Genomic DNA, 52,726 nt, shown 5'->3' on the forward strand with positions numbered 1-52,726 from the left:
AGACCAGACCTGAATAGAAAATTTGACTTTCAAACACAAGAATCAAAAGAAGCATGAAAAGGTAAACAAGAAAGAGAAATCATAAGGGACTTACTAAAGTTGAACTGTTTTGTTTAAATTACTACATGGAAAGATGATGTGTGTACTTCATGAGACCTTTCTCAGTGTTAGGGTAGCTGAAAAGAATATACATATATATAGACAGAGGGCACAGGGTGAGTTGAATATGAAGGGGGGATATCTAAAAAAATAAAATAAAATTAAGGGGTGAGACAGGAATATATTGAGAGAGGGAGAAAGGGAGAGATAGAATGGGGTAAATTATCTCACATAAAAGTTGCAAGAAAAAGCAGTTCTGTTGGAAGGGAAGAGGGGGCAGGTAAGGGGAAACGAGTGAATCTTGATCTCATCAGATTTGATCTGAGGAGGAAATAACATACCACACTCAATTGGTATCTTACCTCACAGGAAAGTAGGGGGAAGAGAATAAAAAGTGGGGATGATAGAAGGGAGGGCAGATGGGGAAGGAGGTATTCAAAAGCAAACACTTTTGAAAAGGGGACATGATCAATGGTGAAATTGAATAAAGGGGGACAGGATAGGATGGAGGGAAATATAGTTAGTCTTTCACAACATGAATATTGTGGAAGTGTTTTACATAATGATACATGTGTGGTCTATGTAGAATTGCTTGCCTTCTTAGGGAAAGTGGGTAGAGGGGAGGGAAGAGGGGAGAGAATTGGGCACTCAAAGTTTTAAAAGCAGATGCTCAAAAAAAAAGGTGTTTTGGATGCAACTGGGAAATAAGAAACATAGGGAATGGGCCATAGAAATCTATCCTGCCCTACAGAAAAGTAAAAGGAAAGGAGATGGGGGGAGGAGTGGGATGACAGAAGCGAAGGCTGACTGGGGAATGGGGCAATGAGAATACATGCCATCTAGGAGTGGGAGGGAGGGTAGAAATGGGGAGAAAATTTGTAACTCAAAATCTTCTGGAAATCAATGTTGAAAACTAAAATATTAAATAATAAAATAATTGTTAAGAGAATAGGGGCCACAGTTCTTTGGCTACTTTTTTTCTTTCTAAGTGAAAGACACTAACCTTATGAGTCTCAAAAGATCAGGAGAGCAAACCATCTGGGAATTTGGGCATCTGAATGAGTGCCTGATCATCCAGGCTTCTGAACATCTGGAAATCTAGGAGTCCAGGAGTTGAGGAGCTAAGTCCATGCTGAGTTTTGCAACCAACTTAGCACTGACATCCACAAGAGCAAGAACCCAGCCCAGCAGAAGTGGAAAGGAGAATTCATTCTGAAACAATGCCACATTTAGACATAGATTTGGTGGGACCAATGCTATGTACAAATCATGTTAAGTCTGAGACTACTTTCCTCAGAAACTGAAGTGGTATAGGGGAAAAGTATGCCTCTGAGATACTGGAAGTGTGACTTCAAAGATAACTTTATCCAACTTTTGTTGTTGTTGTTTGGTCATTTTCGGTTTTCTTGGCAAAGATACTGGAGTGGTTTGCCATTTTCTTCTCCAGCTCATTTGAAAGATGAGAAAACTGAGGCAAACAGATTTAAAGTACTTGTCCAGAGTCACGCAGCTAATAAGCGTCTGAGGAGGGATTCAAACTTGGGAAGATGAGTCTTCCTGATTCCAGACTCAGCTCTCTATCTGCTGTGCCACCTAGCTGCCCAATGTACCTTTACCTTATCATGAATCCTTTCTACAAGATTATTGACAAATAGCCACATACCCTCCACTTGAAAACTTGAAAACTTCCAGTAAGACAAAGAGGGACACAGAACAGGCAGTTATTAAGCACCTACTGTGTTCTAGGCACTGTACTAAGAATTTACCAAATATCATCTTGTTTGATTTCCACAACAATCCAGCAATTAAAGTGCTATTATTAATCCTGATTTTACAGTTCAAGAAACTGAGACAAACAGAGTTGAAATGACTTGCCCAGGATCACACAGTAAGTGTCTGAGGCCGTATTTGAATTTGCCTTGGTCTTCCTGACTCCAGACCCAGCATTCTCTCCACTACACAAGATAGCTGGCTCTGCCTTCTAAGGATGGCCATTTCACTTTGGGTCAGCTCTGATGATTAGAAGAATGTCTCCTTAAATCAAGCCTAAATCTGCTTCTCTTCAACTTCCACCCACTGCTCTTCGTTCTTCCCTCAGGGGCCAAGCAGATCATGCCTAGTCACTCCTCCACTTGACAGCCCATCAAATACTTAGATGTGGCTCTGGTAAATATTTTTATCTCTGCGCTCAAACAATCATAGTTCTTAATCCTTGTCTGGCATAACCCACATGTTCATGGGTGCATGCTCACAGCTCCATAAAATAATCTGAAGGCAAGCTTGTGGAATTTATAGAATGTGAATGTGATTGTGTACTTATGAGAAACATTTGTGCATATGAATCTATGAAGATTAGATATGTGTATCAGTAGAAATTTGAAAATAGAAAATGTATGTGCAGATATAACATAGGCAAACAAAACATGCATGATCCAGGGATGTGAGAATGGATAAAAAAAGATTTGAAATAAAATATGTACACATAGGGAATCATATGTGGATAAGACATGTATGCCAATAAAATCTGTGTGTATAGAGAAAACATGTGTATGGACAGGAGGGGCGTGATGACAGAATGTGTGTGGACAGAAGGTGCACATAGATGGAATAGGTATGACGACCGGATACATGGAGATGAAAAGTGTCTGGAGATAGAGGAGATTTGCTGATAGAATGTGTATTTACAGGAGACATTGTGCAGGAGAAAATGTTCTGGACTTGGAGTCAAAGGACTGCAGTTCAAAATCTAGATCTCCCACTTACAAATCATGTGACCCTGAGCAAGTCACTTAAACATCTCTGGGCTTCATTTTCCTCATCTTTAAAAAGAAGGTGGACGAAATGGCCTCTAAGGTCATTTATATCTCTAACTCTATGAGTTCTATAGCATGTATACAGCAGAAAGGGAAATGGTTTCATTCAGCTCCACAACAGAGAAGTTTTTTTTTTACTCACATCTAAATTATATTCTTGTTCTCTCTCTCTCCTTCATCTTTCCCCCTCATTTTCTCTATCTCTCTCCCACCTGCTTTTCTCTTTCACACACACAGACATACATCCGGTTGCACACAAACATGTGGAACAATTCACACATATGTATAGCCCTCCCCCAAGACAGAAACACATACATGCCAACAGAATCATGCACACTTGTGTGGGCATACTTCCCATCCCCAGTCCCTACCTGCCTCTAATTTCCTTCCTAAGGGTAAGAGTCTCTGGAGTCTAATTTCGCCTTTGGCTCTCGGACAGGAACTTGGTGACACCATAGGGATGTCATATTCTCCTACGGCAACCAGAGCCAATTCCCCAGAACTCAGCATGGACAGGCCCTTCTTGCCTCTAACCATAAGCAAATTCCCTTCCCAGCTGCCCTACCCCCAGCACTTCACCCAAGAGGAGACTGTTTCTGAAGAATTCTGACTACTTTCTACTCAATGACCTCCAACCCTCACTCCTCAGAGATGCAAGGCTGACTCAATAGTGGATTTTGCCCTACAGATTCTGGGACTTCCTTTTATATCAGACAATTGCCCAAGGCCAACCCCAGAAGGGTAAGAAGTGAGAGGGTCTCTGAGACGACAGTTCAACTAGCCTAATCTCTGTTCTTCCCTTCCTTCTGCTCCTTCTTACTTCTGCATTTGAGAATACTGACATAGAGTGGAGTAGGCCTACAATGCCCTGGAAAACTGTAATTCTCACCACCACTTTTACCCCCAAAATGCTCTGTGACTTCAGACAACCCACTCCATCCCCTAGGACCTCAGTTTCCTCACCATAAATTGAAGAAGTTGGACTACATTATTGCCAAGGTCCCTCTCACTTGTAAATGCTTCTTTCCTTTACCTCTCCATCTTTTCCTTACCTCCTTTTCTTCTCTCCTCCTCCGTCCCACCCCGCCAATGATGAAATGCCAAGGACACTTCACAGGAGACTCCTATTTTCCCCATTGGTCACTTAGGTTCATCTTGACCAATCCCAATTTCTTAATCTGTAAGATGGCAATATTTGTACTACCTACCTCACAGGATTGTTGGGAGAATCCCAGTGAGAAGATGCATGTAAAGTGCTTTGTGTACCTTAAAGGGTGATCAGATAGGTGCTAGTAGCAGTAGCAGTATTGCAAGCAAAAATAGATCATGCTGTGGAATAAAGTATGTGCATGGATAGAATGTGTGTGTGCAATAAGAATACAATAGAACCTAGGCAAATAGGACATATGTGTACAGAGAAGTCAGGGTGCAAATAGATCCCTCAAATATGATATGTTCTCCTTTACCTCTTTATTCTCTTGTTTTGTTCCTTAGGGGTGATTCACAACATCAGACTCAACCAGAAAAGTAGGAAACTACTTAACCAGAGTGGGGACTCCCTCATGCAATGTATCTGTAGGTCAGCCAATTATGGATATGTGAAACCATTGCATAGTCCTGGGCAATCCCAGTCCATGTCTTTCTCTTGACTGGGTCCATGAGATTGTTGGTTTCTCCCCCAGTCTCATCCTACTATTTACTTTCTCTCTCAGCCTTCTTGGACCCTGAGGAAATCCCCTTTTTCCTGGCTGATTTTCCATGGGGGAGGGGAGAAACCACAGTTCTAGGACCAAACCATTCTGTAGGCAGTCTCAGACATGACTCTCTGACCCCTGTGCCCTGGTGTGTCTGTCCTCTAAATGTCCATTCTATCTCTCAATTGAACCTTCTTAAGTTCAGTGATTCATTTCTGTGCCTTCACTTCCCTACCTCTGATTTCTCTGTTATTCTGTTTCCAGCCTGCCCCTGGGTATTTCCAGAGCCCCTTCCTTGACAAAAAATATAGATTATAGGTCAGAGTTGCGAACATTCTAGTCTAACCTTTCCCCCATTTTACAGAGGAAGAGGAGGGAAAGAGACTTGCCCAAGGTCATATAAATTAGTGGCAGAGCCAGAAACTGAACTCAGATCTCCTGACTTCTATGCTAATTTTTCTACCACATCAACCTGTTTTTTCAACATAGCACACGTCTAATGTAGATATAGATACAGATACAGGTATAGACATATATATGGAAAGAGACCTTCCTTCTTTTCTCTTTCATACCCTTCTCCATCAGTATATTTCCTTCTTTCTCTTTCTTTTTCCCCTCTCCTTCTTTCTCTTCTCCTTCTCTTTTATTCACCTCCCCCTTTTCCTCTTTCCTATCTCTTTCCTCTTCATTTTTCTCTCCTTCCCTCCTCCTGCCTCTTCTTCCCCATCCCTCTCATTTTTTCTCTCTTCCTTTATCTCTCCTCTCTCTCCCTCTTTCTCTCCTCTCTTACACCTCCCCTTTCTTCTTTTCCTCTTTTTATCTACTTTCTTCATTTTCTCTCTTCTTCTAATGTTTTAATCTGTGAAACAGAGGTGCTTGATTACGTGGACTCTTCCAGCTGGTGCTACAAGCCCTAGCTCAGACACTTTCTTACTGGCTATGTCAAGTCTGGCAAGTCACTTGAATCCTCAGTTTCTTCATCTGTAAAACAGGAATACTAGGAATTGCACACTAAAATACTAGTAACCCCTCTCACAGAGATTATAAAGTACTCTTTATACCTTTTTGTAATGGTTTACATTATTGAAAAGTGAGCTCATTTATCTCCCCCCTTTCTGCCTTTCCTTCTCACTTTTCCTTTTCCTCTCTTCTTCAACTCTTTTTCTCCCTCTCCTTGTCTCTCCACTATCTGCTTCATCTTTCCCTCTCCTATGCCCTCTGTCTCCATTTCTGTCCCCCTTTCTCCTTCTCTCTCTCTTCCATCTCCCTCTTTTTCTCTCCCCTTTCCTTCTTTCCTTCCACTTCATGTCTTCCTGTCCCTATCTCTCTTTCAACTACTTTCTCCGTAGTCAAATTTACTTTCCTCCTCTCCCTTTCTACTTTTCCTATTCTCTCTTTTCCTTCCTTTTACCTTATCCCTTTCTCATGTATCCCAACTTCCTTTCTACCCCCTTTCTTTTCCTTCCTCCTTTCACATGCTCTCTTCTCTTCTCCTTCCCCTTTCACCTCTTTCTTCCTCCGCCTCATTTCCTTTTCCTCTCTTCCCCTCCTTTCCTCTCTCTTCCTCTCTCCCTTTTCTTGTCACTTTCTCCCTTTCCCTCATCTATACCCCTATATAGGAAATGATGATGCCTCTAATTTGTCTTTCCTGAGATTGTATCACCCTATCACCTGAGGCCTCACAGAAAAATTCTGAAATCCAGCTGTGAACATATGGCATCCACACCTAGACATCCAGGTGAGTGTTGAGATTTAATGTCTGGTACAGCTAGGTAATCACTTCTCCCATGCAGCTCCCATAGGGCATGCTGGGAATCTCCTTTTGATAACAACTGTACATCATTGGGTAAAATCCCCCTAAGGTGGATAGTATTTGTGATGTTATATACTTACATGAAGATATTCTTGGAGATGAGGTTTTATCTTACAATTAGGTATCATAAGACAAAGAGTGCTTGATTTGGAGGCAGGGAGACCTGAGTTTGAATCCTGCCTCAGAAACACACTTGCCATGTAACCCTGGGAAAGTCACTTAACTTCTTCCAGCTTCATTTTCAATTGTAAAGTGGGGATAGCTACTGTATATATATATACACACACATATACATATATATGTATCTGTGTATATGTATATGCATACATATATACTTATACATGTAAAGTGCTTTCCAAACCTTAAAGTACTAATATTAATTATTCTTATTATTATCTGCTCAAATGTACATGAGGGTAGATTTCAGAGAATCACCAAATCTCAAAGTCAGAGGGAACCTCAGAGTTCATCTTATAGTCTAATCCCTACCTAAAGCATAAATCTCCTCTACAGCATCCCTGACAAGTAAGGGTTGCTCATTCAGTCTCTGACCTAAAATCTCCATTTGCAGGGAGCTTACGATCTCCTCAAGCACACCATTCCATTGTTGCACTGATATAATTTCTTTCCAAAATGAAAATTCACATTTTCTAAGTAATGAAAGAATAGATAAAGAGTTTTCTGAGCCACTGTCAGTGATCTCTGAAAAAAATAATGATAATGGAATAAGATTTTAGGACTAGAAAGGAGTATAAAAATGTCTTGATTTTCAAAAAAGGAAAGAATGGAGCGTCTACAAGCAATAGAATACTATGTTTAGAGAAAATCTAGAATGTAATATTAAAGGAATGGTTTGTGAATGTCTATAATGGGAAGCAGTGATTACTAAGAGCTTCATCAAGAACAGGTTATGACAGTGTAACCAGGCTGGTGAGAGATAATGGGGACTAGTACATAGAGGGTTAGCCTCAGAGCTAGGAAGACTTGTTTTTAAGTCTTGCTTCTTATATGCATTCCCTGTGTTAAAATAGACAAGTCATCTAACCTCTCAAGGTATCAGAAAACTCTCTGAGATTAGTCTAACTTACTGACTAGTTGCTGATCTGCATTGGTGAAGGAAGTTCCAACAGTAAGAGATCCCTACACCAGGAAAATCACAGGTATGGACCAAAACAACAACTGGACTAGTAGGTTAAGGGAAGGTTACAGACTAGACAGACTAGACTTCAATTTTGGCACAGCATTTGATCCTCTCTCTCTCTCTCTCTCTCTCTCTCTCTCTCTCTCTCTCTCTCTCGTGCCAAAATTCAAATATCCCAAATCTAGTGAATGTAAGCATACTACAGGCTACCAGGACATGTAGTGAATAAAATGCTAGACACAGAGTTAGGAAGACCCTTACTTGAAAACTTTCCTCAGACACTTCCTAGCTGTGCAACCTTGGGCAAGTCACTCAACCCCTTAGTCCTTATTTCCTTATCTGTAAACTGAGGAGAATAAATAGCGCCTGCCTCACAGGGCTGTTGTAAAGATCAAATGAGATAGCATGTGTAAAGTATTTTGCATTATAAAAATGCTAGCTGCTATTATTATTTCTAACAGAATTCTCCTTATCTCTCACTTTAGTGACTGCCAAGAGAGAATTAATATAACCTACCTACTCTTAAGGAAACCCACTGTGGTTCTTTTGAGTGATCACTTCTTCCCTAACTGCTTACAAACCAATTTTTTAATAAGACATTTCGAGAACTTTATCAACAATGAAAGTCAAGAGTGTTCTAACACCCTATGTTATAAATAAGTTCTGATGTTCATCAACCTCTGACATTCTCTCTTCTAACACTCTTATGTTCTGAGTTCCCTTCCAACTTCAACATTCTATTTTATAATATCTCTTCCAGCTCTAACCTTCTTTGTTCTAAGGTATCTTCCCTCTCTAACATTCTGTGTTTTAAAATTAGTTTCAGGGCTAACATTCTGTGAATCTTCTATTTCTCTCCTCCTCAGGATTCAATGTTTCAGGAGCTGGACTGTAACACTAATTAATTTCATTTGTCATTGGTTTATCAAGTTTCTATATCACAGCATAGCTTTGTTCAACAGGCCCGAGGTGACCAACTGCTTTTCAGATTTTTCAGAGACTGATGCAATTTCATAGGATCCAGAATCCTTCTGTATCTGCTGTCGGTCGCTTGAAATTCCCCCAGTATGACTGCATTCTTTTGGACTTTAAGACATTGGTATTATGCATATTATCTTTAACACTGGCTTTATTAGCCACTAGGTAGCTGTGTAACATTGGGTAAGTCACCTAACCCTCCCAGAGCCAAAGTCTCTTCATCTCTAAAATGAGTTCTAATGTGACTCCCAGCTCTAACAATCTATCAGCGTTTAAAAGAATTGGCTTACTTTGTGTCATGTGATGGTCAAAACAACACTCTGAAATAGGCAGAACAGTCATTTTATAGACAGAACCTGGGCTCAGAGATATCAAGTAACTTTCCCAATGTCACACAGCTAATACATTAGCAAGAAACCTGGAGTCCAAACTCTTAGCCGTGTTTTCTCCATTCTACCAACTGACTTGTCAAAATGCAAAGATGTCTCTTGTCCTTGCCTCTGTTTATATGGAATGGAATGAATTGTTTATTCAAAAAGAACATGTCTTGGGGTCAGAAGGCCTGAGTTTGAGTTTTGGTCCCTGCCTTTACTAGATGTGTGACCTTAAACAAATCACTTTATCTATCTGATCCTCTATTTTCTAATTTGTAAAGTGGTGAGAATTCTATTTGTGTTACCTGACTCAGAGCTGTTTTGATAAAAGTGCTATGTAAACCTTCAAATATAGGATGTCCCAAGATTCTTAGTTTAAGTTCTAATAAATTTTTATTAAGTTTCATCTATTTAAATATCAAAACTTAATCTGCACTACAACTTTTGAAACACCATGTACTGTAGTAATGAGAGCTACTCTGAGATCATTCTTCTTATTTTTGAAATAATAATTTTAGTATTTCATTATTATATTATTATTATAATTAATTATTAAACCTTCTGTGAAAATTGCAGATACCCTAGAGGAAAAGAATGACAATAGCAGCTGGGGCAGTGGTAGCACCTCTGGATTTATTCTCTTGGGACTATCCTCCAACCCTCAGTTACAGAAGCCACTCTTCACCATATTCCTCACCATGTACCTAGTCACCCTCCTCGGAAATTTGCTTATCATTCTAGCCATCCGCTCAGACTCAAGGCTTCATACCCCAATGTATTTCTTCCTAAGCATCTTGTCTTTCACTGATATCTGCTTCACCTCTGACATTGTTCCCAACATGTTGGTGAATTTCCTGTCAGAGACAAAGGCCATCTCCTACATAGGCTGTCTAGTGCAGATGTACTTTTTCATGGCCTTTGGAAACACAGATAGCTATCTTCTAGCGTCCATGGCTATTGACCGCTTGGTAGCCATCTGTAATCCCTTACACTATGCCATGGTCATGAGTCACAGGCTTTGTGTCATTTTGGCAGTGGCTTCCTGTGTGATCTCACATCTCCACGCTCTCCTACGTGTGCTTCTCATGTCCCGTCTGTCTTTCTGCGCCTCCCACGTCATCAAACACTTCTTCTGTGACACCCAGCCAGTGCTGAAGCTTTCTTGTTCTGACACCTCTTCTAGTCAGGTTGTGGTCATGACAGAGACATTGGCTGTTATTGTGACCCCCTTCTTATGCATAATCTTCTCCTATCTTCGGATCATTGTTGCCATCCTCAAAGTCCCCTCGGCATCAGGAAAATGGAAGACCTTCTCCACTTGTGGCTCCCACCTCACCATTGTGGTACTCTTTTATGGAAGTATTATCTATGTCTATTTCCGGCCCCTGTCCAGCTACTCTGTGGTCAAAGATCGAGTGGCCACAGTCATGTACACAGTGGTCACCCCCATGTTGAATCCCTTTATCTATAGCCTTAGGAACAAGGACATGAAACAGGGCCTGGGAAAGTTGAGGGATAGAATCAAGTTTTAGAAATCATAGATTCATGGCAGCAGAGACTCCCAGAATGCTAGAAGTAGAGGGACTTTTAGAACATAAGAATGCTAGAGTGAGAAGGAAACTTAGAATAGAAAATATTGTAATGTGGAACACAGAGTGTAACAACTGAAAGAGATCTTAGAGATCATCTAAGTCCAATTGTCTCATTTTACAGATGAGGGGGTTGAAGCCTAGAGGGAGAAGGTGACTTTTGATCATCACAGAACTAGTTATTGTTTTATGGTGGAAAAAGCAGAAGTACACAAAGGAGGATTAAGACTAAGAAAGAGTTCCATGAATTTGAGGAAAGTGTGCGTGATGGGTAAATACCAAAGACAAACTGCCAAATTCACAAATGTGCCAAAGGTCAGCTCTAATTTCATCAATTCATTTACTTCACATACATTAGTTAGCACTTGTTTCTTGCAAGGCACTCATCTAAGAAAAACTATAACCAAGGGTAGGACAACCTGGGCTTTGTCCCATGGCACTAAAATTTAAATAGTTTTGATAGCATTTATCCCCCATCACATAGTTAGCAAGAATAATTAGTTAAAATAGGAAGCTACAAAATGACACTTTTCTTCCCCAGTGCTTGTGAACTCTGGCCTGGTCCCACCCTGATCCCTTCATTAAGCCCCATGGGCCCGTGCTGGAGGTAGCATGACATACTAAGTAGAGAGCTGTCCTTTAAGATAGGACAACCTTATTAAAGGCTAGCCTCTGACACATACTGGCTGTGTGACTCTGGACAGCTCATTTAATTCCTCAGTACACTAAGCAAACCTTTAAGACTATAAATTGCCGAGAAAGAGCTGACCCACATTGATAGAGGGAGTTTCCTCACCTAGGAGTTACCTATACAAATGAAATCATAGGTCTAGTTCCTACACGTTTCCCATTATGCTACTTTCTCTGGCTGTGTCTTGTAGTGCTCAGTTGGCTTCAGAATTATCCATTTCAGCTCTAGAGCACAGTGTTCCCTGTCAGGACCATGATCCTCTCTTCCCCTTAAGCTACTCTATGAGGAGAGGGTCTAGACCATATAAGGTGTGTATGGTAATCTAGGGAAAATCCTCCATCTGCTATGAAGATGATCATCTGACTCAAAGAAATCAAAGTTGTTCTCCAAAACTCTCAAGAGACAAAGCCCCTTTTAGGATGGGGCAAATTACCCATAATAGCAAGAAGAGAAGACCTTACAAAAGATGAGAGCTATCTCATTAAACAGGTACTCTTCTTCAGGAGACTGTTAGTGCAACATGCCCCTCAAAGAGCTTACTGTTGTGGCTTTTGATCCCATTTGTATTGCCATTCTGTTTATTTTAACATGCCCCCAGATGATCAGACATTTTATTTGCTCACTCATATACCAAGGAGGTACACCTGTGGAAAATGTTCTGTTTATTTGGTAGCTCTCAAAGGAAGCTACCATTAAGTCAACACAATGACCAACCAAGATTCCAGAAGACTGGTGACAAAGCATTCTCTTAACATAGAAAAAATGGATGGAGTACAGAATAAGACATGTTTATTTTTGGACTGGCCTGTTTAGGAATTGGTTTTGCTTGATTATGCATACATATCTGTTACATATATTTGGGTTGTTTTTTTATTTTTTTAATTAATTGGAGCATGGGAGGGAAATAAATCCTTGCTATCTGAAGGAAAATTTAAGCTTACCATTTGGGGGAGTCTAAACTAAAGAATTTTGTTGCCAATTTTTGTGTTAGTCTATTTTTAAGGTGTTATTTTCTTCATTATTTTATGGATCTCCTTCAGCAAGTTGTTGACTTGTTTTTCATGATTTTCTTGCATCACTCTCATTTCTCTTAACAATTTTTCTTCCCCTTGTCTTACTTGATTTTCCAAATCCTTTTTGAGCTCTTCTATGGCCTGAGACCAATTTATATTTTTAGAGGCTTTTGATGTGGGCTCTTTAACTTTGTTGACTTCTGGCTGTATGTTTTGATCTTTTTTGTCACCATAAAAAGATTCTATAGTCTGAGTCTGAGTCTGAGTCCTTTTTCGCTGCCTGCTGCTCATGTCCCCAGCCAAATACTTCACCCTTGAGCTTTTGGTCAGGTTATAACTGCCTTGAAAGTGGAGAGTGCTTTGTCCCAAGCTTCAGGGGACTTACACTGCTGTTTTCACAGCTACTTCGAAGCCACCACAAGCTCTGATACACCAGTGCTCCTCCTCCACCAAGAACTGCCAACAAGGACTGCAACGCAGATAAAAGCTGGGCAACACAAGAGAACCCTGCCTCTGCACCAGCAAAATGCTCCCTGTACTCCTGCTCTGATCCACCACTAGATTCCTCCAACCTGGTGGGCCAGGGACTCTGGAAGCAGCTGCAGCTAGAACTCTGAAATTTTATGAGAAATCAAGAAATTATAAAACAGAACCAAAAGAATGAAAAAATGGAAGACTTGTGAAATATCTCATTGGAAAAACCACTGACCTGGAGAATAGATCCAGGAGAGATAATTTAAAAATTATTGGACTACCTGAAAGCCATGATCAAAAAAAGAGCCTAGATATCATCTTTCAAGAAATTATGAAGGAGAACTGCCCTGATATTCTAGAGCCAGAGGGTAAAATAGAAATTGAAAGAATCCGCCAATTGCCTCTTGAAAAAGATCCCCAAAAGAAAATTCCTACGAATATTATATTCCAGAGATTCCAGGTCAAGGAGAAAATATTGCAAGCAGCCAGAAAGAAACAATTTGAATATTATGGAAACACAACCAGGATAACACAAGATCTGGCAGGTTCTACATTAAGGAATCGAAGGGCTTGGAATATGATATTCCAGAGGTGAAAGGAGCTAGGATTAAAACCAAGAATCACCCACCCAGCAAAACTGAGTATAATACTCCAGGGCAAAATATGGATTTTCAATAAAATAGAGGACTTTCAAGCTTTCTTGATGAAAAGACCAGAGGTGAATAGAAAATCTGACTTTGAAATACAAGAATCAAGAGAAGCATGAAAAGGCAAACAAGAAAGAGAATTCATAAGGGACTTACTAAAGTTGAATTGTTTTGTTTACATTCCTACATGGAAACATGATATTGGTAACTCATGAAACCTTTCTCAGTATTAAGGTAGTTGAAGGTAATATACACATATGTAGACAGAGGGTACAGGGTGAGTTGAATATGAAGGGACAATATCTAAAAAAAATTAAATAAAGGGATGAGAGATGAATATATTGGGAAAAGGAGAATGGGGTAAATCATCTCATATAAAATTGGCAAGAAAAAGCAGTTCTATTGGAAGGGAAAAGGTGGCAAGTGAAAGGGAATCAGTGAATCTTGCTCTCATTGGCTTTGACTTAAGGAGGGAATAACATACACACTCAATTGGGTATCTTACCCCACAGGAAAGCAGGAGGGAAGAGGATAAAGGAATGGGGATGATAGAAGGGAGGGCAGATGGGAGGAGGAGGTAATCAAAAGCAGACACTTTTGAAAAGGGACAGGGTCAATGGAGAAAATTGAATAAAGGGGGAAAGGATAGGATGGAGGGAAATATAGTTAGTCTTTCACAACATGACTATTTATGGAAGTGTTTTGCATAATGACACAACAGAGGTGTGCCCTCTGTTTCATTGCTTGCCTTCTCAAGGAGGCTGTGTGGGGAGGGAAGAAGGAGAGAATTTGGAACTCAAAGTTCTAATGAGAAATGCTCAAAAAAGGGTTGTTTTTACATGCAACTGGTAAATAACATATACAGGCAATAGGGTATAGAAATCTGTCTTGCCCTACAAGAAGTAAGGGGAAAGGGGATGGTGGTGGAGTGGGGTGACAGATGAGAGGGCAGATTGGGGAAAGGGGCAATCAGAATATACGCCATCTTGGGTTAGGGAGGGTAGAAAATTTGTAATTCAAACTCTTGTGAAAATCAATGCTGAAAACTAAATATATTAAATAAATTAAATTTAGAAAAAAGAAGTAGGGAGAAAATTTGTAACTCAAAATCTCATGGAAATCAATGTTGAAAACAAAAATATTAAATGAAAAAAGAAAAACTTTTTAAAAAGAATAGTGTCAGAAGAGCTAATATTATTGTCAAGTAAAGTGAAAGACAACAAAAAAGGAGTTTTGACCAATATTGGAGGGAAAGAGAACAATTAAAGAGTTGATGGACAGCTGCTTGAGCTGAATGCAACAATTATAATAATTTACATATAGAAGGCAAAACTGATGAATTTTTATTTGACTTCTGTTTTCTCTATGACAGAAAATTATCTTTAGACTAGAAACAAAAATAACTAAGAAGAACTTGACATCCAAAAAAGGAAGTAGAAAAGTAGTAAAAGAATGACCTTGATGAGTTCATTTCATCAGAACCAAAGGAATTACATTCCAAGTTACTGAAAAAATTGAAAGTTGTGGTTACTGAGTAATAGCCAATGAGCTTTACAAAATTATGGAGAATGCAAGGGAGCAACACAGAAAAGAAGAAGGGTAAATTCTGAATTTTCAACAAAGAGAAGAAAACAGAGTCTACAAATTACAGGTCATTGAAAGTGACTTCATTTTATGGCAAAATTCAAGAATACATCATGAAAACAATCATTAGCAGACAGACATCAATCAAAGGAAGCAGTGATGACGAAGTGTCTTCATGACTTACATTGAAAAAGTCCTGGATTTGGAGTCTGAGGAAGTTACGTCAATCCCAGTTCTGTTACTTGCTACCTGTGTAACCCAAGGCAAGGCACTTAATATCCCTTTCTCACCTACCTCTTCTATAAAATGATTAGACTAGGTCAGATAGGGTTAGACTAGATGACATCCAAGGTCCTTTACAGTTCAACATCTATGATCCTTTGAGCAAGACAGACTAATCTCATTTCCTTTCTTGACAGGGATATTTATATCAGAGGAATATTTTAGATAAAGTTTACCTGAATTTCAGCAAAACATTTGGTAAAGTCTTTTGTGCTAATCTTGTAGAAAAGATGGAAAGACGTGGGCTATACATTAAAATGGTTAGGAGAATTCAAGGTAGCTAAGTTGTCAGGCACAAACAGTTGTCACTAATATTTTTATGTCAATTTGGAAAGAGGTGTGTGCCTCACAGATCTGCACTTGACCCTCTTCTATTTAACATTTTCATCAAATACATAGATAACAGATTAATTTCATCTTAGGCTGCACAAAGAGAGGGATATGTCCAAGAGAAAGGAGATAGTACTTCTGCACCCTCCCAATGTCAGACTACATCAGACAAATTCTGTTCAGTCCTTGATGCCATATCTTAGCAATGACATTGATCAACTGAAGATCATTCAACAAAGGGTCAACCTGAGTAATGAAGGGCCTAAAGATCATATCATATAAGAATCAGTTGAAAGAACTAATGAAAGAAGACAGATGAAAGTCATCATAGTTGTTGTCAAATATCTAATGAGCTGTCATGTGGAAAAGAGATTAGACTTGCTTGGCTTATCCCCAGTAGACAGCGCTAAGAATATTTAGGTTTGATATAAGGAATAATTTCCTAACAATTATTCCTAATTATCAAGAAAGCAGAATGGGCTGTCACTACATGCAGTAAGTTCCCCCTTTTATTTAGGTTTTCAAATAAAGTTTGAATGACCACTTGTTCAGGATATTGAAATAATAATAATAGCCAACGTTTAGTTAGTGCTTTTAAGATTTACAGGATGCTTTAGAAATGTTATCTCATTTGACCCTCATAGCAGCCCTGTAAAGTAGGTGCTATTATTACCCACATTTTACATATGGAGAAACTGAGAATTGAAGGGTAAATGGTTGGCGTAGGGTAACAGTAAACATCAGAGGCATAATTTGAACTCAGGTCTTCCTGACTTCCAGCCTAGCACTCTACACTATCTGTTCAGCTGTTGAACTTTAAGATACATGCCTCTCTAGAACAAGTCAACCCATCCTATGCACCATCACTGTAACCACACCTAATGATAGGGAACTACACCTGCTCATGCAGACTCTCCCAACTTGGGAAGTCCTTAATCTTTCATCCAAAAAGAAATCAGATTATGTAATGCTGTTTTGTTTCCTTTTAAATAATTGCCTTATTTAATTACTTGTTTTTAAAGTATAAAACTTTCTCCCTCTGTATTTGGGGTCCAGCTTTAAGCTGAGGAAGGGGCCTGGTTCTGATTTGTTAGGCCATCAGTATGAATTGCCTAATTACTGTTTCCTTAGTCATTTCATCTTTCGCTGGCCACAGCTCAAAAGGTGGAGCCCATAAGGGTTATTCTAACAGCCCGGAAAGTTGCTCTATTTACCTTTCTAGGGACCTAGTTGATATTTCCCAGAATATCTGGGAGGTTGAAGTGGTGCCCCCACGTCTTCAACTGATCTTCATATACTCTGAAACTTCCCTTAACCTTATTTATCCATTCATTTCAATTGTCTACAACAAATGCCCTTTTGTTAAATGCCTAACTTCCTTCAGCTCACACGTGGCTCCAAAAAGCTGTAGCATGTGCAGTGCCCACACCATGGGAAAACCATCTCAGCACACAGGCTAAACCAGGTTGAGGGTAAGTGAGAGGCCTCAAAATGGTTAGTGAGTTAGAGGGATGTGTACTGTAAGAATGTGAAGACTTCGCCAGCCGAATGGGAGGATTGGTTCCAATGGCTGTGAAGGCAGGAGCTGAGGAGTACTTAGGGCTTGGTCAGACATCAAGGTCATCCACTGCATACCAGGCCATTGTCAGTAGTCCTGACTTTTGTCTTGCTACTGGACTTTGATGACTCTGGAAGAGAGAGTCAAACCAACAACTTTGTGCAATTATGCCTTACTGAAATCCAATTCACATGGAGGTCAAGACATCACCTTGGCAAGTCATTAGGCCTCTTCAAAAATGAAGGAGGAACAAAGAAGAGATAGAGAACTTTATGAAATGCAAAATGGAGAATTTTGATTACATTAAATTAAAAAGGTTTTGCACAAACAAAGCCCATGCAACCAAGATTAGAAGGGAAACAGTTTTTCCAGACAGTGTCTCTAATAAAGGCTTCATTTCTAAAATATAGAGAGAACTGAGTCAAATCTGTAAGAATACAAGTCATTCCCCAATTGATAAATGGTCAAATGATATTACCAGTAAGTTTTTAGATGAAGAAATTAAAGCTATCTATACTCACATAAAAATGCTCTAAATAACTATTGATCAGAGAAATGCAAATTAAGACATCTCTGAGATACATTATGCCCATTAGATTAGCTAATATGAAAAAACAGAAAAATGATAAATGTTGGAGAATAGGTGGGAAAATTGGAACACTAAAACATTGTTGGTGAAGTTGTGAACTGATTCAACTATTCTGGAGAACAATTAGGAACTATGCCCACAGGGCTACAATACCATGCATGCCCTTTGACCCAGCAATACTGCTGTTAGGTCTGTATCCCAAAGAGATCATATGAAAGGGGAAAGGACCCACATGTGTAACATGTTTATCATAGCTCTTTCTGTGGTGGCCAAGAATTGGAAATTGAGGGGATCCCCATCAATAGGGGAATGGCTGAACAAGCTGTGGTATATGAATGTAATGGAAGACTATTGTTCCATAAGAAATGATGAACAGGTGGACTTTAGAAAAACCTGGAAAGACTTGCATGAACTGATGCTGAGTGAAGTGAGCAGAACCAGGAAAACATTGTATACAGTAACAGCAACATTGTGTGATGACGAACTTTGTTAGATTCAGCTCTTCTCAGCAATGCAATGATCTAACACAGTTCCAAACGATTCGTGATGGAAAATGCTACTCACATCCAGAAAAAGAACTATAGAGTCTGAATAAAGACAGAAGCATCCTATTTTGTTTTCCTTTTATTGCTTTTTGTCTCTTATGGCTTTCCCCTTTTGTTCTGATTCTTTTTTCACAACATGACAAATGTGCAAATATGTTTAATGTGATCGTATACATGTACAGGCCATATCAGATTTCATGACAGTCTTGGGGAGGGGAGAGTGGAGGGGGGAAGTATTTAGAATTCAGAATGTTATAAAAGTGAATGGGGGGATGGAGCCAAGATGGCGGCTGGTAAGCAGGGAATAGTGTGAGCTCCATACCAAGACCCTCCAAAAACTTATAAAAAATGGCTCTGAACCAATTCTAGAATGGCAGAACCCACAAAACAGCAGAGGGAAGCAGGGCTCCAGCCCAGGACAGCCTGGATAGTCTCTGGGTGAGGTCTATCCCACACGGAGCTCGGAGCTGGGAGCTGGGAGCTGGGAGCTGGGAGCTGGGAACTGGGAACGGAGTGGAGCAGAGCCCAGCCTGAGCGGCATGGACCATCCAGACCAGAAGCCAGGAGGAGGGGGCCCTAGCGCCCTGATTCAGTGAGCTGCGGCAGTTACGAGACTTCTCAACCCACAAACACCAAAGACTGCTGAGAAGGTTAATGGGAAAAACTGCGGGAGTGGAAGGAGTTCGTGGTTCGGCTTCCAGCCCCGGGGGCAGCGGAGGTGGGGCAGCTACAGCTGTTGTTACTTCCGGCTCCAGGCCCACCTGGTGGGAGGAATTAAGTGGCGGATCAGAGCAGGGGTGCACTGCCTGCCAAAGATCTAAGCCCAGTTCAGGTTGGGGGTTCTTGGGGAAGGAGCAGTGCTGGTGTGGCAGAGCTGGCACCTCCCCCCCAAACGTGGAACATAGAACTCTGTAATCTACAAGCAGTCATACCCCAACAAAAAACTTAAGGGTCAAATAGTTGGCTGGGAATATGGCCAGGCAGCAAAAAACACACCCAGATTCAGTCTCAGACTTTGCATTCTTTCTTTGGTGACAAAGAAGACCAAAACATACAGACAGAAGAAATTAATAAAGTCAAAGAGCCTACAACAGAAACCTCCAAGAAAAACATGAACTGGTCCCAGGCCATGGAAGAGCTCAAAAAGGAGTTGGAAAAGCAAGTTTGAAAAAAAGGAGTTGAAAAACAAGTCAATGACTTGCTAAAGGAGACCCAAAAAAATACTGAAAAATACACTGAAGAAAACAACACCTTAAAAAACAGACTAACTCAAATGGCAAAAGAGCTCCAAAAAGCCAATGAGGAGAAGAATGCCTTGAAAGGCAGAATTAGCCACATGGAAAAGGAGGTCCAAAAGACCACTGAAGAAAATACTACTTCAAAAATTAGATTGGAGCAAGTGGAAGCTAGTGACTTTATGAGAAATCAGGATATTATAAAACAGAACCAAAGGAATGAAAAAATGGAAGACAATGTGAAATATCTCCTTGGAAAAACCACTGACCTGGAAAATAGATCCAGGAGAGATAATTTAAAAATTATTGGACTACCTGAAAGCCATGATCAAAAAAAGAGCCTAGATACCATCTTTCAAGAAATTATCAAGGAGAACTGCCCTAATATTCTAGAGCCACAAGGCAAAATAGAAATTGAAAGAATCCATCGATCACCTCCTCAAATAGATCCCAAAAAGAAATCTCCCAGGAATATTGTCACCAAATTCCAGAGCTCCCAGATCAAGGAGAAAATACTGCAAGCAGCCAGAAAGAAACAATTTGAGTATTGTGGAAACCCAATCAGAATAACCCAAGATCTGGCAGCTTTTACATTAAGAGATCGAAGGGCTTGGAATGCGATATTCCGGAGGTCAATGGAGCTAGGATTAAAACCTAGAATCACCTACCCAGCAAAACTGAGTATCATGTTCCAAGGCAAAATATGGAGTTTCAATAAAATAGAGGACTTTCAAGCTTTCTCAGTGAAAAGACCAGAACTGAATAGAAAATTTGACTTTCAAACACAAGAATCAAGAGAAGCATGAAAAGGTAATCAAGAAACAGAAATTGAAAGGGACTTACTAAAGTTGAACTGTTTTGTTTAAATTCCTACATGGAAAGATGATGTGTATGATTCATGAGACCTCAGTATTAGGGTAGTTGAAGGGAATATGCATATATATATATATATATATATATATATATATATATATATATATATATATGTTTATGTATATATAGAAGTGAATGTGTATGTATGTATGTATCTATGTGTATATGTATGCATGTGTATGTATGTATATATATGTGTTTATATATATATATATATATATGTAAAAGAGAGAGAGAGCAGACACAGGGTGAGTTGAAGATGAAGGGAAGGTATCTAAAAGAAACAAAATGAAATTAAGGGATGAGAGAGCAACATACTCAGAGAGGGAGATAGGGAGAGATAGAATGGGGTGGATTATCTCGCATAAAGGTGGCAAGAGGAAGCAGTTCTGTGGGAGGAGGGGAGAGGTCAGGTGAGGGGGGAATGAGTGAACCTTGCTCTCATCAGATTTGGCCTGAGGAGGGAATACCATACATACTCAGTTGGGTATCTTACCCCACAGGAAAGAAGAGGGAGGAAGATAAAAAAATAAAAGGGGGGGGATGATGGAGGGGAGGGCAGATGGGGGTGGAGGTAATCAAAACAAACACTTTGGAAAGGGGACAGGGTCAAGGGAGAAAATTCAATAAAGCGAGATGGGTTAGGAAGGAGCAAAATGTAGTTTGCCTTTCACAACATGAGTATTGTGGAAGGGTTATACATAATGATACATGCGTGGCCTAGGTTGAAGTGCTCAACTTCTTAGGGAGGGTGGGTGGGAAGGGAAGAGGGGAAAGAATTTGGAACTCAAAGTTTTAAAAACAGCTGTTCAAAAACAAAAAAAAAAAGTTTTTGCATGCAACTAAAAAATAAGATACACAGGCAATGGGGCGTAGAAATTTATCTTGCCCTACAAGGAAGGAAGGGAAAAGGGGATGAGAGGGGAGGGGGGTGATAGAGGGGAGGGCTGACTGGGGAACAGGGCAACCAGAATATATGCCATCTTGGAGTGGGGGGGAGGGTAGAAATGGGGAGAAAATTTGTAATTCAAACTGTTGTGAAAATCAATGCTGAAAACCAAATATGTTAAATAAATAAATTTAAATAAAATTTTAAAAAATGAATGATGAAAATTTAAAATAAATAAATAAATTGTTTAGAAAGGAGGAGGAACAACAGCTTCCTTCAAATCACAGTTCAGGTGTGAACTCCTACCTGAGGCCTCATCATTGTTTTTCAAAAACCCATTCATTAAGTGCTTACTGACTGCTAAGCACTGTGTTAAGTAGGGGCAGAGGGTGGGGGTGGGGGTGGGAAGAACAAGGTGACCTAGTCTTTGCCCCCAGACACCTTAAACTCCAGACCCACAGGCAAAGAGGAATGCCTAGGGTAACCCTGACCAGGAAAAGGCTTTAAGCCCTGGGAATTCTTAAACTAGAAGTGTCAACAACAACAAGGAAAAGAAAGGTTGCTTGGGTTATATGTACCCAGGGGAATATAAGTTCCCCTGAGGGCAGGCACTTTGGTTTTTCCTTCCAGCATACTAAGTACTAAGCACCATTTTTTAAAATTTCATATTTTATTATTTAATATTTTATTTTTCAACATTGATTTCCACAAGATTTTGAGTTACAGATTTTCTCCCCATTTCTACCCTCCCCTCCACCCCAAGATGGCATGTTTTCTGATTGCCCCATTCCCCAGTCAACCCAACCTTCTTTCACCCCACTCCCCACCACATCCCCTTTCCCCTTACTTTCTTGTAGGACAAGATAGATTTCTATACCCCATTGCCTGTATATCTTATTTCCCAGTTGCACGCAAAAACAACCTTTTCTGTGAACATCCACTTTTAGAATTTTGAGTTCCAAATCCTCTCCCCTCTTCCCTCCCCACCCACACTCCCTAACAAGGCAAGCAATTCAACATAGGCCACATATGTATCATTATGCAGAACAATTCCACAATAATCATGTTGTGTAAGACTATTTTTCCCTCCATCCTATCCTGCCCCCCTTTATTCAATTTTCTCCCTTAATCCTGTCTCCTTTCAAAATTGTTTGCTTTTGATTACCTCCTCCCCCAATCTGTGCTCCCTTCTATCATCCCCTTCCACCTACTTTCCTGTGGGGTAAGATACCCAATTGAGTGTGTATGTTATTCCCTCCTCAAGCCAGTCCTGATGAGACCAATATTCACTCATTCCTGCTTGCCTGCCCCCTCTTCCCTTCAAACAGAACTGCTTTTTCTTGCCACTTTTACGTGAGATAATTTGCCACATTGTAACTCTCCCTTTCTCCTTCTCTAAATATATTTCCTCTCTCACCCTTTAATTTAATTTTATTTTTTTACTTATCATACCTTCATATTTAACTCACCCTGTGACCTCTGTCGATATGTATATTTCTAGTACCCTAATACTGAGAAAGGTCTCATGAATTTTAAATATCATCTTTCTGTGTTGGAATGTAAACAAAACAGTTCAACTTTAGTAAGTCCCTTATGATTTCTCTTTCTTGTTTACCTTGTCATGCTTCTCTTGAATCTTCTATTTGAAAGTAAAATTTTCTATTCAGCTCTGGTCTTTTTATTGAGAAAGCTTGAGAGTCCTCTATTTTATTGAATATCCATATTTTTCCTTGAAGCATTATATTTAATTTTGCTCGGTAGGTGCCAAGCACCATTCTTGAATGAAATAGGTTTCATTGTCTCAAAGTCTAAAAGAAAACTGCCTAGTAAGAGTTCACAGGTTTACCCAGGTCAGTGAAGAGACACCTCCCACAGTTTAGAGATGTGAACAAAATTTTCTTTTCAGAGTGAGTTAACAGGTAATTAAGTTGGGGCTAATTGAGTAGGGTGGAACTATATAAGGTCTTGGATAAGAACCAGGGCAGCATTTCTCCTCTTGGAAACTGACCTGGAGCTCCATACAGGGGGAGGCCCAAACCAGAAACACTAGAAGGTAAGTATTACTCTAGGAAGGGTGACTTTTAGTGGATCAAAATATCTATACTGTTTTGTGAAGTTTGTGATCCTTAAGGTGTGCTATATGAAGGTATTATTATAGTCATGTCACTTTTGTCAGGTAGGCAATTTGGGGGGAAAGCTGAGGTAAGAAAAGATTTTGAGGGCATCCTCAATAATGAGAAAAGATTCCTTTTAATTAAGAAGAAAAGGACTTCTGTTCAAGCCCCAGACTTTTCCTTCTGGGGTCCCTTGGAATCTGATTCTCCCAATTCAGTCAGTCACCAAGCTAGGTCATAGGATCCTAGATTTACAGCTGCAAAGGACCTTACAGGTTGATGACTTGAACATTTGGTTAAAGGAAGCAAACAAGCTAGGTGATATGTAAATTCATATTGTTTATTCCCTTAAAGCTAGCAGCATACATATATATATAGCGCCAGATGAAAACTCATTGTCTGAACAAAAGAATGAGAAGGTTTAGAAATATTTTTAGAACAGTCACAACTCAACATGTCTGTATTACTCAAATTTATGATCTCCATGAATGCTTAACTATGATACAAGAAAAGGACTTTTCTTAATTGAATAGGTTGTAAATACAGTAAGATAAGAGAGTTGACAAAGTGTCAATTGAAATTACAACCCAGGATCTCTGTGTTTAATTTACCATTCACATGCCATAGCATAGTATATATTTATTTTCTATTCATATTTTAAACATATAAATGTGGCACTGTTGTTTCTCCTAAAAGAGATTAAGTTCCTTGAGGACAGGGATTATTCCATTTGTCTTTTTGCTACCATCACCTACCATGATCCAGCATATATTGTAAACTTAATGTTATTGAAAATTTGATGACTGTTGGATGCATCCACTGGAGGAGAGGGAAGAAAGATAGGAAAAACAGGGTATAAGCAGAGGAGTCGGCTTGGTAAGAAGAACCACATTTCCAGAGACTAGACTGAAAGAGAGTGAGGAATGTCAGAAGGTTTTAAGATGAAAGTAGGAAAGAAGATGGACCTCATACCAATGGGCTGCACTTCCTCAATAAAGTATGAAGCAAGGATCTCTGAAGAGATAGTGAAGGGAGAGGTAGTGTGGAGGCTTGAAGGGGGAGGACAATCTTAAGAACGATCTAGGTGGAAAGTGATAGAGAATCAATTAAAGAAGAGAAAGGGGAGATTGCCTTGTTGCCCCAAGTAGATATGTTTTTTTAAACAAAACCTTTAATTTCATCAAGATAGGGAGTTCTTAATGACTCACTTCCTCTACAAAGGAAACTTCCCAATAATTTAGTCTTAAAAGCTGGCTTCCATTGGGAGAAGAGAGAGACAGAGATAGAGAGAGAGAGAGAGACAGAGAGAGACAGAAAGAGACAGAAAGAGACAGAGAGAGACAGAGAGAGACAGAGAGAGAGACACACAGAGACAGAGACACACAGAGAGAGATTGAGCCAGCAATTGAGAGAGAGATTGAGAGAGTGAGAGTGAGATATTGAGGAATACAGAGAGATTCAAGTGCTTCCCCTCACTTAGCTCATCTTCCCCTCCACTGAAAAACCTCTTTCCCCCTTTATTTATTTATGATAATTTACCCCACTCTTCCTCCCCCTTCCTCCTTTTTTCCAGTGCATGCTTCTTTCCATTCCCTAATTTTATTTTTTTTGAGATAATCATTGCATCATAATCAACCTACACCCATGCCCACTGTCTATGTATACTCTTTATAACTGCCCCAATGATAATTATGATAACAATAATAAAGTTCTTAGAAGTTACAAGAATCATCTTCCCATGTAGGAATGTCAACAGTTTAACCTTGTTGAATCCTTTATGGTTTCTCTCTCCCATTTACCTTTTTATGGTTCACTTGAATCTTGTATTTGAAAGTCAAATTTTCTATTCTGCTCTGGTCTTTTCATCAGGAATGCTTGAAGTCCTCTATTTCATTGAATATCCATTTTTCCTCTGAAGGATTACACCCAGTTTTGCTGGGTAGGTAATTCTTGGTTGTAATCCTGGCTCCTTTGCCCTCCAGAATATCACATTCCAAGCTCTCAATTCTTTTAATGTAGAAGCTGTTAAATTTTGTGTTATATCCTGATTGTGGCTCCACAATATTTTAATTGTTTCTTTCTGGCTGCTTACAATATTTTTTCTTTAACCGGGGAGCTCTGCAATTGGGCTATAATATTCCTGGGAGTTTTTCATGTTGAGACCTCTTTCAGGAAGTTACAAGTAGATTCTTTCAATTTCTATTTCACCCTTTGGTTGCAGGATATCAGGGAAGGTTTTCTTGATAATTTCTTGAAATATGATATCTAGGCTTTTTTGATTAGAGAAATGCAAATCAAAACAACTCTCAGGTAACATATCTCTCCTGTCAGATTGGATAAAATGTCAAAACTGGAAAATGATAAATGCTGGAAAAAATGTGAGAAAATTGGAACACTACTGCATTGTTGGTGGAGTTGTGAACTGACTCAGTCCTTCTGGAGAACAATTTGGAACTATGCCCAAAGGACTATAAAAATGTGCATATCTTTTCACCCAGCAATACCACTTCTAGAGCTGTATCCCAAAGAAATCATTCAAGAGTGAGAAGGATATGTATGTAGAACAATATTTATAGCATCTCTTTTTGTGGTAGCAAAGAATTGGAAATCAAGGGGATGCTCATCAACTGGGGAATGGCTAAATAAATTGTGGTTAAATGTAATGAAATGCTGTTATGCTATAAGAAATGAAGAACAGCAGAACCTGGAGAGTCTTATATGATCTGATGATGAGTGAAGGGAACAGAACCAGGAGAACATTGTACGCAACCACAAACACATTGCTTTTGTGATGACTAACTTTGATAGACTTGGCTCTTCTCAAAAATGCAAAGTTCTAAAACAACTCCAAAAGACTCAAGATGGAAAAGGCTATGCACATCCAGAAAAAGAATTATGGAATCTGGATGCAGATTGAAGCAGACTATTTGCTCTCTCCTTTTTTTCTTTGTCATTGAATTTTATTTTTGGTTTCGTTATATCTTCCTCATTTCATTGTTTATAATTCTTCTTTACAACTTGATTATTGGGAAAATAAGTCTAATATGAAGGTATATGGAGAACCAATATGAAATCCCATGGGATCTTGGTGTGGGGAGGGGAGAGGAGAGGGAGGGGGAAAAAATTTGGAACTCAAAAACTTGTGGAACTCAGTAAACTAAACTAAAATAAGTGATTAATTGAAGAAGAAAAAAGTTACTATTATTAAACAAGTAATGCTTCTTTTGCTTTCTTTTTTAAGTTATGGCTGCATATCACATTTCAAATCTTTGGGAAGAGCTGAAGTGCCCCATCTGCCTAGATTTCTTAACATGTGCCACATCTATAGAATGTGGTCACAATTTCTGTGCAAGATGTATCCATGAATTAATTCTAAAGACTTCAAAGCCGAGATTTCGATGTCCTAAGTGCAACACAAAATGTAAGAAGACTCTCCGGCCTAGTCGACAACTGGAGACAGTGGCACAATCCTTCAGACTGCTCACCACTCACATGATGAGGAGCTGGAAGCTGAGAGATGTCATCAAGAGACAATTCCTTGGTAAGTGTAGTGACCCGTGTGGCACTGATTACTTCATTATCTAGGACTACTAACCCATGAAACTTCCTAGGCCATTCCAGAGAACGAAATGTTATTTCTAGATATATCTTCTGGACCCCTCCCAGAATATTATTCTGCTTTTGTATTGAGATTCCCTATGGACAAGAGACATGTTCTTCATGAACTTCTGAGCTTTCCTATCCAGGTCAAGTAAACCACCATTTATTAAGCAATTTTTATGGGTCAGGCACTATGTTAAACACTAGGGATACAAAGAAAGACTAAAATAGTCCTTATTCTCAAGGAGCTCATAGTTAATAAAGGAGACAACATGCAAAGGGCATTTACAAAGTAGACACATAGAAGATAAATGGGAGATAATCAACCAAGTGAATGCACTGGGGAGATGAGAAAAGGATTATTAAAGGTGAGACTCAAGGGGAATCAGAAAAGCCAGGAGGAAGAAATGAGATGAGGATGGAGAGAATTTCAGGCATGGGAAACAGCTAATTAAAATGGTTAGAGCTGGGGCAGCTAGGTGACACAGTGAGTAGAGCACTGTCCCTGGAGTCAGGAGGACCTGAGTGCAGATCTGACCCAGACACTTGACACACTTACTAGCCATGTGATGTTGGGCAACTCACTTAACCCCAATTGCCCTGCCTTTCCCCCTACAAAATAAAAAAAATTTTAAAAGACACATTAAGAAAAAAGAAAATGGTTGGAGTTGGGAGATAGAGTGCCTTGTGTAAGGAACTTCAAGGAGGCCAGTGTCACTAGATGACTGACTGCATAGGAGTGAAAGGACACCAACCTCGATGAAGATCCAGTAAAAGAGACTAAAGAATGGACCGACAGGAAGAAAAGCCAGGATAACGTAACAAAAACATTAGAAATTGCACAGGAGAAGAGAGTAATCAGCAGCATGAAAGGACAGAGGGGTCAGAAATGATAGGAGAAGTTGTCTTTAATGGGTAACTTTGGAAAGAGTAGCACCAGTGGAATGAGATTAGAAGCCACATCACAGCATTAAGAGGAGAGGAAGAATAAAGAAAGTGACGGTACTAATTGTAGCCAGACTTCACATGAATTCAGGCATGATCTAGCAGAGAAAGAAGATAAGGATTTTTTAAGTATCGAGGAGGAACAGACATATGTTTGTAGGAATAAGGGAACAAGGCAATAGAGAGGAAGAAATTGGAAATTAGTAAAAAATGTATGGAATTATAGGGGAAGGGGGGTGGATGTGAAGAAGGAGATGGGATGGAATGGATTCTTTTTTTTCTTATGAGGGAATGGAGTTTTCTTTGTACTGAAAACCCAGATTCCCTTGTCAGAGATGGGGCTATGCATGTAAAGGTTGTTATAGGGGAGGGTAAAGATAAGATTAAATACAGCCCTAACTAAAGTATGTTATCTTGGGATGGAAAACTCCAGTCGATTTTATGTTATCTTTGGTCGGAATAATCCAGTGGATTTTGAGTGCCATAGAGTGTCTAAAAATTAAAGCAACTGGCCAAAACACTAGATGAGAAAGGTGCCTGGGTCTTTCAGATTGCCCAATGTGATGGGAAGTCTGAAACGTAGAGAAGCAAACTTCATTTCTTAACCTCTCTTTAGTGGGGGGAGGGATGTCTCTTTTAGAATAGTCCCAAACTCCTAACACACACACACACCTCCAGCTCCAATTCTTTGGTTTCTAGAATCCTGAAAGTGCTATCAAAAGTGAAGGCAATGGTTGTCTATGGAGAATGCTGGCAGTAGTAAGACAGGAAATTTGCATCCTAAGGCATTATTATGATGCCTAACCTCAATGAGGCTGTCATTAACTAACAGAAAGAACCCTTTATGAAGATAAAGCCTGAATGCCCTAAAACATTAGATAAAGCTCCAGATGTCATGGAATCTAATGAAATTCTTGTGGTAGAATATGGACCTACCTCCATCTACTTGATGGACCTCTGAGCCTTCCGTAACACTTTACGTTTATAGTGACCTTCCTAAGCAGTGGTGTGCATAGACAATGACACCCAAGTCCCCTAAAGCTACATGAGATATTGGGTTTCTTCTACTAAGTGCCTTGCCAGTATTCTCTTTTTATTGACCCCTCATGGGGACTTTTACATACTAACTCCATAGAACTGTTTATTTCTCTGTTTCTCTAGTGGAAATCAGCCTGGATCCTGAAACTGCCTATTCTGGAATCATCTTGTCCAAAGATAAGAAAACAATGAGAGGAAGAAATAGATGGAAAATGTTGTTTGTTACTGTGGAGAAACCTGGTCTATGTGGTGCTGTTCTAGCAACTCAGAGTTTCACGTCTGGGAGACATTATTGGGAGGTGACAGTGGGAAACAGTTCTGCTTGGGATGTTGGTCTTTGTAAGGACTCTGTAAAAAAGATTGGAGAGATTTCACCATCTTCTTATAGTGGATATTGGCTTTTGAGCCTAAGACAAAAGAAATATGTTGTTTGCACTGTGCCTAGGTTGAGCATTCCCTCAACAAAGAAGATCTACAAAGTGGGGATCTTTTTGGATTATGAGGCAGGAGAAATAGTGTTTTATGATGTAGACAGTAGATGCCACATCTATACATTCACCAGCTCCTTTTTAGAGCCTCTCTGGCCTCTATTTTCCATTGGTGCCTCCTCCAAGAAGGAAAATACTCTAACTATTGACCCAGTATCATATGAGGCTGCAGAAACCCCACTACATGCATGACCATGACCATGACATTTGCTTTGGAGATTTCCTCCAGAAGGAAACCCAGTCCCTGACCCCAATGTTAGGATCATTTTTCTTGTATTGTGTTTTACTTCATTTTCAGGGCAAGGACTAATTTGTCTTATTCTGAAATATTCAGACAATGTACTGCACAGTAGGCAGAGATCAGCATAAGATATATTCATGGTTCACTGATGACTTAAACTATGTGATGGAGTCATATTTTGGTGTACAAAAGGAGAAAATTGATTTGAAAAACACCTGGAAAAGACATATATGAACAAATGCACAGTGAAGTAAGCAGAACCAAAAAACAAACCCAAAGCAATTTATACCATAACATCAATATTATAACATGAACAAATTTGCATATTTTAGTAAACTTATTGGAAATCTCAAGTAGAATCAGAGGAACAATTTGTACAATAACAGCAACACTTTAAAAAATAACCAACTTGGAAAACTGTAAAAATTATGATCTGTCAATGGACAATAGAAACAAGGATTGCCTCTTAACCTCCATTGCCCTCAGTTTCCTCACATGTTAAAAAAAAGAGGTTGAATGAGATTGCCTCTGAGATGCGCTTTAGTTTTATGTCTATGTCTCTGACAAAAGCCATCCCAATCTCGAGTAGCAAAGTCATTCATCAATCACTGACACCATGCTCTGAACTGAACTCTTAGTCCTGAAATTCCAGATGTGAGTTGCCTTGGCAACACCCATTCTTCTTTATGTTTGTGTCTCCTCTATCCTCACACACTCTCTGTATTTGTAGGAAAGTACACTGCAGTTTGGGGTGGGCATGACTAGGGAATGATTGGTTATTATTTTTCTTGCCATCCATTTGAGTGATTGCATTTGCTAAGAACTGAGTCTGTTGTCTGAATGTTTTTGGGAAGCATATTGGTGGGGGTTCAAAGAGCATACCTCTTTGGGGTGACTCAGAGAACCTGGAAAATAGTACTAATTCTTCTAGGGATTCTACCTGCCACGGTATGAGGAATTGGGACAAAGAGCTTTAGAAAGAATGTTGCACTCATATTGTTCCTTATTTCTATTATGTTTGCTCTGGATCACCTCCCCAATTTTCTCATCTGGAAAATGGCAATTGGACTACGTGAATTATTTTACCTCTACATCTAGGTTTCTATGACCTCCTGTTTCTTTGATTTCTTTTTATTCCCCATTCCATATGGCTCTCGTTTTGATAATTGTATCCTTTATGACATTTGGCATATTTGTCATTGTTTTGAGGTGGTTCAGAGGAGCCATGATAGGTCATGAAAATCCACTTTGACACCTTACTAGAAACCCTAGCGAAAAAATCCTTTTTTTCAGAACAGAATTTCAATCATTGGGAATCACAATGTATACTCAAACAATATTGTAGTGAGGGAAACCAATAAAAATAATTTTCTCTTACACAGCTTTGGTTCTCTTTCATTTTGGAAGATTTTACTAAGCATAGGCCGTAAGACTTGGGGCTGGAAGGGACTTTAGATCAGTAAGTCCAACACTTTATAGTACATATGGGGAACCTTTGTTTCCTAATTTTTTTCAAATAAATAGTAGATGACCTCCTTAAGTAAAGACTTTCTGGTTTTTGGTAATCCAATAAAAGGCTTGCAGTTCAATGCCAATAATATTTAATGTGAGACTTGGAAAAACTTTAAAAACAAAAAAATCCCTTGTTTTTCCTATTTTCCTATGCTTTGTTTATGTCCTGGGGGGCTAAAAGATGGGGTTCTTATTTATAAAATCCCAAAGCTGAAGAGATCACAGAGTTCATGTCACTAACCCACCTCTCCCATTTTACAAATAAGGAAACTGATGCCTGAAAAGGAAGGTCAATAATCAATTCACAGTCTCACAGTGACTTGAAGGTTTTATTGATGAATTTTTAAGATATCTCTCAGTTCTTTGGGATCTCCCCTCATATAGAATGCTCCTAAATAAAAGCTAGAAAAAAATGCTAATTATTCATCTAGAGCAACAAATGTTCAAGAATATCAGGGGAATGCATGTAAGAAATAGTAAGGAGGTACTAGCATTACTTGATCTCACACTACACTACAAAGTTGTAATTGTGAAAATAATTTGATACTGGATAGGGAAGAAAGAGGTTGATTAAGGTTATAGATTGGGTACACAATATATGGAAAGAATTTAGCAGAGTAACTCAATGTTTAATAAATCCAAACACCCCATCTATGGGAGCAAGAACTCACTATTTAACAAATATTGTTGGGAACTTTAGAAAAATTAAATTTGCTAGATCTCTGGTGATTATTGAATGGTAATAGAAAAAATGATATACTACTCAGTTGTGCAAGACACCTTCGTAAAAACTGGTCATGTATTGGAGCATGAAGATAGCCGAAAGTGTAGAAAAGCAGAAATATATCATATTCCTGATAATATATATTATCAGTGATATATACATATGTATTATATATCACTTACTGATTACAATCTGATATAATGGTATTCAATAAAGGGCTTTTAAAGAATTAAAAAATACTTGGACATAGACCGCAATTACATACTGTACACCAAGATAAGGTCAAAATGGGTTAATGATTTAAACATAAAGAGTTATATAAGTAAATTAGGGGAGCATGGAAAAATTTAACTATGATATCTATAGATAAGAAAAGAGTTTAGGGCCAATAAGAGATAGAGAGGATCACAAGAAGTAAAATTGATAATGTTAATTACATGAAATAAAAAGGTTTTGCACAAACAAAACTAATACAGACAAAATTAAAAGGAAAACAAGAAACTGGGGAAATTTTGTTATAGCAACTTTCTCAGATAAAGGACACATTTCTCAAATATATAGAGAACTGAGCCATTGTAAAAATACAAGGAATTTCTTAACTGCTAAATAGTGAAAGGATACGAACAGGCCATTTTCAGAAGAAATCAAAGCCATCAATAGTCACATAAAAAGTCTCTAAATCACTATTGATTAGAGAAATACGAAGTAAAATAATTCTAATACCACCTATCACTAACATAACAGTAAAGGAAAATTACAAATGTCAGTGCTGATGGGGAAAAATAGGGACACTGATGTAATCTTTGTGGAATTGGAAACTGGTCCCATTCTGGAGAAAAATTTGGAACTATACCCAAAGGGATAAAACACTGTGCATACCCTTTGACTCAGCAATACCACTATTAGGTCCATATCTTCAAGAGATAAAAGAAAAGGCAGGGGGGAGGGGGAAGGACCTATTTGTATAAAAGTAGATATAGTAGCTCTTTTTGTTTCAGCAAAGACTTAAAAGTTGAGGGGATATCCATCAATTGGGGAATGGCTAAACAAGTTGTGGTATGTGCTTGTGATGGAATATTATTGTGCTCCAAAAATTAATGAAGGGACAGGTTCAGGAAAACCTGGGATAGTGATTGGTTCAAAATGATAAGGTTACTGAGGTCAGTGAGCAATGATTAGTCTTGGACTAATCTCACTGGAACTATTTCTGAGAATGTACCTCAAGCCCTAACTAACCATGACATTAAACATCTATAGAAGGTGTATTGGCCTCACACATAGCAAACCTACTAGCCATCCACTCAAGCAGCCAACCACCTGGGACCACAGCCCTGAGCTTCACTACTCAAGTGAAATTTCCAAATGGAGCCCTGATTAGAAAGGAAGCAGGAAGCTAAGAAAAAAATTTTACAGGAAGTCTCTCTGATAAAGGCCTCATTCCTCAAACATATGGAGAACTGAGTCAAATTTAAAAGAAGTTGTCATTTCCCAAATGATTAATGCTCAAAGGATATGAAGAGGCAGTTTTCAGAAGAAGAAAGCAAAGCTATCTATAGCCATATTAAAAAAAATACTCTAAATCACAATTGATTAGAGAAATGCAAATTAAAACAACTCTGAGGTACCACCTCACACCTATCATGTTGGCTAATGTGACAGAAAAAAAATGACAACTGTTGGAGGGGATATGGAAAAATTGGGACACCAATGCACTGTTGGTAGAGTTGTGAACTGATCCAACCATTCTGGAGAACAATTTGAAACTATGCCCATAGGGCTATAAAACTGTACATACCCTTTGACAGAGCAATACCACTCCTAGGTCTGTATCCCAAAGAGACTATTTTGGAGAGAAAAAGAGAGTGAGAGAGAGAGAGAGAGAGACAAGCTTTCACCAAATAAGGGTTTTTGTTGGAAGTAACTTCAAAGATAACTTTATCCAACTTTTGTTGTTTTCGTTTGGTCATTTCAGTCATGTCTAACTTCATGACCCCATTTGGGGTTTTCTTGGCAAAGATACTGGAGTGATTTGCCATTTTCTTCTCCAGCTCATTTGACAGATGAGGAAACTGAGGCAAACAGATTTAAAGTACTTGTCCAGAGTCACGCAGCTAATAAGAGTCTGAGGACAGATTCGAACTTGGGAAGATGAGTCTTCCTGATTCCAGGTTCAGCTCTCTATCCACTGCGCCACCTAGCTGCCTAATGTACCTTTACCTTATCATGAGTCTTTTCTACAAGATTACTGACAAGTAGCCACATAGCCTCCACTTGAAAACTTCCAGTAAGACAAAGAGGGACACAGATCAGGTAGTTATTAAGCATCTACTATGTTCTAGGCAAGTATCATCTTGTTTCATTTCCACAACAATCCTGCAATGTTAAGTGCTATTATTATCCTGATTTTACAGTTCAAGAAACTGAAACAAACAGAGTTGAAATGACTTGCCCAGGATCACCCAGTAAGTGTCTGAGGCCGCATTTGAATTTGCCTTGGTCTTCCTGACTCCAGACCCAGCGTTCTCTCCACTACACCAGATAGCTGCCTCTGCCTTCTAAGGATGGCCATTTTACTTTGGGTCAGCTCTGATGATTAGAAGATGTCTCCTTAAATCAAGCCTAAATCTGTTTCTCTTCAACTTCCACCCACTGCTCTTCATTCTTCCCTCAGGGGCCAAACAGACCTTGCCTAGTCACTCCTCCACTCGACAGCCCATCAAATACTTAGATGTAGCTCTGGTAAATATTTTTATCCCTGCATTCAAACAATCATAGTTCTTAATCCTTATATGGCATAACCCCCATGTTCATGGGTGCATGCTCACAACTCCATACAATAACCTGTAGGCAAGCCTGTGGAATTTATAGAATGTGAAAGCCATTGTGTAATTATGAGAAACATTTGTGCATATGAATCTTTGAAGATTAGATATGTGCACCAGTAGAAATATGAAAATAGAAAATGTGTGTGCAGATATAGGCAAACAAAACATGCATGATCCAGGGATGTGTGAATGGATAAAAAAGATTTGAAATAAAATATGTACACATAGGGAATCATATGTGGATAAGACATGTATGCCAATAAAATCTATGTGTATAGAGAAAACACGTGTATGGAAAGGAGGGGCGAGATGATAGAATGTGTGTGGACAGAAGGTGCACATAGAGAGAATAGGTATGACGACTGAATACATGGAGATGAAAAGTGTCTGGAGACAGAGAAGATTTGCTGATAGAATGTACATTTACAGGAGACATTGCGCAGAAGAAAATGTTCTGGACTTGGAGTCAAAGGACTGCAGTTCAAAACCTAGATCTCCCACTTACAAATCATGTGACCCTGAGCAAGTCACTTAAACATCTCTGGGCTTCATTTTCCTCATCTTTAAAAAGAAGGTGGACGAAATGGCCTCTAAGGTCATTTACATCTCTAACTCTATGAGTTCTATAGCATGTATACGCAGAAAGGGAAATGGTTTCATTCAGCTCCACAACAGGAGAAGTTTTTTTTTTTACTCACATCTAAATTACATTCTTGTTCTCTCTCTCCTTCATCTTTCCCCCTCATTTTCTCTATCTCTCTCCCACCTGTTTTTCTCTTTCACACACACAGACATACATCCAGTTGCACACAAACATGTGGAACAATTCACACATATGTATAGCCCTCTCCCAAGATAGAAACACATACATGCCAACAGAATCATGCACACTTGTGTGAGCATACTCCCCCATCCCCAGCCCCTACCTGCCTCTAATTTCCTTCCTAAGGGTAAGAGTCTCTGGAGTCTAATTTTGCCCTTGGCTCTCGGACAGGAACTTGGTGACACCATAGGGATGTCATATTCTCCTACGGCAGCCAGAGCCAATTCCCCAGAACTCAGCATGGACAGGCCCTTCTTGCCTCTAACCATAAGCAAATTCCCTTCCCAGCTGCCCTACCCCCAGCACTTCACCCAAGAGGAGGCTGTTTCTGAAGAATTCTGACTACTTTCTACTCAATGACCTCCAACCCTCACTCCTCAGAGATGCAAGGCTGACTCAATAGTGGATTTTGCCCTACAGGTTCTGGGACTTCCTTTTATATCAGACAATTGCCCAAGGCCAACCCCAGAAGGGTAAGAAGTGAGAGGGTCTCTGAGACGACAGTTCAACTAGTCTAATCTCTGTTCTTCCCTTCCCTTCTGCTCCTTCTTACTTCTGCATTTGAGATACTGACATAGAGTGGAGTAGGCCTACAATGCCCTGGAAAACTGTAATTCTCACCACCACTTTACCCCCAAAATGCTCTGTGACTTCAGACAACCCACTCCATCCCCTAGACCTCAGTTTCCTCACCTGTAAAATGAAGAAGTTGGACTACATTATTGCCAAGGTCTCTCTCACTTGTAAATACTTCTTTTCTTTACCTCTCCATCTTTTCTTGCCTCCTTTTCTTCTCTCCCTCCTCCTCCCACCCCCACCAATGATGAAATGCCAAGGACACTTCACAGGAGACTCCTATTTTCCCCATTGGTCACTTAGGTTCATCTTGACCAGTCCCAATTTCTTCACCTGTAAGATGGCAATATTTGTACTACCTACCTCACAGGATTGTTGGGAGAATCCCAGTGAGAAGATGCATGTAAAGTGCTTTGTGTACCTTAAAGGGTGATCAGATAGGTGCTAGTAGCAGTAGCAGTATTGCAAGCAAAAATAGATCATGCATGGGAATAAAGTATGTGCATGGATAGAATGTGTGTGTGCAATAAGAATACAATAGAACCTAGGCAAATAGGACATATGTGTACAGAGAAGTCAGGGTGCAAATAGATCCCTCAAATGTGATATGTTCTCCTTTACCTCTTTATTCTCTTGTTTTGTTCCTTAGGGGTGATTCACATCAGACTCAACCAGAAAGGTAAGAAACTACTTAACCAGAGTGAGGAGTCTCTCATGCAATGTATCTGTAGGTCAGCCAATTATGGATATGTGAAACCATTGCATAGTCCCGGGCAATCCCAGTCCATGTCTTTCTCTTGACTGGGTGCATGAGATTGTTGGTTTCTCCCCCAGTCTCATCCTACTATTTACTTTCTCTCTCAGCCTTCTTGGACCCTGAGGAAATCCCCTTTTTCTTGGCTGATTTTCCACGGGGGGAGGGGAGAAACCACAGTTCTTGGACCAAACCATTCTGTAGGCAGTCTCAGACATGACTCTCTGACCCCTGTGCCCTGGTGGGTCTGTCCTCTAAATGTCCATTCTATCTCTCAATTGAACCTTCTTAAGTTCAGTGATTCATTTCTGTGCCTTCACTTCCCTACCTCTGATTTCTCTCTTATTCTGTTTCCAGCCTGCCCCTGGGTATTTCCAGAGCCCCTTCCTTGACAAAAAATACAGATTATAGGTCAGAGTTGCGAACATTCTAGTCTAACCTTTCCCCCATTTTACAGAGGAAGAAGAGGGAAAGAGACTTGCCCAAGGTCATATAAATTAGTGGCAGAGCCAGAAACTGAACTCAGATCTCCTGACTTCTATGCTAATTTTTCTACCACATCAACTTGTTTTTTCAACATAGCACACGTCTAATGTAGATATAGATACAGATACAGGTATAGACATATATATGGAAAGAGACCTTCCTTCTTTTCTCTTTCATACCCTTCTCCATCAGTATATTTCCTTCTTTCTCTTTCTTTTCCCCCTCTCCTTCTTTCTCTTCTCCTTCTCTTTTATTCACCTCCCCCTTTTCCTCTTTCCTATCTCTTTCCTCTTCATTTTTCTCTCCTTCCCTCTTCCTGCCTCTTCTTCCCTCCTCCTGCCTCTTCTTCCCCATCCCTCTCATTTTTTCTCTCTTCCTTTATCTCTCCTCTCTCTCCCTCTTTCTCTCCTCTCTTACACCTCCCCTTTCTTCTTTTCCTCTTCTTATCTACTTTCTTCATTTTCTCTCTTCTTCTAATATTTTAATCTGTGAAACAGAGGTGCTTGATTAGGTGGACTCTTCCAGCTGGTGCTACAAGCCCTAGCTCAGACACTTTCTTACTGGCTATGTCAAGTCTGGCAAGTCACTTGAATCCTCAGTTTCTTCATCTGTAAAATAGGAATACTAGGAATTGCACACTAAAATACTAGTAATCCCTCTCACAGAGATTATAAAGTACTCTTTATACCTTTTGTAATGGTTTACATTATTGAAAAGTGAGCTTATTTATCTCTTTCTGCCTTTCCTGCTCACTTTTCCTTTTCCTCTCTTCTTCAACTCTTTTTCTCCCTCTCCTTGTCTCTCCACTATCTGCTGCATCTTTCCCTCTCCTATGCCCTCTGTCTCCATTTCTGTCCCCCTTTCTCCTTCTCTCTCTCTTCCATCTCCCTCTTTTTCTCTCCCTTTTCCTTCTTTCCTTCCACTTCATGTCTTCCTGTCCCTCTCTCTCAACTCCTTTCTCCGTAGTCAACTTTTACTTTCCTCCTCTCCCTTTCTACTTTTCCTATTCTCTCTTTTCCTTCCTTTTACCTTATCCCTTTCTCATGTATCCCAACTTCCTTTCTTCCCCCTTTCTTTTCCTTCCTCCTTTCACATGCTCTCTTCTCTTCTCCTTCCCCTTTCACCTCTTTCTTCCTCCGCCTCATTGCCTTTTCCTCTCTTCCCCTCCTTTCCTCTCTCTTCCTCTCTCCCTTTTCTTGTCACTTTCTCCCTTTCCCTCATCTATACCCCTATATAGGAAATGATGATGCCTCTAATTTGTCTTTCCTGAGATAGTATCACACTATCACCTGAGGCCTCGCAGAAAAATTCTGAAATCCATCTGTGAACATATGGCATCCACACCTAGACATCCAGGTGAGTGTTGAGTTTTAATGTCTGGTACAGCTAGGTCATCACTTCTCCCATGCAGCTCCCATAGGGCATGCTGGGAATCTCCTTTCAATAACAACTGTACATCATTGGGTAAAATCCCCCTAAGGTGGATAGTATTTGTGATGTTATATACTTACACAAAGATATTCTTGGAGATGAGGTTTTATCTTAGAGTTAGGTATCATAAGACAAAGAGTGCTTGATTTGGAGGCAGGGAGACCTGAGTTTGAATCCTGTCTCAGAAACACACTTGCCATGTAACCCTGGGAAAGTCACTTAACTTCTTCCAGCTTCATTTTCAATTGTAAAGTGGGGATAGCTACTGTATATATATACACACACATATATACATATATATGTATCTGTGTATATGTATATGCATACATATATACTTATACATGTAAAGTGCTTTCCAAACCTTAAAGTACTAATATTAATTATTCTTATTATTATCTGCTCAAATGTACATGAGGGTAGATTTCAGAAAATCACCAAATCTCAAAGTCAGAGGGAACCTCAGAGTTCATCTAATAGTCTAACCCCTACCTAAAGCATAAATCTCCTCTACAGCATCCCTGACAAGTAAGGGTTGCTCATTCAGTCTCTGACCTAAAATCTCCATTTGCAGGGAGCTTACGATCTCCTCAAGCACACCATTCCATTGTTGCACTGATATAATTTCTTTCCAAAATGAAAATTCACATTTTCTAAGTAATGAAAGAATAGATAAAAGAGATCTCTGAGCCACTGTCAATGATCTTTGAAAAAATCATGAAAATGGAATAAGACTTTAGGACTAGAAAGGAGTATAAAAATGTCTTGATTTTCAAAAAAGGAAAGAATGGAGAGTCTACAAGCAATAGAATACTATGTTTAGAGAAAATCTAGAATGTAATATTAAAGGAATGGCTTGTGAATGTCTATAATGGGAAGCAGTGATTACTAAGAGCCATTATGGCTTCATCAAGAACAGGTTCTGACAGTGTAACCAGGCTGGTGAGAGATAATGGGGACTAGTACATAGAGGGTTAGCCTCAGAGCTAGGAAGACTTGTTTTTAAGTCTTGCTTCTTATATGCATTCCCTGTGTTAAAATAGACAAGTCATCTAACCTCTCAAGGTATCAGGAAACTCTCTGAGATTAGTCTACAACTTACTGACTAGTTGCTGATCTGCATTGGTGAAGGAAGTTCCAACAGTAAGAGATCCCTACACCAGGAAAATCACAGGTATGGACCAAAACAACAACTGGACTAGTAGGTTAAGGGAAGGTTACAGACTAGACAGACTAGACTTCAATTTTGCCACACCATTTAATCCTCTCTCTCTCTCTCTCTCTCTCTCTCTCTCACTCTCCCTCTCTCCCTCTCTCCCTCTCTCTCTCTCTCTCTCTCTCTCTCTCTCTCTCTCTCTCTCTCTCTCTCTCTCTCTCTCTCTCTCTTGCTCAGTTTCCCAAGACACATAGGATATTGGATTTAGAGCTGAAAGGGACATCAAAAGTCATCTAATCCAATTCCCTAATTTTACGAGTTAAAAAACTTGGGCCTAAACAGGCTAAGTGACTTGCCAGTAGTCACAGGTAAGAAGAAAAAAAAGAGTCAGGACTTGAACCCAGGCTCTCTGTCTTTGAATCCTGATTTAGAATCCAAAATCTTTTCATCATGCCATGTTGCTTAGGATTACTAGAGTACTCCACAAGTATCTAGCCTTGGTCATGTACTGTTTAATATTTTTACCAATGCCTTACTTAGATAAAGGAATGAATAACATACTTATCAAATTTACAGATAACATGAAGCTGGGAGAGATAGTTAACGTATTGGATAACAGAGGTGGGATCCAAAAATGGTCTTGACAACACGAAGTCAATATATAACATCTAAGATGATACCTAGAGATAAATGTAAACTCTTATATTTGGGTTCAAGAACTCTTCACAAGTACAGTATGGTGAAGGCAAAACCAGACAACAGCTCATCCTTTTTTTAGATGGGGCTTTAAGTGGACTGCAAGCTCAGTAGGAGCTAACATTTTGAAATGGTGGTAAACTGGTCCAACCTCTACTTCAATATAGTGAATTTCTCTGCTCTATATCCAAGTGGTCTTCCAGCCTTTACTTAACATTTTCTATGACATGGAGCTCACTGACTCTAAGGATGCTTATTTTTTTTAGATTGCTAGTAAGAAGAACCTACCTTCCTTTCATGAATTCAAGTCACCTGGCCAACCTAATGTACTCAAAGAACTGGATGAGCCTTAGTCAATGATCTTTGAAAGATAGTAGAGGAAAGGAGAGGTACTACAGAAAGACAAATGTCCAGATTTTCGAAAAGAAAATGACAATACAATATGTAGGTTAGTAAGTTTAGCTTTGATTCCTAACAAAATTCTAGATTGTATTATCAGGCAGTTGGTGAACATCTAAAAATGAAGTAGTAGTCACAAATTGACACCATTTGTTCAATGAGGACACATCATACTAGACCAACTTCATCTTATTTTATAAGGGTATTAAACTGGTTGATCAGGAAAATGCTGTAAACATGGTTTATCTGGGTCTTTAGCAAAGAATTTGACAAAGTCTCTCATACTACAGTGTCCCGAAAGTAATGAAAATGAAAAAGAAATAATAGCTCAGGGTATGTATACAGATAGATAAATGACACGTTCAAAGAAAATAAGTAGAAATTTAAATTCTAAGAAAATTACAAGACTAATTAAAATGAGAGGTTGAAAATGGTAGAAAATTAGGCATGGAAATAAGAGACGTGAAACACTTTTGAAAGAAATTAATGAAGACATGGGCAACATGGGGAATACAATTTTAAAATTCCAAACTTCACAGAAGCAATGAACAGCAGACTTATGGTGGAAAAATTAAATTACATACAATAGATACCAGCTGGATATATAGGTTTTTTAAAATAAATTATACAAATACCTGAAAAATGAATTATCCAAATTCCTAAAAAAATTTTAAACTACAGACTTAAACGAAAAACCAAAAAGACTATGACACTCTAACTATAAACAATCCAGAGAACTTAGAAAAATGAAAGAATCTGAACACTATATTTCAGAAAATCAATGATAAAATTTTCCTAAATTGGTGAAAACAACCATCAAAATGAACCACTAGATGCTTATATGGAAGGGCCCAAAATTTAGTGTGTATAAGAATAAGATAGTTAAATTCCCTCAGATACAAAGATAAGGACAAAATACTATTGGTATGAGAAGTCAATAAAGAACTCATTTCCCAAGCAAATATAATTAAGATCAGAGTGTACTTTTGAAGGAGAACAAGAGAAACTCGAAACCATAATACAACATTTGTAAAGTTAAGGAGCATGGGCCATCAACTCAGCATGTCTTATTAAAATAAGAGGTGAGGATTTAAAAAGCAAACTAAAAGTATAGAGAGAGTTATTCCCTGCAAAGAAGGCTTTGAAAAATAAATAAGCTTTCCAACCAAAATAACAACAGTTTTTACAAACAAGATAAAAGTTGCTGTCGTAATATGAGAACTAGAAGGGCATTGGAGAGGGACAAAAGAGGGGGAGAAAAGGGATAAGAGGAAAGCATAGCATAAAGCTCCTATCTTTTATAAAGGGGAATTCCAAGTTAAGATGTAGTGCCCAAAACCGAAGACAATACTCCAGATGTGATCTGGCTACAGCAGAGCACTGTGGAAGTATCACCTCCCTAATCCCAGATAGCATGCCTCCCATAATATACCGTAAGTTCATATTAGCTTTTTTTTTTTTGCTACTATATCACACCATTGATTTATGGAACTTGCAGTCCCCCAAGATTCTGACTTTTTCTTTCACATTTGTCTCTATTGAATTTCATCTTATTAGATTCAGTCCAGTATTCTAGCTTGTTGATTTTTAAAAATTTTTGTCATCCAGTGTCTTAGCTATCTAACTCTCCTAGCTTTGTGCCAAAGCATATTTGCTAACTATGTCATCTTCATCTTTTTCCAAATCATTGATAAAATGTGAAATGGCCCAGGGCCATTCAAATATCCCTGAGAGAGGGACTCCAATAGAGAATATCTTCCAAGTTGAAATAAAACTGTTAATAACAACCCTTGGGTCCAGTCATTCCACAAGTGTTAAATCCACCTCCATGTATTATCGTCAAGCCCCAAGATGTCAAATTTGCTGCCAGCTGCAGTTGCCAAACCAGATTAAAATGTAATTCAGAAACAAAGATAATGTTAATTTGTAGTTTTCTAAGTCAATATACAACCCACAGGGATGTTTCATTTTGACACCACTGGTCTAGCTCACCTATTTCCATCTGCAGCACCTCTCCCATTCTTCAGGATGTTTACAAGATCATTGAAAGTGGTTCAGTCGTCAGTCAGGTGTACTAGTTATTGTATCACCCTGTTAATTTAGTTCATTGGACCTGCTGTTCTGGGAAGTATGAATAGGAATCACTGATCTATAGCTGGAAGGGATCTCAGAGACCATCTAGTCCAAATCTCTTCATTTTGCATGGAGGGACATTGCAACCCGAAGAGGTCAAGTGACTTCCTGAAATTCATACCAGTGATAAGCACTACAGGTAAGATTTTACTCCAGTTCCTCTGAGTCTAGAGTCAGCACATTTCCTCTTGTACCATGATGCCTCTACTGTCATCCAAGTCTCTTTTGGCAAAGAACATAGAGCCCAAGTACTTATTAAGCATCTTTGCCTTCTCTCTGACCTCTATAATTGTTCCATTTGCCTCAAGCTGCTATCCTGGTTTTTGTGATGTTCCTCCCTCCCCTCAAAGTTTTTAATAACCATGTTTTGGTAGTCTTTAGATTTCCACGCTGGTCTCAGTTCATGCTAGGCTTCAACAATTCTGAAAATATTCTTATGAACGTACCAGCCTCTTTTATTCATTCTCCACACTTGCTCTTGTTTTCACTTTCCTTTTTGTAAATCTATTTTAATTGATAAATTTCACATTAGTCTCTTTAAGCAACTTACCTTTTCTTTCATACTGGAATTGTTTCTTTTTGTTTCTTATGGAAGCACTCTGGCCTTTTTATATACTTGAAGCAGCTAAAGCACTGGAACTCAAGTTCAAAAGACCCAAGTTCAAATCCGGCCTCAGGCTACCTAAGTGACTCTGCAAAAGTCACTTAAGCTCTGTCTGCCCCAATTTCCTCATCTGTAAAATTGTAATAATAATTGTACCTACCTTCCAGAGTTGTTGTGAGGACAAAATGATCTATTTTAAAGTGCTTTGCCATCCTTAAAGAGCTATATAAATGTTATCTATTATTATTTCAAAAATATGGTGGCCAGAACTAAACAGAGCAGTCCAGATAAAGTTTGATCAGGGCAGAGAACAGTCAGATTTATGCCCTTACACACACACACACACACACACACACACACACCCCTCACTCTGGATACATGATGAATGCAATTTTGCATGACAACATTTTTGACTGTCATCTCATTCCATCCACTGATATGGTACTTTTAGTCCCCTAAAAATTCCAGATGTTTTTCACAAGAACTAATGACTAGGGATACCTCCCCAATCCGATAGTTGCAGTTGTTCCAGTCCTTTCAATCCTGTCCAATTCCTCATCATGCCATTTGGGGTTTTCTTGCCAAAAATGCTGTAGCAGTTTGCCATTTCCTTCTCCAGTTCATTTTACAGATTAGATAACTGAGGCAGAGTTAAATGACTTGCCCAGGGTTACACAACTAATGTGTCTGAGACCAGATTTGAACTCACAAATATGAGACTTCTTCATTTCAGGCCTGGTACTCCATCCATGGTGCCACCTAGCTGCCCCCAATCTACTATTATATAATCATACCTGTGATAAGCACTACAGGTAAGATTTTACTCCAGTTCCTCTGAGTCTAGAGTCAGCACATTTCCTCTTGTACCATGATGCCTCTACTGTAATACAAGTCTCCTTTGGCAAAGAACATAGAGCCCAAGTACTTATTAAGCATCTTTGCCTTCTCTCTGACCTCTATAATTGTTCCATTGGCCTCAAGCTCCTATCCTGGTTTTTGTGATGTTCCTCCCTCCCCCCAAAGTTTTTAATAACCATGTTTAACCCAATAACAGAACTTTAAATTGTCCCTATGTATTTCATCTTACTTGATTCTTCCTTCTCAAAAAATTCGAGTGCCCAGGGATTTTATGGAAGCTCCCTCAGATTTTTATTATTTGAGAACTTGGCAAATTTGCCTTCTACTGCTTCATTGATAAAAATGTTGATGAATACCTTTAATGACCACTATTTGAGTGCATTCAACCAGTTTCAAATCTACCTAATTGCACCATCATCTAGACCCCATCTCCCTAACTTGTTCATAAAAAGAGGAAGAGTGAGAAAATTTGTCAAATACCTTGCTAAAATCTTAGCATATTGCATCTACAATATTCTCCTATCTAGTTAGCCTATCAAAAAAGGAAATGTGATTACTCTACCAGGAACTGGTTTTGATGTCGCTGTGCTGACGGAATGATCAGATTTTTTCATACCTAAACTCTCACAGACTCTGACTTTAATATGCTCTACAATTTTTCCAAGGATGCAAGTAAATTCTTTGGCTCTTTGTTGAGAATTGAGGTTCTGTAGCACCCCTCCTTTATGATTTTAAAAAAATTATCGACAACGATTCATCAGTCACACTTACCTGTTCTTTCTAGACCCTAGTATGTAGCTGATATGAGATTAGAGAGAGAGAGAGACTTAAACTCACTGAGGGCAGCTAAACGTCCTTTTGCCATAACTTTATTCGTTGTTTTCCACTCCCTACTAATCATTTCTTTTGTACTTGTAAATCCAAAGAGTCTCTCTTTGTAGGAGAAAACTGAAACAAAATGAGAGTTGACGTTATTCAATCTTTTAATCATCAACCGTTGTCATCATCCCGTCCATGTCAGGGAAAAGTCCTATTCCTTCTTTGATATTCCTCTTATTCCCAAAATGGCTTTTAAAAATCCTTTTTGTTGTACTTAGCATTCATCATCTCCATCAGTCTAGTATGGGCTTTAGCACACCTGGAATTATTCTAGGACTATAATTCTGTATTAATCCTTGGTCATTTACCTGTTTCTCTCTTCTATAAATAGGGATATAAATAGAAACTAGGCTTATTGTTTCATTAGTACAAGGACCTCCCAGGGAGAAAACTCCCTCTATCAATTTAGGTCTGCAACTTAGAGTCTTAGGAAGTTGTCTAGAGCAGAGGTAGCAAACAGGCAGCCCCTGGGATGCATTACTGCCCTCACCCCTATCGAGTCCAAGCTGAACCAAACCAAAATGGAATTGGAAAATGTTTAGCAAAATAAGTAAAAATACAATAGAAAATAGATAACATTGGTAAATAACTTTCTAAGTCATACATACCCCAAGGGGATGTTTGTGTGCAGTTTAATGGCCCCCATTTATTTAAGCATGGCACTACTGAGCTAGAGCATTGGGAAGGTAAGTGATCCTTCCAAGGTCATATAGCCAGTATGTGTCAAACCTAAGGCTTAAATCCAGGTCTTCCTAGTTCTAAGGCCAGTTATTTCCTGTACAAACACATTGGTCCCTGGACCATCATTCTCTTCATCAGAATCACTTTGTATTTTTGATTTTGGAACTTCATTCTCAAGGGTTTTCATTCCTTCTTGGGCCAAATTTCCCTTAAAAATATTAGACAGTTGGATCCCACTTATCTATTCTTTCTCTGAAATTTTTGAACTTGCTGAAACCTCCCCCAATATCTAGGAGGTACGTGAGACCTTGTTCCTTCTGGATAATGACTTCTATTAAAATAGTTCATATTACAAACGTATTTAATCACAGATATGGACCAAAAAATTTAAAAGATTACATTAATTTTTGGATAGTCGCATCATACAATGTTGACTCATGTTGACCTTCATCAAAAAGCCCAGCCTTTCTTCACATAATTACCCAACCACAATGCCCCTCACCCACATGTGTGTAGTTTATTTTTTTTAACTTAGTGAAAGACTTGTTTGCCTATGACATTTTATCATGCGAGATTTGGGCCTATTTTTTTCCTGACTCTCAAGCTCTTTGGGGATTCAGGTTCTGTTATTTTCCAATGTGTTGACTAATTTTCCAAACTTTGTGTTATTCACAACTTGATAAACAAACTATCTGTGCCTTTTTTAAAGTCACTGATAAAAAATGTGGAACAGAACTTCACCAAGAAAATATCTCTCAACTTGGTTAAGTCCCTCCAGGTTAAAATCAATTCTTTAGTGGCTTTTCTTGGGGTCTGATTATTCGACTAATTTTGAATGCTCCTACCATAGAGCCCAGATCACTTTATATTATCCACAAAGATGTTGTGAGAAACATTGTCAAATGTTTTCCCAAAATTCAAATATCCCAAATCTAGTGAATGTAAGCATACTAGAGGCTACTAGGATGTGTAGTGAATAAAATGCTAGACACAGAGTTAGGAAGACCCTGACTTGAAAATCTTCCCTCAGACACTTCCTAGTTGTGCAACCTTGGGCAAGTCACTCCACCCCTTAGTCCTTTTTCCTTTAACTGTAAAATGAGGAGAATAAATAACACCTGCCTCAAAGGGCTGTTGTAAAGATCAAATGAGATAACATGTGCAAATATTTTGCATTATAAAAATTTTAGCTGTTATTATTATTTCTGACAGAATTCTCCTTATCTGTCACTTTAGTGACTGTCAAGAGAGGAGAATTAATCTAACCTACCTACTCTTAAGGAAACCCACTGTGGTTCTTTTGAGTGATCACTTCTTCCCTAACTGCTTACAAACCAATTCTTTAATAAGACATTTCGAGAACTTTACCAACAATGAAAGTCAAGAGTGTTCTAACACCCTATGTTATAAATAAGTTCTGATGTTCATCAAGCTCTGACATTCTCTCTTCTAACACTCTTATGTTCTGAGTTCCCTTCCAAGTTTAACATTCTATTTTATAACATCCCTTCCAGCTCTAACCTTCTTTGTTCTAAGGTATCTTCCCTCTCTAACATTCTGTGTTTTAAAATTGTTTCAGGGCTAACATTCTGTGAATCTTCTATTTCTCTCCTCCTCAGGATTCAATGTTTCAGGAGCTGGACTATAACACTAATTAATTTCATTTGTCATTGGTTTATCAGGTTTCTATATCACAGTATAGCTTTGTTCAACAAGCCCGAGGCGACCAACTGCTTTTCAGATTTTTCAGAGATGGGTGCAATTTCATAGGATCCAGAATCCTTCTGTATCTGCTGTCAGTTGCTTGAAATTCCCCCAATATGAATGCATTCTTTTGGACTTTAAGACCTTGGCATTATGCATGTTATCTTTAACACTGGCTTTATTAGCCACTAAGTAGCTGTGTAACATTGGGGAAGTCACCTAAGCCTCTCAGAGCCAAAGTTTCTTCATCTGTAAAATGAGTTCTAATGTGCCTTCCAGCTCTAACAATGTCTCAATGTTTAAAAGACTTTGCCTACTTTGTGTCACGTGATGGTCAAAACAACACTCTGAAATATGCAGAACTGTTATTTTATAGACAGAACCTGGGCTCAGAGATATCAAGTGACTTTCCCAATATCACACAGCTCATACATTAACAAGAAACCTAGAGTCCCAACTCTTAGTCTAGTGCTTTCTCCATTCTACCAACTGACCTGTCAAAATGCAAAGATGTCTCTTGTCATTGCCTCTGTTTTTATGGAATGGAATGAACTGCTTATTGAAAAAGAACATGTCTTGGAGTCAGAAGACCTGAGTTTGAGTTTTGATCCCTGCCTTTACCAGATGTGTGACCTTAAACAAATCACTGTATCTATCTGATCCTCGATTTTCTAATCTCTAAAGTGCAGAGAATTCTATTTCTGTTACCTGACTTAGACCTGTTTTGAGAAAAGTGCTATGTAAACCTTCAAATATAGGGTGTCCCAAGAGTTTTAGTGCAGTTTAAGTTCTAATAAGCTTTTATTAAGTTTCATCCATTTAAATTAGGTTAAACTTATCAAAACTTAATCTGCACTAAAACTTTTGAGACAGCTTGTACTATAAAAATGAGAGCTAACCTTAGATCATTCTTCTTATTGTTAAAATAATTATTTTACTATTATATCATTATTATAATTAATATATTAAACCTTCTGTGAAAATTCCAGATACCTTAGAGGAAAAGAATGATAATAGCAGCTGGGGCAGTGGTAGCACCTCTGGATTTATCCTCTTGGGACTGTCCTCAAACCCTCAGTTACAGAAGCCACTCTTCATCATATTCCTCAGCATGTACCTAGTTACCCTCCTTGGAAATTTGCTTATCATTCTAGCCATCCGCTCAGACTCAAGGCTTCATACCCCAATGTATTTCTTCCTAAGCATCTTGTCTTTCACTGATATCTGCTTCACCACTGACTTTCTTCCCAAGATGCTGGTGAATTTCCTGTCAGAGACAAAGGCCATCTCCTACATAGGCTGTCTAGTGCAGATGTACTTCTTCATGGCCTTTGGAAACACAGATAGTTATCTTCTAGCGTCCATGGCTATTGACCGCTTGGTAGCCATCTGTAATCCCTTACACTATGCCATGCTCATGAGTCACAGGCGTTGTGTCATTTTGGCAGTGGCTTCCTGTGTGATCTCACATCTCCACGCTCTCCTACGTGTGCTTCTCATGTCCCGTCTGTCTTTCTGCGCCTCCCACGTCATCAAACACTTCTTCTGTGACACCCAGCCAGTGCTGAAGCTTTCTTGTTCTGACACCTCTTCTAGTCAGGTTGTGGTCATGACAGAGACATTGGCTGTTATTGTGACCCCCTTCTTATGCATAATCTTCTCCTATCTTCGGATCATTGTTGCCATCCTCAAAGTCCCCTCGGCATCAGGAAAATGGAAGACTTTCTCCACTTGTGGCTCCCACCTCACCATTGTGGTACTCTTTTATGGAAGTGCTATCTATGTCTATTTCCGGCCCCTGTCCAGCTACTCTGTGGTCAAAGATCGAGTGGCCACAGTCATGTACACAGTGGTCACCCCTATGTTGAATCCCTTTATCTATAGCCTTAGGAACAAAGACATGAAACAGGGCCTGGGAAAGTTGAGGGATAGAATCAAGTTTTAGAAATCATAGACTCATGGCAGCAGAGACTCCCAAAATGCTAGAAGTAGAGGGACATTTAGAACATAAGAATGCTAGAGTGAGAAGGAAACTTAGAATAGAAAATATTGTAATGTGGAACACAGAGTGTAACAACTGAAAGAGATCTTAGAGATCATCTAAGATCAATTGTCTCATTTTACAGATGAGGGAGTTGAAGCTTAGAGGAAGAAGGTGACTTTTGATTATCACAGAACTAGTTATTGTTTTATGGTGGAAAAAGCAGTAGTACACCAAGGAGGGTTAAGACTAAGAAAGAGTTCCATGAATTTGAGGAAAGTGTGCGTGATGGGTAAATACCAAAGACAAACTGCCAAATTCACAAATGTGCCAAAGGTCAGCTCTAATTTCATCAATTCATTTACTCCACATACATTAGTTAGTACTTGTTTCTTGCAAGGCGCTCAGCTAAGAAAAACCATAACCAAGGGTAGGACAACCGGGGCTTTGTCCCATGGCACTAAAATTTAAATAGTTTTGATAGCATTTATCCTCCATCACATAGTTAGCAGGAATAATTAGTTAAAATAGGAAGCTACAAAATGACACTTTTCTTCCCCATCCTTGTAAACTCTGGCCTGGTCCCACCCTGATCACTTCACTAAGCCCCACGGGCCAATGCTGGAGGCAGCATGACATACTGAGTAGAGAGCTGTCCTTTAAGATAGGACAAACTTATTAAAGGCTGGCCACTGACACATACTGGCTGTGTGACCTGTGGGCAGCTCATTTAATTCCTCAGTGCACTAAGCAATCCTTTAACACTGTAAATTGCCGAGAAAGAGATGACCCACATTGATAGAGGGAGTTTCCTCATCTGGGAGTTCACTATACAAATGAAATCATAGGTCTAGTTCTTACACCTTTCCCATTATGCTACTTTCTCTGGCTATGTCTTGTAGTGCTCAGTTGGCTTCAGAATTTTCTGTTTCAGCTCTAGAGCACAGTGTTCCCTGTCAGGACCATGATCCTCTCTTCCCCTTAAGCTATTCTATGAGGAGAGGGTCTAGACCATATAAGGTGTGTATGGTAATCTAGGGAAAATCCTACATCTGCTATGAAGATGATTGTCTGACTCAAAGAAATCAAAGTTGTCACCCTGGCAGTTCTCCAAACCTCTCAAAAGACAAAGTCCTTTTTAGTATGAGGCAAATTACCCATAATACCAAGAAGAGAAGACCCTACAAAAGATGAGAGCCTTCTCATCAAATAGGTACTCTTCTTCAGGAAACTGTTAGCACAACTTGCTCCCCTCAAAAAGCTCACTATTGTGTCTTTTGATTACATTTGTATTGCCATTCTGTTTATTTGAACATGCCCCAGATGATCAGACTGTTTATTTGCTCACCCATATACCAAGGAGGTCCACCTGCGGGAAATATACTGTTTATTTGGTAGCTCTCAAAGTGAGTTACCATTAAGTCAACACAATGACCAACCAAGATAACAGAAGACTGATGATAAAGCATTCTCTTAACAAAGAAAAAATAGATGGAGTATAGAATAAGACATGTTTATTTTTTGACCTGGACAATTGAGGAATTTGTTTTCCTTGATTATGCATACATAACTGTTACAAGTACTTTGGGGTTTTTTTGTTTTTTTTAATTAATGGGAGCATGGGAGGGAAATAAATCCTTGCTATTTGAAGAGAAAATTTAACCTTACCATTTGGGGGAGTCTAAACTAAAGAATTTTGTTACCACTTTATGGGTTAGTCTATTTTTAAGCTGTTATTTTCTTCATTATTTTTTTGGATCTCCTTTAGCAAGTTGTTGACTTGTTTTTCATTATTTTCTTGCATCACTCTCATTTCTCTTCCCAATTTTTCCTCCACTTCTCTTACTTGATTTTCCAAATCCTTTTTGAGCCCTTCCATGGCCTGAGACCAATTCATATTTTTCTTAGAGGCTTTTGATGTGGGCTCTTTAACTTTGTTGACTTCTGGCTGTATGTTTTCATCTTCTTTGTCACCAAAAAAAAAGATTGTATAGTCTGAGTCTGAGTCTGAGTCCTTTTTCGCTGCCTGCTGCTCATGTTCCCGGCCAAATACTTCACCCTTGAGCTTTTGGTCAGGTTATAACTGCCTTGAAAGTGGAGAGTGCTTTGTCCCGAGCTTCTGGGGACTTACACTGCTGTTTTCAGAGCTACTTCTAAGCCACCACAAGCTCTGCCACACCAGTGCTCCTCCTCCCCCAAGAACCGCCAATGAAGACCACAACCCAGATCCAAGCAGGGCAACGCAAGAGAACCCTGCCTCTGCACCAGCAAAGTGCCCCCTGTACTCCTGCTCTGATCCACCACTGGATTCCTCCAACCTGGTGGGCCAGGGACTCTGGAAGCAGCTGCAGCTAGAATTCTGGAATTTTGTGAGAAATCAAGAAATTATAAAACAGAACCAAAAGAATGAAAAAATGGAAGTCATGTGAATTGTCTCATTGGAAAAACCACTGACCTGGAGAATAGATCCAGGAGAGATAATTTAAAAATTATTGGACTACCTGAAAGCCATGATCAAAAAAAGAGCTTACAAATCATCTTTCACGAAATTACCAAGGAAAACTGCCCTGATATTCTAGAGCCAGAGGGTAAAATAGAAATTGAAAGAATCCACCAATTGCTTATTGAAAAAGATCCCCAAAAGACAACTCCTAGGAATATTATATTCCAAAATTTCCAGGTCAAGGAGAAAATATTGCAAGCATCCAGAAAGAAATAATTTCAATATTGTGGAAACACCATCAGGATAATACAAAAATTGAAGAGCTTGGAATATGATATTCCAGAGGTCAAAGAGCTAGGATTAAAACCAAGAATCACCTACTCAGCAAAAATGAGTATAATACTCCAGGGCAAAATATGGATTTTCA

At 39.1% G+C, this 52,726-nt stretch overlaps 2 protein-coding genes across 2 annotated transcripts; both read left to right on the plus strand.

The window, feature by feature from the left end:
- Positions 1-6,319: 6,319 nt before the first annotated feature.
- On the plus strand, positions 6,320-12,451 carry LOC118842208 (olfactory receptor 1L4-like). Its single transcript, XM_036749809.1, has 2 exons — positions 6,320-6,344; positions 9,489-12,451. Exons 1-2 carry the CDS (start codon positions 6,320-6,322, stop codon positions 10,442-10,444), a joined length of 981 nt encoding a protein of 326 aa, XP_036605704.1. The 3' UTR covers positions 10,445-12,451.
- Positions 12,452-26,568: 14,117 nt separating this feature from the next.
- On the plus strand, positions 26,569-49,820 carry LOC118842209 (olfactory receptor 1L4-like). Its single transcript, XM_036749811.1, has 4 exons — positions 26,569-26,866; positions 34,545-34,612; positions 43,172-43,197; positions 48,911-49,820. Exons 1-4 carry the CDS (start codon positions 26,569-26,571, stop codon positions 49,818-49,820), a joined length of 1,302 nt encoding a protein of 433 aa, XP_036605706.1.
- Positions 49,821-52,726: the final 2,906 nt, after the last annotated feature.

Source organism: Trichosurus vulpecula, chromosome 3 (assembly GCF_011100635.1).
Source record: "Trichosurus vulpecula isolate mTriVul1 chromosome 3, mTriVul1.pri, whole genome shotgun sequence".
Lineage (NCBI taxonomy): Eukaryota > Metazoa > Chordata > Mammalia > Diprotodontia > Phalangeridae > Trichosurus > Trichosurus vulpecula.

What these genes read in the sequence shown, in the direction of transcription:
- LOC118842209 (XM_036749811.1), top strand. Translation starts at nt 26,569, where the DNA reads ATGGCTGCATATCACATTTCAAATCTTTGGGAAGAGCTGAAGTGCCCC. An exon ending in AATACTTAGATGTAGCTCTG is followed by an intron (nt 34,613 to 43,171) that starts GTAAATATTTTT and finishes ACTGATCTATAG; the next exon opens with CTGGAAGGGATCTCAGAGAC. An exon ending in GGGATCTCAGAGACCATCTA is followed by an intron (nt 43,198 to 48,910) that starts GTCCAAATCTCT and finishes GGGCAGTGGTAG; the next exon opens with CACCTCTGGATTTATCCTCT.
- LOC118842208 (XM_036749809.1), top strand. Translation starts at nt 6,320, where the DNA reads ATGGCATCCACACCTAGACATCCAG. An exon ending in ATCCACACCTAGACATCCAG is followed by an intron (nt 6,345 to 9,488) that starts GTGAGTGTTGAG and finishes TGAAAATTGCAG; the next exon opens with ATACCCTAGAGGAAAAGAAT.